This window comes from Juglans regia, chromosome 5 (assembly GCF_001411555.2).
Source record: "Juglans regia cultivar Chandler chromosome 5, Walnut 2.0, whole genome shotgun sequence".
In the NCBI taxonomy this organism is placed as follows: domain Eukaryota; kingdom Viridiplantae; phylum Streptophyta; class Magnoliopsida; order Fagales; family Juglandaceae; genus Juglans; species Juglans regia.
Genome location: NC_049905.1, coordinates 18,346,196 through 18,418,284, shown reverse-complemented (window position 1 = coordinate 18,418,284; position 72,089 = coordinate 18,346,196). Strand labels below are relative to the sequence as shown.

The following is a 72,089-nucleotide window of genomic DNA, read 5'->3' as shown; positions in this document are numbered from 1 at the left end:
TATCGGTAAGAATGCACTCGTGTATAAACATGAAAGCATTATCTATTACTAATTTAAAATATTAGTATCTTCACTGGGAAACACACAGAGCAAAGCAAAACATGTTTCAGCATTTCTCAATACCTGCATATCATGAAAATCCTTTCCAGCATGTGGATTTACTTCAAATAAAGAATGGAGATACAGGTGCAGGAAATATCTGTGATCACACTTATTGCTGGCATTCAGAAGTTGAGAAACAACATCAGATGGAGTAATCAAGTCCTTATTTTGGATCAATAACAGAACTGCATGCTTGCAATCTATCATCACAAGTTGCAAGACCTACATTGGCATATGTAAATAAAGGCAGTCAGAAATCTTACAATGACACGAGAATGAGAATGGAACGGAAACAAGTGTGACAAATAGGAAAAAGGGAAGATTTTGCAGAATATATTTTGCCAACACCAGATATCATGTACAAGGCTCAGTTGAGATCAACAGTGGCATACCTTTTCACGAATTGCATGATGCAAGTTGTATTTTTCGATGTAGTCAAACACTTCTGGCTTCATAAGCTGAAAATTACACCCAAAATAAAAAGAATAAATAAATAAATAGAACAACGTGGACAAATATGTTAGAACACAAACAGAGATGGGACACCATGATTTTCCAAAGCATTTAACATAAAAGTTCCATCTTAATGCTAAACTTTGGTGTTCTCTGTTTTTGCATTAATCTTCCGTGTGCAGCAGTAACACTTACATCAGTATAGATTAAAAGAGCTTTCTCGTATTGCCCATCTATTACATACAATTGTGCTAGTGCCTGCCAGAGAAAAGGAATGCATAAATAATATGGTGAGATAAAAAAAAAATATGCATATGGCACCACTAAATTTTAACAAGCAAGAATGTATGTATGTGCTGACATACCTCTTTGAGTGCATCAGTCATGGATGAAGTAGTAAGCTGTGTTTCTATGGCAGCAATAACAGGCAATGCAGAATAAATCACATGTGGCCAAGATTTGACAGTTGACAAAAGATCCTCATGGAAAGAAGAATTTGTAGCCAAAGCTACAAGAGCAACCTGTAGCACAAAAAGCAACAAGAGGCCTTGAATCCCATGTTGGAACAAAAGATATTTAGGCACAATATTTTTTCCTAACAGACCTCATAAGCAGTATCACGCAGTTTTGGGTTTTCTGTTGGTATATATGGAACCAACACGGGAAGCTGACGGAGATGAGCAAAGTGGAAAACCCATCTGTGGAAAGCAGCCACTGCCAGTTATTTAGAAGAATAGGACAAGGAGCAATAATTATAAGGCAGACAGTACCTTTCCCATGCCGAAGCAGATCCTTGCAACAATTTGGGACACAAAGATGCAGCTTCAGCATACTTCCTTTCCACAATCAAATGATCAAGGTATCTTGATCCAACCTGCACATATGGTGCGAACAGTGATCAAACTATGCTATAGAGTATATATGAAAAGCAAAAGACAGTAAGGTAATCAACTAAAGTCACGTGAGCATTACAGTATCACTGTATTTCCATTTTCCAAGGTGCTTTCCTAATGTAAATTTATCTCTGATAATTAGGCCCCGTTTGGATACACAAGTATTCTCAAGTATTCTTAGATATTTCCTTTCCAAACATTACTCAAACACAAAACATTTTCAATTTCAAATATTCAACTTTTTCACCTAATCATTATAACTTTTCCAAACTCCCAAACAAAACACAAAAAACAATACAAATCTTTCAAATTTCAAAACAAAAATTATATTAAAACAATTTTTTATAATATTTTTACTCTAACTTTTTCTCTCTCATTTCCCAAAACCCAGCAAAACATCTTAACTCAAACAATTTCACTACTATTTACAAATATTCAAAGTATCCAAATGGGCCATAAATTGCAGCACTGATAAACTAGAGCGAATCTAATTTGTGACATATACGTTTTAACCAAAAGTAGTATCCTATGATTACTTATAAAAAAAAAGTAGTATTCTATGATTCAATATGGGTGTAATCCAACAATCTTAATTCAGTGAGGAAAAGGAAAATAGTATCAAATGTGGTGTATCATGCTATGTATTTACAAAGGAAACACAAGTAGGAGCTGTCTACAGACGCCCCAGATGAAAAAACAGAAATAAAACAAAAAATACAATCTTCACTATCAAATGGTAAATGGGCCGTAAGTATTCAAATGGGCCATAAATTGCAGCACTGATAAACTAGAGCGAATCTAATTTGTGACATATACGTTTTAACCAAAAGTAGCATCCTATGATTCAATATGGGTGTAATCCAACAATCTTAATTCAGTGAGGAAAAGGAAAATGGTATCAAATGTGGTGTATCATGCAATGTATTTACAAAGCAAACACAAGTAGGTGCTATCTACAGACGCCCCAGATGAAAAAATAGAAATAAAAAAAAATACAATCTTCACTATCATCCCCAGTATTTAACAAGTACAACAAAAACAAATGCTATATTCCCACACTCATGCATGTTTCATGTAAATTATATGAAACTGAATAAAATTAGAACCAGAACAAATTGAAAATACTTCATCGAGAAGTTCACTCCGTCCCTGACCAGCTTCAACAGCTGCCAAAGCTTTTTCATGCCACCCATGTTGAAGAAGCCATGTAATATGATCTTCGGCATCCCTAACCACAATAAATGCATTATAAAGTTTTCAATATATATTATTGGAACACTTAATACGGACTGCTAGTCCCAAAAAAAATTATTTTATGACAAGGAAATACTTTGTTGTATGGGATGATGGGATCTAAGGGGATTATGACAAGGAAATCCTGCGACAATGCAAACGCAATATGTCCTTTACCCGGTTAAACCTAGGACCCATGTTAAAACTCTACATCACATGAATCAGGTAAATCATCAATCTTCACCGATGGAGCGTGACCCCTAAATTGATTGAACCCAAGTTTCAAACATTAGACCTGGGGGAAGCATCCCCCAAGACTAAGGCGCTTACCACTTACTCGAGCCCCCTAGGGGTTTAGTCCAAAAAATTAACATACAAAACATTTTATACACCAGGTAAAAAAACATTTTTTTATCAACATGACCAAAAATCCTTAGAAAAATAAGGCTAAACGGTAACTTTGGCTTCATTAAAATTTAGCAAAACCGGTCAAATCCCATAAAAAGTTTACCAAAATAATTATTTGTCACTAATTAATATCATATCCCTAAATTGTGAATTCTATGATATTGATTGGACAAAGATAATGCATGTAGAAGTGTAAAAAAATTATATAATAATCAATCTAATTATCAATTACTTTTTTCATGACTTTATAATGATCGCCAAATCAATACTCACATCACGCCTAATTCATACTGTTGCAATAAATTATGAAATAAGAAACAACCATACTAACCTCGGTTTTGCAATAACTACATCCTTTGGGGATACAACATAGTACAGTGGTTCATCACCTGCAGCCCACTGACCACCAGCATAGCTGCTACCTACATTGACAGAAAAAAAAGTATAACTCCAGCTTAAATATTCATGACCTTATATGCATAAAAAAGAACTTCACTAACAAAGACATTAACCTGAGAAAGGTGCATGTGTTAGGGAATAATCCTTTGCCTTGTAATGCTCAAAGCCATGTACAGGTAGGGCATCTGTAGAAATCTCATCATTACTCCATGTTACTATACGCACTTCTGGTCTCTGTGCATTTCCCTGCTTGTAATTATATTTTCCCGGGTCAGAAAATTTTTTGTAAGTTTTCCATGGTGGAAACAATCAGGATAGATAGCACAAAATCAGGGTAAATAAAGAAGAAAGTTCAGATAAGAGCAAAAATAGTATTTAAAATATGCATATCTTCGAGAAGGCAACTTATAACATAAAATTGGAATCTACCCTTACTCGATGTTTTAAATTCTGTTCCGGTGATCATTCTAGTTTACGCATTGGAACAAAATATTTCAATACTGGTGTGTTCCGGTTTACCATTTCAGGATTAGCTATATATGTATATGTATAAACTGATAATTAATAGAATAAATACATGTATATGTAAATGTGTATCGTGTGTGTGTGTGTGGAAGAATTGAAGATTTATGAAATGAATATACACTGAAAAGTTTTTAAAAAAAAATAGGGATATTGGTGTGAAAAATATTATTAAGAAATCACAAACTCGAGTTGAGACACAAAATAAACAAAAGAAAAAAAATAAAAGAGCCGAGAAATTATTAAAAAAATGAGATTTAGAAAAAGAGAGAATGAGGAGGGGACATACATAAAGTTCCAAAAAATTTAAATTATATAAATGCCTCTTAGATTTTAAAATCGCATAAATGTCACCTAGATTTAAATTTTACAAAAATGTCACCCAAAGTCAAGAAAATTACAAAATTTTCATTAAAACGGTCCAAAACGGAATGTAGTCCAGAATGCAAATTCCGGCCAGAATTAGCCGAAATGAGTAGAATAGGCCAGAACAGACCGAAGTTTGGAGTGAAATGGAACAGAGAGGTATAGTGTACCAGGTACTGCATCGGAATGGAAAACTTCGGCTAGAATGGACTGAACAGAACAGAGTTCAAAACTATGCTCTTATTACCATTATATTAGGAAGAGCAAACAAATAGATGAGAAAGTAAAGCTTCTATCCCATGGCGAAAATATGACAAAAGTGGTACAAACATGTGCCTAAAGATTACAACTCAAAAAGTTAAACAAAGAACAGGTAATTTAAACAATTCAAGTAAAGAAAACACATCATATACTGTTACTGTAAAAATGAGAATTTAAGATTACTAAATTAGTAAAGAAAACAGTAGAAGTTATAAAAAAAACATCAAAGTGGCCCAGATTCAGCATAAACTTTCTTCTGTTAAATTGATGCTTTATCTTCAAGAAACAAATAAATAGAAGATTTGGAGCGTGAATTTCAAGTCTCAAGCTGAAATGTCAAATAGGGGAACACTGATGTATTTCAAAAGAAGGCAAGGGATAAAGTACCTGCCATGATGGAATGGTGCGAGTACATTCCTTCTCCCCATTTACTTCCCCAGGAATATATGCTAGAACAACCAAAGAGTCACCAAAAGGAGCTATTCCTGAGATGAAATGGCTGGTTTGGAAAGATGCCACAATATCCACCTGGTTCCTACTTGACATCGGAACATGTTTATATGTCCCATTTGTTGCTCTATGCTGATTTGTTCTTATGGATGCAATTTTAACAGATGATCCCCAGCCAATGACCAAGAGAGTGTCATCCTGAACTTGTCATTGACAAAATACATATTTTAAGATAGAAAATATATATATATATATATGTGTATTTTGCAGACATTTACATTCCCACTTATTCGTGTATGTGTGTATTGTTGTAGCTGCTTAGACAATTACTGCAAGCCTGTAACAACTGCAGTGGCTTGCATTAAGCATATCCCAGTACAGAGGCCAGCTAATCTTTGACTAACCTGCCAAACCAAGTGAGGAACCAAAACCTCAGGATGTGTGCTTCCTCTTGGTCTTTCAATAAATGTTATACGCTGATCATCTGCAGTGTCATAAACTTTCACTCCCGCATCATTAGCCCAAGCAATGAGACTTGTTCTCCACTTCACTGCATGAATTGGACCTTCACCAGAATGCAAGACCTGGAAAACAATTTTTTTTATTTTTTTGTTTCAAGAAACCAAAATGTAAAATTCATTTTTCACTTTCCATTAGCCAGTAGACTAGTACAAACCTGGTCACGATAGCCAAACCATTTCTTGGCATTATAATATAAATGACCTGCTAACCCACCAGCCACAAATCTTCTTGACGTTTTTCTCACATAATCTGGGTCCAGAGCAATAGCCTTCATTGGGCGATGATACTCAAACTTCATTTTCTCATCGGTGAAAAGGCTGTTTATTACGACAGACCCATCATCAGAACAGCTTCCTACATATTCACCTTCTATGTCAAAGCTAAGGTCATTGACAGCAGCAGTATGAACATGGAATTCCTTAATCTGAAAAGAAGAACAGCTGCATATTTCAAACCTAAAGCATGTGATTTTAATTGAAGTAACCTATTGCAATCATCTATCAGCTGCAGCCAGAATAAAAAGTGTGGTTCATTCAACCCACTAGCCTCAAATCTATGATGATAGTCTCAGAGCCCCTCCATATGATTAGCTGGCAGAAAATATTTGAGATGATAATACTAAGGAAAATGTCATATTCTTTTGACAGCCCAATGATAGTGTAAAGTACATTTCATAATTGGTTTCAATTTCACAAATTTAAGAAAGATAATGCATATGATGCCACAGGATGAACTTAGATTACGGGAAAATATTCCATTATAAAATATTCCACCTCTCCTCAGTATATAACTATAAAAGAAATGGCAGCTCCATTTCTGCTTTAAGTAACTTTCTTGCAAAGGCCATGTGGAAGTCTCGTTAGACGGTAATAAGAAACTCCCGCAGAACAAGGACCGTAGTTCTCAAAAAAAGCCATTAGCATTTAACTAGGTCTACATGGTGAGGAATGACTCAATGACCAGTTATCCAGGGGGAGAACAAAACTCGAGATCTAACGAGCTCCAAATTTAATCGACGAAAGATTCGAAATTTCCCAAAATTCAAAAACTTGAGCTAATTTCAGTTTTTAACGACGAAAAGAAACTACAAACTCAGCGAAAAACAAACAAGATGTAAAATCTCATGACTGACCTGGTTCCCAAGAAAATCGAGGATGTGAACGGTGCCACCATGGGTCCCGAGCGCGATCATGCGCTCCGCGACCGCGATACACGACGCCGCATCGCTTGCCAGCAGGACCGGTATGCTGCCCCCCATTCTCTGGTACTTGAGCCTCGGCTCTTCTTCTTCTTCTTCTTCTTCTTCTTCTTCGCCGTCTTCGCCTCCTTCTTCTTCGTCTTCCTCTTCTCTCTCATCGTCTCCGTCGACGCCATTCTCCGAGGGTATCGGAGCCATTTGTAAAGCTGTTCTTGGCGGCCTCATCTTCGAGAGAATAATGGAGAGACACAGCTGGTTGGGTTTGGTTTGGTTTGGGTTGTTTTTTTTTTTTTTTTTTTTTATTTCAATTACAATCAGTTGGCGGGTTATAGTTGGTCAGTCTCCACTTATTTATTTGCAAGACGACAAAGGGGGAAGTGTGCTGACTAAATGACGCCCTCGTGGGCTGCCACCTGTACCGTTTCCTTTTAGTTGGGGGACCCGCGTCGTTACGTTATCACCCTATAGTTTGCCCCGTTGCACCTTAATATCACTATCACTGTATTTTGTTTATTATGGCCGGTGAAATTGTCGTTGTCATTAGTGTAATGATCTTATAAATATTTGTCTTAAATGTTTTTTAATAATTTAAAAAAAGTAAATGTACTAGGTTCATATATCCATATGGTAAAAATGATTAAATCTATTAAAAATATGCTTAAATTGAGAAAATGTTTTAGAAATGTTTTTATTTGGATTTAACATGTTGGGGGACCTATTGAAAATATGAAGGAATATATAACTATTTGAAAGATTTTTAATGTTTTATAAATGTTATTTTTATTACAAAAATAGGGGTGACATTTTTCATGATTGAGATTATTCTAATGTATTATCTTTTGACTAGAAAAAGAGAGAATTTAAGTACCAGAAATTCTTTAATCGTAAAAGAATTTTATATATATAAATTTACAAATTGATATATTTTGATTTGGTATATTAGATTATAAAATTAATTTTATTATAAAATAAATCTAAAAGATCACATAAAATCACATCAATTTACAAATTTAATTTTATAAAATCTCTTTATGAACGTAACACTTCTCTTTTAATACATAATTTTAAAATTGTAAAACTTTCCCAACATGAGGCATTTTCACATTTTCCCTTCGACTCATCTCTTGGTTATGTAGATGGCAGTTACTACAACACGCTAGCCCTAACTTCTTAGAGAGAGAGACACTTCATTCTCTCTAGAAACCCCCCAAATCAGAAACGGTGTAGGCCCCCTCATTTATCTTTCCTCTCATCTATAGTTTTCTTCTTTTCCTTTTTATTTTTGGGTGTTTTGCAGGGATAAGTATGGAAAAAGATCGATCTATTGCTCTCTAGCCTTCGGCAACCACCACGAGCCCCACCACAGACTTCCCAAGACGCCGATCCTTCAGACGGGCAAAGAAGTTCGCTAAATGGAGTGGCGCGTGAGCCACACACTCGGCCAAAAGAGTGCAAGTATTCCACGTGCCACCACATGCGGCCTTTTTTGGTCCATGACCACCGGCTACTTCAGACCTGACCGTCAACCGTACCCCTAGAATGGCGCATGGCTCTCACGCGCCATCACAGTCGTTGTTTGTGTTATTTTTTCCTCCAAGATTGAAAATACAGATCTATATCTTTCCAAAATGTAATCCGTTATTTTTTCATATTTTTTAGTTTTTGTAATGTCTTTTGTTTTTAGAAAAATAAAAATAAAAAAACACAATCTTTTAGACTTTCATCCATTGAGTGTGTCCTGAACTCTGTCTTAGATGGAGTGTAGGGTTTAGTTTACTCTACTCCATCTTAAATGGAATATGGGATTTGATTAACTTTGTCTTGGATAAAGTTATGTTGTTTTTCAAACTTTAGATCTGTAGAGGTTTGTAGCTTAAACTAGATCATGTCAATCATGAGTGTGTACTGGAGAACTTTTAATACTATAGTTAGCTTGTAATGTATATTTCTAGTTTAATTTATAATATCCGTTATTAATAAATACAATATATTTTTTCTAGAGAAAAAAAAAAGTTATGCAGATGAAAACTGCTACTAGAACCAACATTTCCAAGTTTTCAATAGATGATTTGTGCCGATAAGTACAAAATGTACTTTTTGAATTTTTCTTTCTTTCAATCATTTTTTATATACTTTTAAATATTTTTTTTAAATTAATTTATTAATAATCACTTCTTTAATAATTAAGTTAAAAAATATACAATTGATCACTTTTATCGATTTAACTATCATTTTCCTTATGTAGATTGCCTCAAGTCATTTTTATTTTTTTATCTTTTACTAGATACGTGCTCTGTTTGGTTTAGAAAAAACTTTCAAAATCTTGTTTTGCTTCGAGCACATTTCAAACCAGCCATCTACAGATTTTTTTATTTTTAAAAAATATTTTAATTTTCCATCCCATTATTAACTCATAATTACTCAAATAAAAAATCAAAACTGCTTTTACAAATACCAAAAATAAATAAATACATTTAAAAAGTATATTTAAACATGTTTTAACTCTACCAATCCGCCTCCACAAATTCTAATACAAAATTTATTTTCAAAATAACTTTATTAAGAAATTTCTTTTTTTTTTTTTTTCTAAAACTCAATAAACAATATATCTTAAGAAAATTCTTAGACATTTTCAGAAATTCTTGAAGTCTATGATAACCAGATACATGATATTTTTAAAAAGTTATTTTCCAAAATACAAAAGCAAGTTCTTTAACTAAAATCTGGAGGGTAGAAATCTTAGGGAATTTTATGTAAATACTATGTCCATTTGGATAGTGAGATAAGATAACATAAGATAATTTTAGATAAAAGTTAAAAGTTGAATAAAATATTATTAGAAGATTATTTTTTTAATATTATTATTATTTTGAGATTTGAAAAAGTTGAATTGTTTATTATATTTTATATGAGAATTTGAGAAAACTGTAATAATGTGATGAAATAAGATGAAACCATTTTTGTTGAACTTATTTCGGCATCCTTAATCATTTTCTTTTTGTGACACTATTTAATTTTATTTTTGGAATATAAACCTTTTTTTATCTTTAAATTATTAGAAATTTTATATTTTGCACCTTAAAATATAAAGGTTGACAGATTATATTCTTATTATCAGAAATTAATATTTTACATTTTTTATTAATACCAAAACGTCCATATTGTGCCATGTCATTTATTTTCATCCATCTTAGCTATTAGAATTGAAAAAAAAATACGAACTATAAGTTTTTCTCTCATTGGACTATCATTAGAGGGTGTAATATGTCAATTTTAAGATTTAAGGATGCAAAACATAAAATCTCTATTAATTTGTGGATATAAAACTTAGAAATGTGATGCAATCACAAAAGGGTTTTATAAAAATAAATTTATAAATGGGCGTGGTTTCATATAATCTGTTATATTTATTTTACAATAAAAATAATTTTACAATCTGATAAACTACATCAAGTTACATCAGTTTGTTAATTTATTTTTATGAAATCATTTTCATGTTGCTAAAGTATTTCTCTTAAATCTATTGTGGAAATATCTGCTTGGACATGCACATATGGTCATGTTACTTCGACTATGGCTGATTAGGGAAGTAAGATGATCTCATCCCATCTTAAAATTTCTCATAATTTCATTTCCAATCATATTTACTCAAAGAGTAGTACTAGTCTGTCACCCAGCAGTGCCTGCCGCCTAGCACAAATTCATCTTCTTAATTTTTTTTTTCAATTTTCTTATTCACATTTTTTTTTTATCATTTTTAAACATTTTCAAAAATAAAATAAAAAATATATCAATACACTAATAGTACTTCCTTAACTATTAAGTAAAAATAAATAAAATATTGGAGGTGTCAAAATTAGGTGTCAAAGTAGTGATTCTCTTACTTAAATATAAATATTTTTCAATTTCAAATTTTCAATTTTTTCATATAATTATTACCTAATCATTACAACTTTTTCAAACTTATAAACAAAATATAAAAAATAATAAAATATCTTAACTCAAGTTATTTTACTATTATTTACAGAATTTTCATCTTATCTCATTACTCAAACATGCCCTAAATATTGTGAATTGTGACCATTAAAAAAATGAGGTCCAAATTGGCTTCCCCATGTGTAAAGAGAAAAATGGATATATAGACATTGGCGCATTTCCATTTATCATAAATAGTTTTACAATATTGGATAAATTGAGTTTTAAAATAAAAATAAAAGCTTGAAGTATTTATTCCCAAGTAGCAATGGTAGTAAAGATTTTAAATTCAAATACAATATTATTTTTTCATTTTTATAAGCTAATTGTCAAATCTACATATGCTTATAAGTTTAATATTTTCATAATAACATCATTGATATTCACAAGGTAATACAAGCTTTTTATATGCAAATATACAAGATATTATAATTGATATATAATAGTAATTTTAAACATAAGGTTTTTACCTTATCTGATCATCTTTGCAAGTTTTCATAAATGTGATTCTTTTTAATAAGTAAATTTGTTACAGTTTTGCAAACAGAAAACACAAAATCAAAGACAACAAAGGCAACAGCTACAGGCTTGCAACCATTGAAGAGAGAAGATAAGAAGAAACTACAAGTTCTCAACAAGACTAGAACAAAATTTGAAGGTATTTTGATGGGATCTGTTGGGGTTAAAATGAGTGCACGTGTTAAGCCACCGAAGAGCCCACGAAAGATTGAAGGCTCGATATGTAATACAGTAAAAGAGAAATTGAGAGTTGTTAGCTAAGACTTGAACGAACATAAAGTAAAGATGAGATATTAAACTGAAGGATAAGATATAAAATAAGGAGAAGAGACTTGAAGAGAAAAAAGAGGCAACAAAGAGAAGGGGGATTCCTGATTGACCTTAGGAAGATCGACTTCTAAGAGGAGAAAGAGAATTAGAGTGCACTTAGACCAATCTTTCAAAAGAACTCCATGAAAATTGGGAGCTTAACCATGATGAAGAAATTGTACCAAACTCTAGTTATAGTTGATTTTACACCAATACCCGTGAGCGTAGGCCTCAATGCCAAACTAGGTAAACCATTGTCTTATTTATTTCTAATCATTTATCATTAAACAAATCATGAATGAGCATTCCGAGCACACCGCCACCATGAATGTCACGACCCATATATGAGGATGAACTTTTATAATCTAAAATCCACAAAATATAAAACTTAGATATGATAATCCTCCAAAATTAAATACCTCAAAAATATTTTCAAAGAAAGTAAACTTGTCACTACTACATATTTTCCAAAATCTCACAAATCTATTCATGCCGCCTACCATTTATCTTACATTTCTCTTATATTCCTGTCATGTACCATCTATTCCAACTGTCACAATTCTCAAGTCATCTATGAAAAATGGTGGAGATAATGGGTAAGTCTACAAATCAGTAAGCAATGAACTTACACTAACATGTAAACACGAGCCAGTTACAGAATGCAGAACAAAACAAAATCTCAAAAATAACAAAGCGATGTTTTAGAAACAATTATTTACAATAATAAAATATACAAAAGTCTTTTGGCATAGACATCACTGAACATCACCATAAGAAAATAGATACCATGTTTAACCCATGTAATAAGGTTTTGCAAACTCCGACGGACAATCCAGAAAAAACAGAATGTGAAATCTCCCATTTTAAAATTGGCATGCCAAGTGTGCATATAGGAAAAATCACATAGAAAACCACTTTGTCTCCAAAGTGGGTGCACTAGAAATAGAGATGTTAGTACCAACATAATAACAGAGGCCACAGTTTTACACCCATGGTAAGGTTGGGATGGAAGCATAAACAAAATGTCATGTCAGAGGATTTTCATATGCAATATCACATCATAACAGAGTTCTGAGTAGATAAATATCATATAATCATATACATATTTAAGATTTTATATTCGCTCTTTTTATACAATTGAGAACAAAATACCAAAAATGCTCATGTCTATACTAGTCATGATAGAAAAATATTTCATTTTCTTATTCAGATACAAAGAGTAATACAAAAAATGACTAAAGTCGTTTCCATAACGAAAAGATGCAAGTTTTCACAAAATCAACCTCAGTCAATTTTTGACAAAATCTAGCATAGAAGGACCGCTTCCATGAACATGTTAATATCTTTGAACAGAGTCAAGCTAATATAAATCATTACCTATAAAATACACACTTAACTTGCATTAATTTATAATCATATGTAAATTTCTAATTAAGCATGTGCTTACAATTAAAACCTAAAATACTAACGAACTATTTTTCCATAAAGCCTAAAATAGCATTAAATTTGTAATTTATGCCAAACCGTCAGAAAGTTCTATATAATTAATTTGACGTGTAACCTCCATGACCTGTACAAACCTGTACGTAGCCTATTAAGCACTTCAACCCCACTTGCGTGTCTCATGCTTCTCCACTAGTCTACAAGCTTATATACATAACATTATATGTTTAGCCTTATAACTAATTATCTAAAAGTGTGCTAACTTAGTGAAATGCTAGAAGTATAACCCCTTAAAAGGGCGCGGATGCATGAGAGAGAGAGAGAGGTACTTAGATAGAGAGAATCTTACAGCACTAGGAGGAAGAGAAGGAGCTTCACCAAGGGGAAGAGGTCTGGGCGTGACTATGGGTGGATGTGAGATGCATCACGGTGCTGTCTATGGCAACTGGAGGTTGGGGAGAGCATAAGAAGAGGAGGAAGAGTGGGGTGCACGCACAACGACCATCATTTGCTTCAGTTCTGGTCTCACAGGCACTGCGGTTGGAGTTACGAAGGAAGGCCCATATTGTTGGGTGGTTGCTAGATCGCATGTGGGTAGTCCGGTGCATTTGTGGTGCTACACAGAGTGGAGAACGACAATGACCTGGCACTGTACATGGTACTTTGTTCAGTTTGTGCGCAACATAGAGTGTTGGGCTCTCATTTTTGGTTGGGGCTAATTCGTTCTTGTTGAGTACTGTGGAGTTTGGTCCACACCTCTCGAACGAAGGTGTCATAGAGACTTCGCGCAAGGCCTGATCGACAGTGAGCTCTAGCGGATGCGATACAAAAAGTTCGCTCGACACTCGCTCGACACTCGCTCGACATATCGCTCGAGCGGAGTTCAAGTAAGAGAGTTCACTGGTGAGCCGTTCAACACATGGCTCGAGCACTTGACGGGAAATAGGTTCACTCGATGTGCGCTCAATACATCGCTCGAGCGAATATCGCTTTTATTGAGATTTTAGGGTTTTTGTCGTGTACCTTATTTATATTTTTTTTTTTGTCCCTTTGGTCCCACTATTGTATTGTGATTCCTCAAGTAATAAAAATCCTCTGTAGCTCCTGTGGACTTAGGCAAGTTGTCGAACCACGTAAATCTTGTGTCTTGTGATTGTTTGATTGTTCTTTTTACGTGTACTTTCAATTATTGTCATTGTTTTTCATAATAATTGGTATTAAGAGCAAGGTTCAGGTTTGAGGAAAAACAATGGCTGGAGAAGAAGTGAAGGTATCTGGGATCGAAAAGTTTGATGACACAGATTACGGGTATTGGAGGATGCAGATAGAGGACTACCTCTATATGAAGAGACTTCATCTTCCGTTGTTGGGGAAGAAGCTGGAAGGCATGGAAGAAGTTGATTGGAACATGTTGGATCGACAGGTTCTGGGGGTTATTCGGCTGACCCTGTCGAGATCCGTTGCACACAATGTCATTAAGGAGAAGACGACTGTGAATCTCATGGCGGCTTTATCAAGTATGTGTAAAAAGCCGTCAGTGAATAACAAGGTACACTTGATGAAAAATTTATTTAATTTGAAGATAGCAGAATGTATGTCTGTTGCACAACATCTGAATGATTTTAATATTATCACAAATCAATTGTCATCTGCTGAAATTGAGTTTGATGATGAGATACGTGCACTAATACTGTTGGCCTCACTACTAAACAGTTGGGAAGTAATGAGAATGGCTATTAGTAATTCTACTGGTAAAACGAAATTGAAATATGATGATATACGTGACTTGATTTTGGTTGAGGAGGTGCGCATGAGGGATTTAGGGGAGACCTCGGGTTCGAGTTCATCACTGAATGTTGATTCTCGGGGGAGATCACAAGACAAGAACTCAAACAGAGGTAGATCAAAATTAAAGAACAGAGGTAAGAGCAAGTCAAGGCCTCGGCAGCAGGCACCTTGCTGGAATTGTGGCAAGATTGGACACATAAAGAAGAACTACAAAAATTCGAAGAAGATGGAGAATGATAGTGCTAATGTGGTTACTGAAGAAGTACATGATGCACTACTGCTCGTAGTTCACAGTCCAGTTGATGACTGGATACTGGATTCAGGGGCCTTGTTTTACACATCTTCTCATCAGGAAATAATATATAAATATGTTTCTAGTGATTTTGGAAATGTGTACCTGGCTGATGGAGGGGCATTGAACGTGGTGGGAATGAGAGACATTGATATTGCACTCCCTAATAAGAACAAGTGAACCTTGCAGAAGGTAAGACACATTCCTAAGTTGAAGAAGAACCACATTTATGTTGGGCAGCTCAATGATTGTAGCTATTCAGTAGTATTCTCATATAACACCTGGAAAGTTACCAAATGGGCATTGTTACTGACTCGGGGTAAGAAAACGAATACTCTGTATATGACTACTGGTTTGAATAATACTGTTGCTACTACCGTTGCAGAGAGCACAATAGATTTGTGACATAGGTTTGGCCATATGAGTCAAAAGGGCATGAAAGAACTACTATCTAAAGGCAAGATACCAGAACTGAAGTCAGTTGATCTCAGTTTGTGTGAGAGTTGTATTTCAGAAAAGCAGAAAAAGATCAGTTTCTCGAAGAGTGACAGAACACTAAAATCAAGAAAGCTGGATCTTGTGCACACAGATGTGTGGTGACCTTCTCCAGTGACATCTCTTAGAGGATCTCGGTACTACGTCACGTTCATTGATGACTACAGTAGGAATGTATGAGTTTATTTTTTTTAAGTATAAATCTGATGTATTTAATGTGTTCAAAAATTGGAAGGCCTTGGTTGAGACAGAGACAGACTTAAAGATAAAACGCTTGAGGTCTGACAATGGTGGTTTGTACATTGATGGAATGTTCAAGGAGTATTGTGCAGCTCAGGGTATCAGAATAGAGAAGACCATTCCTGGGACACCGCAGCAAAATGAAGTTGATGAACGTATAAACAAAACCATCAATGAGTGTGCTAGAAGCATGAGGCTGCATATTAGATTACCACCTACATTCTGGGTAGACGCAGTCAGCACTGCCGTCTACCTGATAAAAAGAGGGCCATCAGTTTTGTTTGAGCGTGGATTGCCTGAGGAGGATTAGAACGAGAAAGAGGTCAAATTTTTCCATCTTAAAACTTTTGGCTGTTTTTCTTATATTCATGTTGATTTTGATGCTCGTAGTAAGGTTGAGGTTAAGTCAAAGAAATATTATTTCATTGGCTATGGAGACGAGGCATTTGGCTATCGTTTCTGGGATGAGCAGGGTCGGAAGATCATAAAAAATAGGAATGTAATATTCAATGAGAAGATTATATACAAGGACAAGTCTAATATAGTTGCTGAAACAGTTCCTCAGGAGTCTGAGTTTGTGAGACCAAAGGTCGCAGTGCAGTGCAGTGTAGTGCAGAGATGTGAGTGACTGGGAGAGTGGGCTCAGTTCACTCATTCCTATTATTCCGCAATTAGATACAGAGCCTTCCACTCTTGCAGCTACAGTTTGCATGTCAATTAGGACTATTCGTCCCCCACAACGTTTCTGACCTACTTTGAATTATATTCTGTTAGCAGATAGTGGAGAACCGCAGATTTATGAGGAAACTTTGCAGGATGAAAATTCAAGCAAGTGAAAGCTGGCCACGAAGAATGAGATGGATTCCTTGCTAGAGAATAAGACATGGGAGTTGACAGAACTTCCATCAGGGAAGAATGCATTGCACAGTAAGTGGGTGTGCCGGGTGAAGACTGAGCATAATGGCAGTAAAAGGTACAAGGCCAGACTTGTTGTAAAAGGCTTTCAACATAAAAAAGGTATTGATTACTCTGAGATCTTTTCTCCTGTGGTAAAGATCACAACCATCAGGTTAGTGCTGGCTATGGTTGCCACTGAAGATTTATTTCTTGAGCAGTTAGATGTCAAAACAGCTTTCCTTCATAGAGACCTAGAAGAAGATATCTACATGCATCAACCTGAGGGGTTTGTAGTACAGGGAAATGAAGGTTCAGTTTGCAGACTGAAGAAGAGCTTCTATGGCTTGAAGCAAGCTCCCAAACAGTGGTACAAGATGTATGATAGTTTTATGTGCAATTCAGGGTACATAAGATGTTAGGCAGATCACTGTTGCTATGCCAGACATTTTGGCAATTCTTACATTATTTCATTGATGTATGTGGATGACATGCTTATTACATGAGCTAATATTGATGAGATCAATGATCTGAAGAAGTAGATGTCAGAGCACTTTGCAATAAAGGATTTGGGAGCTGCAAAACAAATCATTGGCATAAGAATTGTTAGAGACAGAGTCAAAGGCAAGTTGAGACTCTCATAAGCTAAGTATGTGAAAAATGTACTCAGCATATTCAATATGGATCAGGCTAAACCAATTAGCACACCCTTGGGCAGTCACTTCAGACTCAACAATGATTAGTCACCAAGCTCAGAGGAGGAACAAGATTACATAAGTAAGGTTCCTTATGCCTCAGCTATTGGTTCACTTATGAATACTATGGTTTGCACAAGACCAGATTGCCCATGCAGTTGGAGTTGTGAGTAGATACATGAGTAACCCAGAAAAACAACATTGGAAAGCTGTGAAGTGTATTCTGAAGTATCTTAAAGACACCTCAGAAATGTGCTTGTATTTCTTAGAAGAGAGTTTAGAGGTACAAGGCTATGTTGATGCTGATTTAGTTAGAGATACTGATAGCAGAAAGAGTACCACAGGCTTTGTTTACACTCTGGGTGGTATTGCCGTGTCATGGGGTTCTAATTTGCAGAAAATAGTTTCTTTGTATACTATAGAAGTTGAATATATTGCAATGTCAGAAGTGTTAAATAAAATGATTTGGTTACAATGCTTCTTGGAGGAATTGGGTAAAAAAGATTAGATGGGCACTTTCTACAGCGATAGTCAGAGTATCATATTCCTTGTCAAGAATCTAGCATTTCATTCCAGGACCAAGTACATTCAGATCATGTATCACTTTATTCAATCATTGCTAGATGATGATCAATTATTACTTAAGAAAATTTGTGGAAGTAAGAACCCTGTTGATATGATGACAAATGGTGTTATACTCAATGTTTTGAATACCGTACCGGACGCTGTACCGGTCAAGGTACTGGAACGAAATATTTTGATACCGATACCGTTTCGGGATAGCGTTTCGGGATAGTCGATATATAAATAAATTATATTTCAAAATAATAGTCTATATATAAATACATATATATATATATAAATTATAAATAGTCTAATCTAAATTGAGGGTCAAAAAATGAGCTTGTAGTTTGAAAAAAAAAAAATGAAGGCCGAAATATCGACCGGTATAGGCCGAAATACAGGCCGAAACGGCCGGTACGAAACGGTTTTCACAACATTAGTTATACTTGAGAAATTGAAGTTGTGCGCAACTTCAGTTGGTATTCTAGAATGAAGACAAGGGTAATAAGTTGCAAAGGTGGAAGATCTCATATTTTGAGGTAGAGGGCGACACAGTAGGTGTACCAATATCCAGGTGAGAGAATTGTTAAGTACTATGGAGTCTAGTCCACACCGCTTGAGCAGAGGCGTCACAGAGACTTCACGCAAGGCCTAATCAATAGTGAGCTCGAGCGAATGCGATACAGAAAGTTCGCTCAACACTTGTTCAACATACCGCTCGAGCGGAGTTCAAGTCAGAGAGTTCGCTTGTGAGCCGCTCGACACATGGCTCGAGCAATTGACGGGAAGCAAGTTTGCTCGATGCGTGCTCGACATGCCATTCGAGCGAACATCGCTTTTGTTTTTAGGGTTTCCGCCATATACCCTATTTATATTTTTTTGTCACTGTGGCTGTACAGTGAATGCACAATAGTTGCCCCACTATTGTATTGTGATTCCTCAAGTAATAAAAATCATCTGCAACTCCCGTGGACGTAGGCAAGTTGAAGAACCATGTAAATCTTATGTCATGTGATTGTTTGATTGTTCTCTTCACGTTTACTTTCAATTATTGTCATCGTTTTTCACAATAGTTCTTGCATAAAGGATGGTGAGGCACGGTGATTTATGACTAAGAGGAGAGAAACAATGGATTTGGGTGGTTTAGGATAGTTCATGGTGAAGGATGATGAGCTGTTTGCTCTATTTTTAGGTGGAGAAACAGGGGTTGAGTGTTGCTTTAAGGGGTGGTTTCCATGACGTTTGACATTGTGGTGGTCTAATTATGAGGGAGGTTCTGTCATGCGGGCATGAAGCGTCTGTGGCTTGTGGTGGTTGGCCTTCAGTTTGGGAGGGGAATGAAATCAAACCTCCAACTAGCGTGACAATGGGGATAGCCCACAATGGTGCAACGGCTTGTTATGGTGGCTCGTCCATTAGGCTGTCTGGGATGGTTGTCAGTCCATGAATGCTTGTGCATAAATGGGGTTGTCCTTGGTCTTCATTGGCGACAACGAATCCAGTATAAGGGAGAGAGGGCCATGAGTTTGAGAAAACCAGATAAGGAGAAGAGATGTTTGGTATGGACTTGAAGGGCATGAAGGGGTCTTAGGCTTGCCGCATAAACCTTGGACTTTTTATGGAGTAGGTGAGGGTGATAAAGGGTATACATGCATGGATTTTATATACGGTTTGAGGGGTGTTTACAACCGGGTTGGGTCTTGCTCATGGGTCTTGGGCTTATTTCACAAGCTTAGTCACTTAACAATCCTAACAGGTCGATCTTAAACTCTAAAATGAGCTCAGCTCGTATCATAAATATTTTTGGGCTTTCTAATAAATTCTTTGGCTTAATATCATTTAAATGGAGGCATATTAGATAGGCTTTAATCCAATTATTGGTTCCAATAAAATCATTAACTTATCATAATAAAATTTGGACCCATAACCTATTCAAAATTATCTAATAAATCTTACTTGGACTTTTTAAAAATTCTAGTCCATTAATACTATCCAAAATTATTCACTAAAACTCAACTGGTCTTGAAATAAAATTTTGGGCCTGGCCCTACAGGCCGAGTCATGACAATGGATCACCACGTGAGAGAAGAGGGTCATACGACCATACTGTTGGCATTCACTCCAAGACCGAAAAATGCATCCAAAATTTTTTGTTCTGATCAGAAACTGTAACAAGTCCTTAGGGCAGGTTTGGGGGGTGAGATGAGAATTTTGTATTTTGTTTTGAAGTTTAAAATATTGTGTTTTAATATTATTATTGTTTTGGAATTTGAAAAATGTGTATTGGAATTTGAAAAAGTTGAATTGTTTATTATATTTTGTATGTGGATTTGAAAAAGGTGTAATGATGAGATGAGATGAGATGAAAATTTTGTATTTTATTTTGTGTTCCAAACCTGCCCTTAAGAATTTGAAAAGTCTTCTTCATCCATCCAACCTAGGCCATTTCAGTATGCAGATGTTGTAATATTGGCAGATGTGGTGTTTCTCTTGATTATCAGGAAGATCAAACTAGGGAACTGTCATTCTCAAGATTAGTCACATCCTTTTCCATGTCAGACTTGGAAGAAACTCTGGCATCCAAAGCTCTAAGACATGTCACAAATCATTTCTCTGGAAAATAATGAAACATACTCCTTGGCAGAGGAAATCTATCAAAATTCATATCCACCAATATTGCTGAAAATCTATGTCCACTATGCAATGGTTAGGAGGAACCAACCACGAGAGAACTTATTCCTCGAGTGCCCACTTACTCAAATAGTCTGGCATGAATCATCCCCAATGGATCAAGATCACACTTGCACCCCCACAAAAGTTTGGACTTGACAATAAGGTAAACACATGCCCATGCAAGTTTCAATAATCTATCAGCAACATTGGAAGATAAGTCCCTCATCCTTACAATGGCCATATTAGGATCCCTTCAGGGCGGCTCAATGGTAAGTTTAGGTTGTTGCCTAAGGTCTCTGTCTTATGTAAGGCCTTCAAAAATAAAAATGAGGCATTTGTCTTTAGTTTATTTTTTTTTTTAAAAATAAAAATCATTTCATTAAATAAAATTTTAAATAATTTTTATAGTTTTCAATTTGTACAAGGCTCCATAATACTAAATTCAATATTTAATATACAATGAATTTTTTTTATAAGTAATACAATTAATTATTTATATTTTAAATAATATTTTTAAGATCTTGTTAAATTGAGACACCAAATCTGCATCGAGACCTCATTTTAAATTGTTGTAAATATAAATTCACAAAAACTATATTTAAAGATTTTAAATAAAATATCATTTTATTGTAAAGTTTGAAAATATTCTATATAATAATTTATATTTTATTGTATTATAATTACGAATGACTCACTTAAATCTCTCGTCTTAGGTCTCAATTTGTATTGAGCCGCATCTACATCCTTTCTCACATCAAATTGAGGATCACGCCCTTGATCATAGACATCATCCACTACTTGTCCACCATGAAAAAGTGGAAAGTAAAACGAAAATACATCCAACTCATAGTCAATGCACATACTCACTCAAGCAATTGTCAACATTAACCCTCGTCTTTGGATGTATACCGCAAAATCTCCCTTGTATGCTAGAGTTTGATAGCTAAAAAAACCAGCCTTTGAAATATATGAAAGTTGGATGATAAAATATGATTGACAAAACGTTCAATGATTATTTATTATTTTTTACTTATCTACAAATCATTTGATATCATGTTAAAAAAATAATAAAATGGTAATAACTTAAAAATGATTATAATAACACTTTTTTGTACTAAAAACTATATTACTAATATTTACTGTTAATTTGGCTTAGAGACAATCATTTTATTAGTTTCTTAGATCCATCATTTAAGTAGAAAATAATTTAAAATGTGAAGACAATAAATTCAAAATGAAAAAAAAAAAATCTTTTAAAAGTACATTTACATAATAAAGGAATTAGATCACGATAACGGTTAAAAAAATTAAAAAAACCGAGAAAGCATAGAGGATTAATATAGAAAGGCAAATAGTAGACAGGAAAAAATCCAGACAAAATGAAAATTGTATTAATTATTTCTTTATTGTTTAATGGAAAATAATTTAATTTAATAATTTAAGAATTTAATAATTTATTTAATAATTTAATTTAATTATTAATTTAATATTATATTAAAAAATGCCCCTAGTGAATTCTAAAATATTATGAATGAGATATTTACCCCTTTTACTTATTTTTCGATAGTTTATATAGATGATGTATTAATATTTTCTTCATCCATTGAACAACATTGAAAATATTTAAATACTTTCATTCAAATCATCAAATAAAATAGATTAATAATTTCATCATCTAAAATAAAATTATTTCAAGATAAAATTAGATTTAATAATTTAATAATTTAATTTAATTATTACATAAAAATAAATTTATAAATTAATATGATTTAATATAATATGTTAAATTATAAAATTATTTTTATTATAAAATAAATAAATTATTTTGATAATTTTTAAGTTTAAATCCATGATTCCTGACTGTTTTTCGTGGCATCCAAACGGAAAATTAACTTAAACGACATGACCACATGTGAGACGGGTGAGGGCGAGTAAGGAACGGAGAGAGCTCCAAAGTCTATAAAACTAGTAAGTACATCGTATCCAATACGGCCAGACACACAACCTTCTAAGTTCTACCGCCATATCCAATCTCTTTCCCATAGTCTCCAACCTCCAATTCCGGAACAAAGAATTGAAAAAGAAGAAAGCATTTTTTTTTATTAGATCTCCGGCTAACTCAGAAATTCAGAATCCCAGACACAAAAGTTTTTGTTTGTTTTCCTATAATGGGCTTTGAACTGCTGGATCTTGATCTTGGGGATTCGAGTTGAAATGCAGCCGAATCTGTTCCCGTTCGGTACTGTTTTGGGAAATCCGTTCTTGTTCAATGGCGATTTGAGCGAGGGGTTCGAGAGCTCTAGGGTTTTCTTCTTGGTCCCGTTCTTGTTGTTCCAAGGAGGCGGGATGGATTTGTCCAAGGTCGGTGAGAAGATTCTCAGCTCGGTTAGGTCCGCCAGATCGCTTGGACTTCTTCCTTCTACTTCTGATCGCCCCGAGGTAACAAACTGTACACTGAATGTAGCTTCTTGAATGCTCGATTTCGATCAATTGGAACATATTGTTTGATCGAAGAGGTTCTGTTTGACTGCTGAGAATATGCAGGAAAGTTAAGAATATTGCTACATTATGTATTTGTAAGTGTTACTTGGGGAAGCCAAATTCGACAGTTTGGCTTTTCCTTGAGTTTCTACTAATAGGAGTCCTTATATAATTTTCACTACTTCGGGCGTCTGTCAATAATACGAAATGGTACGTGTACGCTGCATCTACGGTAGCAGATAATTGATAGACGCATGCAGGAGTGCCAACGATACGAAACTAAATAGGTTGGGTATTATCTTTGTCCTTTTTAATGATTATTATAAAGTCATCTGTTTTATGTGTTCGCTATCTGGAGAACTTGGGTGCACTCAAGAAGAAAATGCCGCCTGAAGTTGTTTGGGCTTTACGATTAAGGCATAGTTTAGGGGAAAAGAAGTAATACATAGGTCCAATGAAAATAGTTATTTAGAAAGTCGGCTCTCCAGTTATTTGTCTATTGTCGTAAAAGTTTGTCTAGGAATCTTCCTCTCTTCCATCATCAAAGAAACGACCTCCATGTTAAGATTCTTTAGACTAGGATGCATGGCTTCCACGAGCTTTTAGGGACACAAACAACTTGGGTTTCTTAGCTTGGTCCTAACTTACAAGTTTAGAGGAACAAAAGGTTGCCCACCTTAATTAGCAACTCATCTTTTGGTTAATGTACAATGAGAGCTTTCCTAAAAGAAAAATTTTATGTAACATAAGGAAGGGGGTGTTAAAAATGGCATTTTATTAGAGTTAAAGTCCCTGACCCCACATTGGGTGGGTGAGTTGTGAGGTTGTTTGGGTGCCAAGTCCCACATGGAATATATACTAGGTGGAAGTAGGCCTTACAAGCAATTATAGGGAGTTTTTAATTGTAACATTAATGACTCCCTTTGTAGTATAGCACACATTTGTTTGTGCATCCTAGGATTGTGACATAGGGTATGCATCATTGACCCCCAAATCGATTGTTGATGAATTCAATGACCAAACCAATTGGTGTCGGAAATTGGAAACAATCACTTGAATCAACCAACCACCGTAGGGCCTTCAAACCGTGCCATTGTGTGGTATTGCTTAAACTACCACTAGATTTGCATCATATGTAGTGACAAGGTATGTGATCTTGCACTCTACCACCTGATTGGTGCTTTACCTTATTGAATAAAGAAGGGTTTAATGAGGTATTTTACCTCCCAATCCCCTTGAATTCTCTCTCTATTCCCCTTTATGAGTACATTAAATCAAGGAAGGGGAGCACACTGCCCCTTTTGCTCTCCTTTCCTTCCATCCGAACAAAGTTAAGCTTGAAGGCTCGAAGCTCAACCAGTTCACATGTAGTGCCTTAGGCACCGCTTGGATTGCAAGATCCTCTCATCTCATCTTATCTCAACATCCAAACACTACAAACACAAACACTTTTCAATTTCAGATCTTCAACTTTTTCATATAATCATTTTACCTAATCATTACAACTTTCCCACACTTCTAAAGAAAACACAAAAATTAATTCAGTTTTTTCAAATTCCAAAACAAAAATAATATTAATAAATTATATTCTAACAATATTTTAACTTTATAATATTTTTATTCAATTTTTTCTTTCTCTTTTCTCAAAACTCCATAAAACATCGTAACTTAAACCATTTCACTACCATTCACAAACCATTTTACTACTATTCACAGATCATCTCCTCTCATCTACCTATCCAAACAAGGCCTTAGTTGCCTTAGATGAATACCTTCAATGAGGTACAGTTTGTGCGCAACAATGTGCACTTTTTATTGAAGCTCAAGCCATAATATTTTAATAAATTATTTTGTGATTATTATTTTATTATAGGGGCTGAAATGGTTGAGTTTACCCTATTACACTAGTGTGCATTACATGTACGCTTTATTTTATTCCATATATGTCATGGTTTTTCAATTCTTTGTTGACAAATTTGGAGGTTAGAATCTTAATTTAAATACTTTTTTCCCGAGTTTGTAATAATTGTGCTTTTTTATTTTGATATGGCATCATGAATCTCCTGATGCATAGAATGCTAGATTTCAAAATATCTAAGTTATGCCATCTCCTTGGGCTTGATGATCGTACTGTAGAAATTATTTTTTGATAAGTGATTGTACTGTAGAAATTATGAATAGAGAATCTGTGTCAAAGTCAAAGAAAGGTCTAATGGGTGGATCTAATTAAATTAAGAGATAAAAATGGTGCTCGTTAGTCCCTTAGAGTGAGCTTACTTGGTGTAGTCAGGGCGGTTCCCAAATATAACATATATGCTTTTAGATGATTACCATTGCTGAGAGCTTAATTCATATGTTCTCTATCACCTTGGTTACAGGTTCCTGCCCGTGTTGCAGCTGCAGCAGCTGTTGCTCATGCTCTTGCAGGATTGCCTCCGCATCAGAGGTTCGATCTGCCATCAAGTTCAGAAGGGCTGAGATCGATATATGGAATCAGACCTTCTGGTCAAGTTGTGGAGGAGTTAGAGGAAGGCTTCTATGGAGAGGTGCTATTTGCTTATATATTCTAGTTCTGATATGGGAGTTCTTATGTTGGTACTGTCCTTTGATTGTAAATACTTGAGGCATTTTTTTGCATTGATGTTTCACTAACGTTTTTCATGTAGTGGCAAGCTAGAAACACTTTGGCAATTAATATATCTCATCTTTTGTATTTAGATGATACTTGTTGTTTTGTGAGGATGATCCGAATCACCTTTAGTGTTTGCGAGCTCTATTCCTATGTTCTGTAGCCGTATCCAGATTAAAAGATAATATTAGCTTAGTTGGAACAATTCTAGTGGGTCAGGTGGCTAATTTGGACAGCAGCTTGGCGGGTATTCTGAATTTGTAAGGTGTCTTCCATACCAAGGAAGCATCTAGGGCTTCCACTGGGGGCAGATTTTAAGTCAAAGATTATACGGAATGAGATTATGAGAAGATTGAACGTTGCCTAGCCGGTTGGAAGAGATTGCATTTCTCGAAGGTGATATAATCACTTTGATCAAGAACACGCTTTCCAATTTTCTTACATACTTTTATGAAGTATCTTGGGCTTCCACAAGGGGCCAGTTTTAAGGCAAAGAATATATGAAATGAGAGTATTGAGAAGATTAACGTCGCCTAGCTAGTTGGAAGAGAATGTATTTGCCCAAAGGTGGTAGGATCACTTTGATCAAGGAGCCAGGGCACTCTTTCTAATCTGCCTACATACTTCATGTCTCCTTTTCCACTTCCATCTAATGTTTACAAGTTTATTGAGAAAATACAATGAGGCTTCCTATGGGGTAGATTTTTTTGACAAGTAAAATAACAAAATATTGAAGAAGTAAATAGGCATAGCCCGAGTACATAGGAGGTATACAAACAGCATACACCTAGTTAGAAAATTAGGAGCTAGAAAGTGATAGTGGTGGTCTTCCTACCAGTTTATGGATATGGTGAGATAGTGGTGGTCTTCCTATGGGGTAGATTAGGGGAAGAAGAAATATTCTAGTTGGTTAGTTGGGACAAGATTTGTGTTCCAATTTCAGAGGGAGGGTTGGGGGTTCGTAATTTTGTTCAATTGTGCTCATTTGGTGAAATTGTTGTGGTAATATCAATACTTGTGGGATGCTTTGTGGAGGTAGATTTTTGACTTGATGTGTGCTGTGGCGATAAGGCCTTTAAGGAGGTGTTTTCGAAGGTCTATGGTGTTGCTCATGTTAAGGAGGCTTCTATGATAGACAATTTGGAGTTTTTGAGTGATGCTACTCAATGGAATGCTAGTTGTATAAGAGAGACATTAGATTGGGAGATAGATGCTTTTAGTGAGTTCTATAACCTATTTTATTTGACTAGATTGGGAGAAGAGGAAGTGAGGATAAGATCCGTTGGGTTCCGTCAAAGAAAAGGTTGTTCAAAGTACGTTCTTTCTATAATTTTCTCTGTCCTCATGATAAGAACGCATTACAAATGAAGTCAACCACCACCCATGAGAGAAACATTTTTTGCTTGGACAGCTTCCTTTGGGAAGATTCTCTTTTTTTTTTTTTATAAGTAAATAAATTATATTAATCAAAGAATAGGCAAAGCTTGATACATGTATAGTTTGCCCTAGCTAAGTAGAAGCAATAGAGATGAGGAAATCATGAAGATCTAGGCCATTCAAGTCAACAACAATGGCCCAAGTACAAAGAATTCTAAGAAAGAAAACTTTCAATTCCTCCATCGATCTCTCTTTGTCCTCGAACGTCCGTTCATTGCGCTCCTGCCACAAACACCACATGATGCATATAGGGATCATCCTCCACACGACTTTAATCTGTTGAATACCTCTCAAGTTTGTCCAGCTGGCCAAAACCGCCACAACTGTTTCAGGCATAACCCAAGCCAAATCTACTCTACCAAGAACCTCATTCCATAACCCTCTAGCTAACTCACAATGTAGTAGAAGATGGTCCACAAATTCACCCCCCTTGGGAAGATTCTGACAATGGATAATTTGATAAAGAGAAATAGAGTTGTGGTAGACTGGTGTTGTATGTGTAAGATGAGTTGGGAATCCTTTTACTTCAATGTGAGATCACAAGTGCATTGTGGAGGGACCTTTTTAGTTGTGTTGGAATGGCTTGGGCCATGCCTAGAAGAGTTGTGGAGCTTTTCTATGCTTGGAGAAGGCTAGGTGGCAGTCTTAAAATTGCAGCAGTGTGGAAGAGGGGCCCTATATGCCTCATTTGGTGTATATGGAATGAAAGAAATTATAGAAACTTTGACGATTGTGAATGGACGACGGAGGAGCTCAAGAATTTCTTTATCCATAATCATCTCTTATGGAATGCATCTAGAAACTTTAATGGACTTCGTTTACATGATTTTCTATAATCTATTTCTTCTACTTGTTAGGTGTCTATCATGTATACTACCTGTGTACTTGGTTTGCACCATTGTACTTATTAATAAAGATCTTACTTTCAGAAAAAGGAAACATCATATCATTGTGATAGGGAGGTGTTGTATGTCTCTTCCCTCATTCCTCCTTTTTTTTTTTTTTTTTCCCTAAATAACCTCTTTCTTCACTACCACTTCCCTTTCTGCCAAATCCAGAAATTGTTCCTCGTTTGTGCTACAAAATCATGAAATGGAAATTTTTATTTTTTGATCTGCATGATAGCATTTTGAAACCTCTTCTATTTATCGGCAATCTAGTGAGTACAAAACATTACAAGTTGTTATTGATTGTCTTTGCGAGGAATAAATTTTAAGCTGTTTCCTGAAGAGCTATGTTAAATGCCTCTGCAGGACTTCGATCCAATTAGGCATGTTTTAGAAAATATTCCATCTGACGAAAATGACCTGGCGTATTTTGAGAAACAGGTATTCTTGCAGGGCCCAATCTTTTTAATCTAACAGCATATTTTAGATCTAAAAGTTTTAATTGAAAATCTTGACAGCAAGTCAATAAGAGTTCTTCTCTGTTGTAGGCCGCTCTTAGATTAGCACAGCTTGATAAGGTGGCAGAAAGTTTATCTCATCATGTTATGGAGCATCATGAAGTAATGGGTAAGTTTTTTCGAAGATAATTTCATCATCCTGTTATGCAATTGTATTGAAATTATAATTTTGTATATAGCTCCATGTATATTTATTTACTGATTTACATATCTCATTGATGCCTATAGGGATGGGTCTTATATTCTATCTACCGTATAATTGACTTTTGTTTCAGTCGTGATGTTTCCTTATAAGTTTGCATGATGCTGATGCGCTGATGCACATCCGGTATCCTGTCATTATGATATTGGTTTATAACTGGATCTTAAAATATTTTTTGATTAGCTTATTTGTGGTGTTTATAATTCATTTTATAAGGTTTCAGCTATAAACTAAAAACACGTGTTCTTATATGCCTTTAGAGCCTTAAATAGAGGAATTGCATTTCTTGAGATGTGGTCATATCTTTTTTTGGATGCCTAGTGGTCATTCCCTCCATGCTATCAATCTTGAAAAAATCTAAGAGGACCCTGATTAAACACGTCTCTCTCCTTTGTTTCCTTTGCATCTTTTCCTTAACCTCAGTATGTGCCTGCAATTTAAGTTTGACTGATGTTTTCACGGCCTTGCATATTGTTCAGGTTCATTTCTTTCCATTTTGATTTGCACTTTCTTCCAAAGGGTCAAGGCACCCCCCTTTCACTCAAAAAGAAAAAGAAATAAATAAAGAAAGAAAGAATCCAACCGTCCAAATCTTTGAGTTATTTGACTAACCATTGAACACCCCATCCATCCTCCAGAAAGTAGAGTTTTTGTCTTTGGTATGGGTGCTTTATTAGAGATGATTATTACCATGTATGAAGAGCATCTCCTCTGTGCTTTCTCTGGTGCTTGTGATAGGAGAATCATACATGTTCTTTTGAGGGGGTGGAATGATCAGTGCAAGATAGTAAACAGTTACATTTTCGTATTCTTTGTGAATGCGTATGGAAGATTCTCACTCTCGTATTTTTTCCTTCTCTTGATTTTATAAGAATGTTCTTTTTCATTTCCACACGTCAGATGTGGTTCTCTCATTGTTTGCATCTCAATTATTTGAGTTGTTCCCCCTGACATGGAATTTGTACTCCTTCAAAGCGTCTATAGCTTAAAGTTATGCATATTGGATATTATTTCTTAGACCATGTAGCTGCCTCTTCAAACATTTTTTAAGAGAGGTCTTGCTATTGGTTAGCCATTACTTGGTTGTTTCATATTGATGGTGTAAATTGCTCGAATCCACCATGATGGAGTTTTAATTCTATTCTTGTTACTGCTTTATGTTTTTGTTATCTCATAATAAAATCTAGTTCTAGTTGCCGTTGCTAGCTAAGCCATATTTGCAATGTTAATTGTCAATGAATGTTTATAATTGCTTTTGGCCAGTAAAGGGGATGAATCTTGTCCGGGAGTTGGAAAAAGACTTGAAGATTGCAAATGTCATCTGCATGGTAAGCATTTATTTGGCATGTTATCTCCATGTAAAAAATCTTATCTCATTGATATGCTTTTTGTGATTATTTGGAGCTTATATCTTTGCATTCTTGATGGATCTTGCTTTTATGAAAGTTGTTCTTATGGTATTTGCAGAATGGAAGAAGGCACCTAAATTCATCTATGAATGAAGTTTCAAGGGACCTGATTGTAAATTCTAATTCCAAAAAGAAACAAGCTCTTCTGGTATACCTTTCTGTACACCTCGGCAGCACTGATCTTCATCTTTGACTTTATCTTTTCTGTTATTTTATCTGGTAGATCACTTTGAATCTGTCTTATCATTCAAGAACATAGTAATGACTTGTTTCAAAAAAGCTCCCATCCTAGTAAGCATATTTTCTTAGGGAACATATTGGAAAACAGGTTAATACACCAGTCCGCAATTCTGCATGTTCTTTATGCAGTTATACTTTATAAATATTCATGTCACTGTTTCCGATTGCAGGACATGCTTCCAGTTTTAACTGAGCTTCGGCATGCAGTGGACATGCAAGTGGCACTCGAATCTCTTGTTGAGGAAGGAAATTACTGCAAGGTGGGGTTATACATCTGGTTGGTATATGACCTATTATAACACTTCAGTTTTTTTTTTTTTGACATTATAATCTTACTGCTTGTTGCTCTTATTTGCTTAATGGTCCCTTTGTAAAGGCGTTCCAAGTTCTATCTGAGTATTTGCAAATCTTAGATAGTTTCTCAGAACTTTCTGCAATGCAAGAGATGAGTCGTGGTGTGGAGGTATGTATTAAAATTAACATAGATTTATAATAACCTCATTGATTACAATTTTTTTTTTCTATGTTACCTTAAATTCTAAGGCCTTGTTTGGATAATGAGTTGATCTCAACTCATCTTATCTCATCTCATCTAATTATTATAACTTTCCCAACTTTCAAATAAAATATAATAAACAATTCAACTTTTTCAAATCTCAAAGCAAAAATAATATTAAAAAATAATATTCTAACAATATTTTATTCAATTTTCAACTCATCTCATTTCATCTCAACTCAACTCACTATCCAAACCTCCCAAAGTTACAAGGCATTGTCTTAAGCTCACTTTGGATGAATATTTTGTGGTGCTAGAGTATTTTAGCATGCAAAAATGATTTTTTTGGTTTTACACTTTTACTGTTACCCATTACTTATATAGGTGACTGTTTGCTACAATTTGAGTGGTTTCCCCCTTCATGACGATGTAGGTATGGCTGGGAAAAACTCTTCAAAAACTAGATTCACTTTTACTTGGGGTTTGCCAGAAGTTTAAAGAGGAGGGCTATTTGACTGTGAGTATATTGATCTCTTTCTATGAAGTAATTTATCATTGTCCTGATGTGTGCATGCACTAGTTTCGAAAACTGTTAATGCAGTGATGTGTATATTATTTAATTAAAAATAGAAAAGGCTCAACTCAGGTACATTGGATTTTTTTTTTATAAGTAAACGATTGTATTAATAAGAATAGGCATAGCCCAAGTACACAAGGTGTACAAAAGGTAACACCTATTTAGGAAGAAGAAATGGAAACAAGAAAATCATGAAGATCAAGGCCATTGAAATCTACAACATTGGCCCATGAAATAAAGTTCTAGCGAAAAGTAATCTAAGCTCATCTAATGAACGCTCATTGTCTTCAAACGTCCGGTCATTACATTCCTGCCATAAGCACGACAAAATACAAATAGGAGTCATATTCTACACAACTGTGATTTGTGGAATACTGCCTAGATTTTTCCAACTGGACAAAAACTCAACTAATGTGGCAGGCATAACCCAGGCTAGTTTTAACCTTTTGAATACATCTTCTCTTAACACTCTAGCAACCTCACAATGCAGTAGAAGATGATCCACAGTCTCACCACTTTTTTTGCACATACAACACCAGTCCACTATAATCAGCTTGTGTTTCTACTTATAAAAAAATAATAATAATAATCACCTTGTGTTTCCGTAAGTTATCTATCATCAAAATCTTACCCAAAGAAGCTATCCAAGCAAAAATTGCCGATTTGGAAGGTGCCTTATTTCTCCAAATCTTTTTCCAGGGAAAGTGATAGTTCAACGGTTGTGTGAGAGAATTATAGAAAGAACTAACTGAGAATGTACCTTTTCCTGCAAGTACCCACCATAACGTGTTAGATCCTTGAGTGCTCGATCTCATGGAGTACAAAAGTCTAAAAAAATCCGAAAAGCTGCCAACTTCCCAATTTTTGGCCGCCCTAGTGAAACTCACATTTCATTGGACTAGGTCACCAGATCTCTCCATGAAGTCAGCCACTGACACTTCTTTCTCACATACAATCCTGAAAACTGAAGGGAATGAGTCTTTAAGGACGTTATCTCTGCACCATAAGTTGTACCTGAATCGTATTCCAAAGCCATCTCCCAACACAAGTCTAGTGTGACAAGCAAAAACCCACCACCCTCGTCTAATGTGCTTCCATACTCCCAATCTATAAACCCCACGTACCTCCCTAGTGCTCCCCCCCCCCTCCCAAAAAAAAAAAAAAAAAAAAAAAGAAAACCTCCATACTTGAAGTCAGTCACCAACTTCCATAAAGCTTCCCTTTCCATATTATATCTCCACAACCATTTCCCAAGTAGAACCTGATTGAATACCCTCATATTTCTAATCCCAGCCCATCAGAAGAGATTGGGGAGCATACTTTGTCCCACTTAACCAAATAGAACTAGAATTCATCCCCAAACCACTCCAAAGGAAAATCACAACGAAGTTTCTCAATACAGGTCGCCACACTCGCTGGAATTGGGAACAAAGATAAGAAATAAGTTGGTAAATTTGACAGAGTGCTCTTGATTAAGGTGATCCTACCACCTTTTGACAAATACAATCTCTTCCAACCTGTCAATCTACGTTCAATCTTCTCAATTCCTATATTCCAAATAGATTTAACCGGTAGTGCCCAAAGGAAGACCAATGTAATTCATGGGAAGAGAGGATACCTTACATTGAAGAGTGTTAGCCAATAGCCAAATGTTGCAAACGTTAATAACTTGAAGCAACTCTAACTTAGCTAAGTTCACTTTCAAACCGGATACAACTTCAAAACAAAGTAAAAGTGCTCTCATTGCTTGAATCTAGTTTTGTTCTTCCTCACAAAATATCAGAGTACCATCTGCGAATAACAAATGAGAAATATTAGAGTACCCCTATTGGTGTCATCAATGGAAAATCCAGCCACAAAGCCATTAGTGACCAAGGCAGAGATCATTCTACTAAGCGTCTTTGTGAAAATGACAAAAAGAAGTAGGGACAAAAGATTCCCTTGTCTTAGACCTCAAGAGTTGTTAAAAAAGCCAATTGGACTACCATTCACCAAAATTGATAACTTTGCCATTGATATGCAGCACCTGATCCAAGAGCACCACCTCTCTCCAAATCCACATCTCCCAAGCAAGTATAGAAAGAAATCTCAATTGACGTGATCATAGCGTTCTCTATATACAACTTGCATAAGATACCCAAGTTGCCAGATTTTAATTTACTATCTAGGCATTCATTGGAGATGAGAATTAAGCCCAAAACCTCCCCTAGGCAATTTGCAAGCACCTTGGAGATAATCTTGCACACCTTGTTCACAAGACTAATGGGCCGATAGTCCTTCACCTTTGATGCTCCAATCTTCTTGGGAATAAGCACAATAAAAGTGGCATCGAGGCTTTTCTCAAATTTCTCAATTGAAATAATTTCCTGAAACACCTTCATTAAGTCCTCTTTCCCCACATCCCAACATGATTAAAAAAATCTCATAGAAAATCCGTCTGGCAGGTGCTTTGTCTTTGACCATCTTCCTCACCACACTGTGAACCTCTGTCTCCTCGAAGGGCCTTTCCAGCCACGAAACATTCTACTACTCAATGACTCAAAGGCTAGACCATCAAGCTTTGGCCTCCACCCCACTTGTTCGGTAAGCAATTGTTTAGAAAAACCAGCAACATGCTCTTTAATCACAGGAGCCTCAGTGCAAAACAACACCTTCAATGTTAAGCATCTCAATGGTATTAGTTCTCCAATGGGAGTTGGCCACTCTATGGAAAAACTTCGTGCTTCGATCTCCTTTAAACCACAATGCTCGTGATTTATGCTACCAAGAGATCTCCTCCAATAAGGTAACCCTCTCTAATTCTGAAACTAACTCTGTCTTCCGAGATAATTCTTCCAAAGAACGAACCCGACCCTCCTGTGCCCTCTATACCTCATGTAGCTCCTCCTCCAATAAGGACTTCTTTCGGTCGCCTATATCACCAAAGGATTGAGTATTCCAATGCTTTAAAAAGTAGTTTACCTGCAAAAATGAAGCTAGGGGTGCCATGGATTTGGCATGAGGACTACCATTGCCCGACCCTTTGCACAAAATCTTCTATTTTTAACCACATATTCTCGAATTTAAAATACCTATGCCCTCCTTGAATACCACCACAAATCCAGCAAGATGGGAAAATGATCGGAACAAGGTGAGGAAGTCCTTTTTTTTACATAGCTTCGAATAATGAGTGTCCCACTCTAAGGAGACTAAGAATTTGTCCAATCTAGACCACATTTGGCTGTTAGACCACGTGTATGCTCAGCCCATAAAGGGAATATCCACCAATCCCAAATCAAAAATACACTCCAAGAATTCCATCATTGCTGGCCGTAACCTACTTTCTGATTTTTCGCTTGGGAACCTTATAATGTTAAAGTCACCACTTATGCACCATGGTAGGTCCCACCAACTATGTACTCCAACTATCGCTTCCCATAAAAGACTTCTACTGCTGTCCAAGTTCAGCTCCCTAATGTACTCCTCCATTTTGTCCACTACCATTCTATCCCACATAACTAGTACTCCTTCTAAAGCCCCAACAGATGCAAGATAAACCCAATCTACATATGGACTGCTCCATAAGCTTCGAACGATACTTGAAATAAATTTCAACTTGGTTCCATTCAAGAAGCAAATTTTTTATCCGAAGACACTTATTAGCCTCATTAAGCTTTTGGGCATTCCAAGATACAATCTTAGGCTTCATAAAGAGGGTGTTGGTGCCTCCTTTTGGATCTTTCTCTGCTTGAGTTACTCTCATAGTTAATAGACCATGTTAATCTCTTGAGCTCACTCTGTGTTTTGGATCCTGATTTCTCGAGTTGAACATGTCCAACTTCAATGGGAGTAAGCAAAGCCATGGATTGTTCCTCCCCTCACATTCAATCCACACACAGTGTTGGATTTCCTTCACCCTATGTAAAACCCAATCAAAGTCACTAGGCTGACATGGTAGCAGATAGTTTAGGGGTATCCCTGTCCATGTCAATCCCTTCCTTGGTTGCTCACTCTGACTCCATCGGCGCCCCCGTCTCCTCCTCAACAAAGAGAGACTTGCAATCCCACTTAGAAAAATCATGCATAGGAAATAGTATCCGTAAGGGCTCTACATCAACACCCCTGCCCAACGTCTGTACACGGCACTCAGGCCACATCCACTTGTTGAAGAGCCTTCACTGGAGAGGATACGACTTGAGATTCGAGAGAAAAATCTTCCCTACTGCCCATCGTACTTGTCTATCTATGCTGTGCCAGAGATTCGACGCTCAACAGTGAGGAAACGTTGAGACCCATATTTGGTTCCGTTGCCATTGACTCTACCACCACTGTGTTCACCATCTGGGCCACCGTCAAAGGTCACTCGGCCGGTCGTGAGTCTATCGAGACCTTCTCCGTTGAGGTTGACTGACTCCTGCCGGTAGAAGGCCCGGCATCGCCACCCTCTTTGATTCTCCACACAGGCTGGGTCTCAACCTTAGCCTTTCCTTTGTTTTGACCGTGGGCTGAAGCTCAAAGGAGCTGCCCTTAACACACCGTATATATTGGGGTGCCCATTTGCCGAATTGAGGCCCGATACAACTGACGGAGATTAAGATGCTTGCCTGACCCACATTCCACATAGCCCAGGCCCAAGTCCATTTTCTCCTCAACGCACCGTATTAAACTGTCTACTTTCTCTTGCAGTGCCACCAATTGCGATTTCACATCCAAAAGTGTATTGTGCACACTATCCTCTACCAAACTGACAGCGAGCCTACTATCGACACCTCTCCACTGAGCACTTGTTGTACCATCGATATGAGGAGCCATTCTAGTACCATGACCATTACTGTGTCTTGCGGTGGCTCCTCTCTGAGCAGCCAAGACGCCGTACCCTTCTCCCTTGTTTTGCTCTCGGGATTGCACCATAGCTGTTGACTGCACCAAGGCCTCCTTGTACGAACGATTTTGTGGTTGACTCACTGCTGCCATCGGCCTCAAAAAATACCCCTCCTATGTTTCGACACACATTTCCTCCCTCTTTTACAACCTCCCTCGTCGCATTTGCCATTCTCCTCCATCCCTTACTTTCGAGCTCTTCCAATATGAAAATAAAGTTGCGTCTACCACCATCACCGGACTCCACTAATGCCATGTAGCGACTGTGGGCATTTGAACATCTATGCGCAATGAAGCTTGTGGTACCTTCCCTTGAAGTGGTGTAAAAATCCAATTTTTTCACCCTTCAAACAGTCCTCCAATGTTTTGGTGAACCGTTGCACCATGGACATCCCCAACCTCATCTCTTTCACTAACTTCAAAAACTTTCGATTCTATAACTAAATGTTTCGGGAACCCCATAATCACACTAATCTCACCTAAAAACTCAATGCTCAAACGTAATCGCACTATTAAACCCCACCAAACATCATCAGAATTTTAGTTGTACGGAGAGAAAACATAGGATGTATAGACAAATATTTTAAAATGAGACCTTACACTAGATGTTCAATTGTGTTAATATAAAGTGGATATGTTTCTTGTTTAAGAACTTTTTTTGCATTTGTTTTTACATTGCATTTATCAAGTCATTGTACTAGCTTGGATAGTAGGATCAAGTCGGGAGTTTTAGGTATTTTGTTCAAACTTGATATGGAGAAGGCATATGATCACGTTAAGTGGGATTTTCTGATATATATGTTGAGTAGATGTGGGTTTGGAGAAAAATGGAGGAAGTGGACGTGGCATTGTGTGTCAACAGATCGCTTCTCGATTCTGGCAAATGGTGATCCCGTGGGCTTCTTTAATAGCTCGCGGGGTCTACGACAAGGTGACCCATTATCACCCATTTTATTTGTCCTAGTAATGGAGGCTCTAAGTCGAATGGTGTCGGCGGCAGTAGAGGGAGGATTTTTTTCAGGTTTCTCGGTGGGAGATATCTACGGCTCTACCATATTTCTCACCTTTTGTTTGCAGATGACACTTTGCTATTTTGTGAGGCAAATGCAGGGTATATCCAATCTTTGAAGACCATTTTACTTTGTTTTGAAGCGGTATCTGGGTTGAAGATTAATCTTGCCAAGACAGAGATGGTTGTGGTTGGCGATGTAAGCAATATTAGAGGGTTGGCGAATATTTTGGGATGTGGGGTTTCTTTGTTGCCATTGAAGTACCTTGGTCTTCCGATTGGGGCTTCTTTCAAAGCTAAGACAATTTGGGAGGTGGTGCTGGAAAAATTTGAGCGTAGGTTGGTTGGGTGGAAAATGTAGTATCTTTCTAAAGGGGGGCGTATCACACTTATCAAGAGTACCTTATCCAACCTCCCCACATATTACTTATCTTTATTTCCCCTCCTCGCTAGTAATACATCTAGAATAGAGAAGCTCCAACGTGATTTTTTGTGGAATGGGCTCGGAGATGAGTTTAAATTTCACTTAGTAGGGTGGGAAAATGTATGTTCTCCTTTGAGAGATGGCGGATTGGGGGTCCGGAATGTGAGGGCGTTCAATAAGGCATTATTAGGAAAATGGTCATGGCGTTATAACCATGAGAGGGGAGCTTTATGGAAAGGGGTGATCGACTTGAAATGTGGAAGCGAAAAGGGGGGGGGGGGGTTGGTGTTCTAAAGAGGGTAGGGGGACATATGGAGTGGGGCTATGGAAGTATATACGAAAAGGTTGGTGCTCTTTTGCTAGTAATATTCGGCTGCGTTTGGGGGGATGGTAGTAGGATCAGCTTTTGGCAATACGTGTGGGTGGGAGACACGGCCTTGAAGGATGCTTATCCCATGATTTTTAGAATTGCATGGGAAAAAGAAGCTATGGTGGCTGACTTGCGGGTAATTAATCAAGGATCACAGGAGTGGAACATCAGCCTTACTCAGGATGCACATGATTGGAAAGTGACTATTCTGGTGGAATTTATGAACTTGTTGTACAACACTTCTACTGCTGCCACAATGGAAGATATGATGGAATGACGACCCTCTAGGAAAGGGAAATTCTCGGTATGCTCTTTTTATGACTCTTTCTATGCATCAAAGGCACAATTATCCTTGGAAGAACATATGGAGGACTAAAGCGCCTACAAAGGCTGGCATTGTTTGTCTGGACAGCAGCCCTAGGGAAGATTATGACCATTGATAATTTTAGAATAAATGGCCTTAATATTATGGACTGGGGCTGCTTGTGCAAAAATAGTGGTGAAACGGCGTACTATCTACTTTTACATTGTGAGTTTGCTCGGGATATCTGGACTTACTTTCTCAGCAGAATGGGTATAGCAATGGTGATGTCGAGTAGGGTGGTTGAACTTGTAGCAAGCTAGAGAGGGATCACTGGGACACCACAGATTGCAGCCGTGTGGAAGATGGTCCCTATATGTATTCTCTGGTGTATTTGGAATGAAAGAAACGAGAGACTTTTTGAGGATAATGAACGCTCCTTGGAAGAGTTTAGGAGTTTTTCTGGAAGACTTTGTTTTTGTGGGCCATTGCTCTTGATTTGAATGGTCTCAGCTTCCACGATTTCTTTGTAACTGTTTCTAGTTCTTAAATAGGTGTATTCACATGTATACTTCTAGTATACCTGGGCTATACCGACCTTTATATCAATAAAATAACTTTTTTTTTTAAAAAAAAGTCATTGTACTAGCATGAATTTAGTATTTAGTCCATTTATATGTTTTTGTTTAAAAATATCAACACCATATTAGCTTATATGAGAATGGTTGATACTATGATGGGTTGATACTATAGTTTGTACTTTTATAATTCCGTCTTTGTGGGGACAAGGTAGTATTTTTCCATTCTGTCTACATCCTGTTTCCCTCACCCAAAATTTTTTCTCTGAACTGTGACCCAGATTCTATGAACCTTGGAAAACTCTCTTGCATTAAAACCATGGAATTTAGTATAAAACTTACTGCATGTAATTAAGTTTTGTTGTTTTTCTAATTACAATAAAGTCATATTTTGTTCATGGTTTCTTGTGGAACTTCAGTATATTGAGCAATAGTAGATACTCATGTTATATACTTGTAAATGATACTTTGCAATCAGCATTATCATCCTGATTGTATTTGAGGAACTGTTGAAGGCCTAGGTAATGTCATTTTTCAGTTTTGTGCAAATCTTATGTTAGGTTGACTGATAATTACCACACTCTGCAGGTGGTTGATGCTTATGCACTAATTGGGGATGTATCTGGTCTTGCTGAAAAGATACAGAGCTTCTTTATGCAGGAGGTTCTGTCAGAAACACACTCTGTATTGAAGAATATTGTGCAAGAGGTATGCTGACATAAGTAGATATAGCAGTGTGTGGAGTTAGTTGCTGGAAGTACCAGGGAAGAGAATAATGAGAGATAGCTCTGCATTATTGTTAATTAATGCATCCATTATTTCATTTCTGTTTTCTTTTCCTTTCTCTGCTATTGATGGATGTACAATCTGTATGATATCCTACGCACTTGATTATGGATAGTTTTATCCTACTATTAAATTAGATCAGGGAGTCCAGGTGTGTTTTGTAATTTAAATCTGGAGAAGATTTACGACCATGTGAATTGGAGCTTTTGCTGCATTTACTTACGAGATGCTGTTTGGCAGAAAGATTGTGTGTATAGCTCAACCTTTTTTATGGTATGCTTTTCAGTATTAAAAACAGCATCCCTTCAGACTTCTTTCATAGCTCCTAGGGAATGAAACAGAGAGACCCCTTATCCCCCCCACTCTTTGTTTTGGCCGTGGAATTATAGAGTAGAATGCTATCAGCAGCCATGAATAAAGGGCTCTCATCAGGCTTCTTGGTGGGTTCTCGAAAATATGGCGAGATTATTCTATCACATCTCTCGTTCTATGATGATACTTTAATCTTTTGTGAGGCTGTCTAGGAATTTCCCCGTCATTTGTGTTGTCTGTTCCTTTGTTGGAAAGCTGTTGTAGGCTTGACAATCACTTTAGCAAAAGACTTAGTACCGGTTTGAGAGGTGGACAATGTTGGTCATTTGGCGCACATCCTTGGTGACAGGGTATCATTTTTACGTATGAAATATCTGGGTATTCCATTGGGAGCAACATTTAAAGCAAAGCCCATCTCTGATGGCATGAGGAGAAGATGGAATGCCACGTAGCTGGGTGGATGTGGCTATACTTATCCAAAGGCGGGGGCAGATTGGTTTGATCAAGAGTACTACCAACCAACCTATTTCTTGTCTCTATTCCCCATTCCTGTTGGTGTAGCACTACGCATTGAGAAGCTTCAATAAGACTTTGACCGGGGAGGAGTTGGTGATGAGTTCAAGTTTCACCTAGTCAATAGTCTTAGATTTGCACCCGAGTCTAAGATTTGCACCCCAATTCATTCATGGATTGTGTATTAGAAATTTGCTTTTGTTCAACAAAGCTCTCTTCAGGAAATGGTTTTGGCTGTATGCCTTTGAGAGAGAAGCTTTGTGACAAATGCTGGTGGAAGCTAAATACGAGAGTATGTGGGGAAGATGATGCTCAAATAAGGTTGGGGTGTGGAAAAAGATGGAAAGAGGTTAGATAGCCTTTTTTGAGGGTAGCTTTTTTTGTTTGGAAAACTGCACTAGAAATATTTTCACGATGGATAGCCTGAGAAAGAGACATATATACTGTTAGAATGGTGTTACGAATGCAAGCAAAATGGAGAAAACATAGGTAATCTTATTCTGCATTGTGATTTGGCTAGGAGCTTATGGGTGGGAAGATATTTAGCACTTTTGGATTTGAATGGGTTGCCCTATCGTGTGGTGGAGTTGTTGGCATGTTGGCGGATTCCCTGTGGTGGTCATTATAATTCAAAGGTTTGGAAAATAGTTTGTTCGAGTGTTATGCTGTGTATCTGGCATGAACGACGTGCCCAATCCTTTGATGACTGTGAAGGAATAGTGACAGAATTTAAAGCCAAAAGTCTTGGTTGAATGCTCACAGCAGCTTCAAGTTTCAATCTTTAGAGTTAAAGGAATTTTTCTCATTTTCTTCTTCTAGCCAGGTGGGTGTATCCTTTTTGTAGACTTTATTTAATTGGGTTGTGTCCCTCTGCGGTTTTAATAAAATTTTCCATCACTTATAAAAAAAAAAAAAAAAAAGTGAGGATCATGTGCAGTGAGGCTTATCAAATTAGATATGTATAAAGGCACTTAACTTACATTTTTGCTTGTCTTTTTTACAGTATGGTATTTTTTCATCTCTTTTTTAGTGAAGGAAATTGAATCTTGATGACTGAATATTCTTTACAGGATCAGGAAGTCATGGAAAATACTAGGTATGTCTTTATATATCTAGAGCATATTATTCCTTTCTATTTGCTTCCTGATTTTTTTTTTTCCATTTGTTTTCCAGACTTACCTACAGTGATCTATGCCTTCGGATACCAGAATCTAAGTTTAGGCAGTGTTTGTTAGCAACACTAGCTGTTCTATTCAAGTTGATGTGTTCATATTATGAGATTATGGGCTTTCAGCTGGAGAATAAGGTAGACTCCTATTCCTTTTACATAAGTTGAATATTAGTTGGTTATCCCTTAGGTGACTTGTGTGCTGTTTTGCTTAAGATTCATTATTAGTTCTTTTAGTACTTACAAATAGTTTAAGTTTTATCTGAATAATTAACCTTGTCTATTCTTGGCTGGTTAACTTACGGGATATATGGATGTAAGGATTTCTTGAAACTCTCTAACAATCCAAAAAAATTTAAAGATGAGCTTTATGGTGTTTTGTTAAAGTGGTGGGACCCATTGTAAAATGTGATAGAGAAGTGCATTTTTGTGAGAGTTTTTTCAATTCTGTGAAAGTTGTTTTGGTATGTGTTTGTTACGGAAATCATGGTACGGTGTTTTGATTATTTAGATGGTTTTGGGCATATTCTGACTTTGTAACTGACAGTTGAATGGATGAATAATACTTATTTTACTTATCAAAAAAAAAATTATTTAGATGGTTTTGGTATAAAGATGTTTGGATTGAGAGAGAATTCCAAGAAAATCTTGAGAAGTTCTTGATTACCAAACATGCCCTTAAATATTCCTGAACCTGTTTTCCCCTATTTTATATATTTTTTAAAATTATGCAATATGATTACATTGTAATCTGTAAGGGGATGCTTGGGGAATGAGATAAGATGATAAATCAGTGAATAGTAGTGAAATGGTTTGTGAATAGTAGTAAAATGGTTTGAGATATAATTTTTTATGGGGGTTTGTGAATAGTAGTAGAATGGTTTGAGTTATGAATAAAAATATTATGAAGTTAAAATATTGTTAGAATATAATTTTTTAATATTATTTTTGTTTTGAGATTTGAAAAAGTTGAATTGTTTTTTGTGTTTTGTTTGGAAGTTTGGCAAAGTTGTAATTATTAGGTAATTGATTAGATGAAAAATTGAAATTGAAAATTGTATGCTTGAATGGTGTTTGGATGTTGAGATGTGAAGAGATGAGATGAAACCATCACAACATCCAAACAACCGCTAATTGTTTTGAATTTGCCTTCTCCAATGTGGCATGAAGCAAATTTCAACTCAATGAAGCCTTATGTTAAACAGTGTGGGTTGGCTTCTTGATCTGTTTCTGGCTATTAAGCTTGATTAGAGCCATATTGTCGCACATTCCATTTGGCATTTTTCTTCTCCTTATCTTGGCTTCAACTATAACGAGGATAATTCTCCTTGGTCAAAACTTTTTTACATGTGTGGTCTTTTTCACTTGAGATCCTCTTGTTTTTCGTTCAAATCTCAGTTAGTTTGTTGCTCTTGATTTTGTTCAAGGGTGAAACATTTACATCTTTGTTTCAGGATTCAGCAGGTCAAACTTCAAATATGAGACAGAAGGAAAAGGACATTTGTTGGAGTTCAGGAGGGGTTCCACAAGTTGATTCGGATACAAGAAATTCTTGCAATTCTCAAGAAATAAATGGCTCTCTCTCAGAATCTGTTGATGGAAAGCCTGGTTCATCTCCAGAAGAATCTACAAGCACCAGCACCAGCTGTTTAGTTGAGACTACCAAAACTAACGTTACGACTAGTTTAGACTCTCAAAATACAATTGATGAGGCTAGGAAGGATGATAGTACCGCATCTAGTAGTGGATCCCCATGGTATCAATTGCGGAAAGATGCTACAGCATTTGTTTCACAAACCCTTCAGAGAGGACGCAAGAATCTTTGGCAACTCACAACTAGTCGTATATCTGTATTGCTTTCATCTGTTGCTGTTTGCGCTACAAGCATTCACCAATTCTTGAAAAATTATGAAGATCTGAATGTCTTCATCTTAGCTGGGGAAGCCTTCTGTGGAGTTGAAGCGGTTGAGTTCAGACAGAAGTTGAAGATTGTTTGTGAAAACTATTTTGTAGCATTTCATCGGCAGAATATTTACGTAAGTTTGCTTTATCAGTTCCTTTTATCTTTTAATATCATACTGCTCGATATGTTCCATACTGCTAGATGTACATACATTGCACAAGGTATAGCTGATCTCTAAAGTATGATTCTTAATTAGCAAAGCTCATTTCGCTTATTATTAAATTATCACTCTTTTCATATTTTTTGAATTCAAGAATGTTAGGAGATGTTTTCTCTATCTGCTTTTGAAGAGTGCACTACCTAATGGTTTGGAAACCACATTGGTCACGTGCCAATAGGTTAGGGATGAATAACGATCACGAAACTGACTGCATTCACTACATGAATACTGTTAATAACATGCCATAAGATGAAAAGTATTAAATATGTATGTAGTTCAAGTTACAAAATTCAAGCCTTCTACGTTTTGGTGTTTTCTTTCCCTTGCTGTCAGCAGTTTTTTGCTAATTATTGGTCATTTATATTTGAATTACCTTCTTCCTCAAATTTATCCTTAGTACTCTGCAGACACAACCCATATGTTACCGTTTGATCTTTTTTTTGTTTTTGTTATTCTTTCTAGGCACTTAAAATGGTTTTGGAAAAGGAAAATTGGCAAAAATTGCCACCAGATACGGTACAAGTAATAAGTTTTCCTGGGCTTCTTGGTGATGGAGCACCCATAATTGTTCCATCTGCTGGGAACTCTGGTAATGCCAGGGTGCTTCCTTCCAATAAATCAACAAGCTTGGTTGATACTAGTTCGAAGCATGGGTTTTTACATTGGCTTGAAAGTGGAAATCCATTTCTGCAAAAAGCAGCATACACTTCCAAAGAAGGCCATACTTCCCCACTTAATGGGACTATCTGCAGTGAATTTGATGGAAATATAAGTGACAGTTCTCATGGTGATAAGTTCTCACCACAAAAGAGTGATGTAAATAAAATCAATGGCTCTGATTCTATTTCCGAGGATGAAAACGAAGATCTTCTTGCAGACTTTATTGATGAGGACAGTCAACTTCCAAGTCGAATTTCAAAGCCCAATCTTCCAAGAAGCTACTCTTCACATTGGAAACATGAAGAGATAACAGCCCAAACAGGATCCTCTGTTTGTCTTCTAAGGTGAACTTCTCTTTTACTAGTACCGGAAAATATACTTTCTCCTCAGGCATCATAACATTCTGTCTTTCTGTCCAGTTGCATTAAGCATTATGTATTTTACTTTTCAGGTCCATGGATAAATATGCAAGGCTTATGCAGAAATTAGAAATCGTGAATATTGAGTTTTTCAAGGTATGGTCCTCTCTTTGATATTTACCTCTTCTGCTCCAATGCCTCCAGTTGTCTCTTTGATAAAAAGCTTGATAATTCTTGCAATTTCTCTCTAAATAGTTTTTCCTGATTTAGTATATTGTTTCAGGGAGTATGCCAGCTGTTTGGGGTTTTTTTCTATTTTGTATTTGAAACATTTGGTCAGCAAAACCCCAGCTCAAGTGGAAAAAGCTTAACTGACTCTCTTAATTGTAAGTAATTCTGTCTAGCGAATTTCTACAATCATGTTACACTCTTTTATCTGCTCATTGATTCTTTAACTCGTCTTATTTTCTGGTTGTGTTCATATATCAATATGTCTGTAGTTGATCTACTTCCAGTTTGACCTGAAACATATTTAAAGATCATAAATAATTTTGTGATACTCAGATCGGCTAAAGACAGCCTTATCCAGAATAACACAAGATTGTGATCAGTGGATAAAATACCAGTCCTCTTCACCCACCTCCTTGAACACATCATATACGCATGCGGATGTTACACATATGAGTCCATCCGGTGCAAATTTTGGGCACTTTCCAGGGACATCTTTTGGTCTCAAGGTATTTATTCAAATATCTAATTGTTGGTATTTACACCTATTCCCTTTCGTTTGTTGAGTGGATTTGTGCATGCTTCTGTGTACCTAGATGATATCCCTTTCTATCATAAGTAAAATTTATCTTACTCGTAAAAAAAGATACCTAGTTTAGTAGAATGATCGTGTACTTAGTACAAGTATTTCATTCTCATAATTACCCTCCTGTTATTGATAACTGCCTAAGCAATCTGGAATGTGGTTTCTCGGGTCTTTGCTCATCTTTCTGCATCAAGGAGCATCTGGAAATATGTCTATTTATTCTCCAAAGGGATCCTGGTAGAAATTTGGTTAGTTCCAATGTTGTTGACCATCTAAAGATGCAGAAAATGTAATTAAGTGAATGCATGTTTTGGACCTAGAATTTTTATGTAGATGGAGGAAAAGCAAGCTTCTGTCCAAGCTTCTTAGGAGATTCCTCATCTATTGCTGCTTCATGGGTATGCCCATTCTAAGAGTATCACAGTGGTGTCGTAGCCGAACTTACAACTCCAGTACTAGTAGGGTTTGTTACCTCTTCTATAGCTGGGAAAGCTGACTGCATTGGTGGTCACAGAAATGCTCATGATGGAAAATGGCCTCTGTTTTTCAATCATTGACCTTGTGGTTTTGAAAGTTACACAAAAGAGCAATTTCAGAAATATGAGTGTGTGAACTGTTATTTATAATTGATCCAACGGATGCTTATACTTAGTCATAGTGATTACAAGTAACCACTTGTCCTACGGGTTGTTTTTTTTTCTTTCCTTTTCATTGGTTAAACTGGTTACCTTTGTCATCCATATGCTTGGCACTATCTATTTGGTTAACTGAAGCCCTTTGTATCTTGTTGTATATGTGTGCCTACAAATAATATCATCTTTGTGTTACAGGAAAGATGTGCAGGTGCTGACAGTTTATCTCTTGTTGCTCAAGTATTGCATAGATCTAAATCTCATCTCCAATTGATGCTTCTGCAAAATAATGGAACTATAGTTGACGATTTTTATGTCCATCTGGTATGTTCCTCCCTTACAAATCTCTTGGAGCATTCAGTATTTGTTATGGAGGTTTGGCAACTGACAAAAAATTGACATGGATTTCAGTTTTAGTTCGCTTAAATGTAAATAAAGACTTGATCAAAAGCTGGGGATGTAAGCCTATTTGAAGATATAATTGGTAGGAAACAAAAGTCATAAAACCCTGTGTCTGTGTCTGTAACCTATCATTTGGTGCCAGTTAGATGAATTTCTATCTGATTAGAGAGTCACCTGCTTCCGTATGTTCAAACATGGAGCACACAACACATACACTAAAGAATACTTGTTATCCTGTTTATGTTTGTCTTTCATGATGCGGTTCTTTTATATTTAGGTCATGGGTTTACTTCAAAACAAAGCCTATTAGATAATAGCTGTGCTTGAGTTTTGAGAATGATGACAATAGTTTTACCAATCCTTGTTTAGTCTGAGTTTTTCTTGTCATGTGCCTCTTTTTAAAACATATTTTTACTATTTTTGTTCATTTTTCATTTTTCAATTGACTCTTTTTCCTTTTGCTGATTCCACTCCCACTTCCACAATAGTGACTAAAGTTCAGGACCAAGCACGAACTTACGGTAGTGTTTCATAGGAGTAGTTCTTGTTGTTTCCCACATCTAGTTGAGTGAGAGATTTTCACATTTCATTATTATTTTTTGAGTAAAAACATCCTTTTATTGGCTGAAATGATCTTAAATACATGTGATTTTTATCAGGTGGATGCTGTGCCGTTTCTTGTAGAGCACACGCATAGGACAACTGCAAAACTACTTCTCAACATGAATGGGTTAGTTATAAAAAATTTTCCATATTATATATGATTTGAAGAAATATATGCCCAGCCCTATAGAATTGCCATCTACAGCTTGGATTTTGAAACTATTGTTCATGGATCACATTCAACATCTAAAATTGTTGATCGCTAATAGTTTCTATGTTGTTTCCAGGGAATTCTAGTTTTTGGAATATTTTCAAAAATAGTTGGAAAACATTTCAAGCTGTTAATTGTCTACCTGGAAGCAAACTTCCGAATCGTAGCCTAAAACTTAAGAAGTCTTCTCAAGTTTTTTGTTTTATTATTTCCAGGTAGGGGATGGCACTATGATTTGGTTTTGGTAGATGGTTTGGTTAGGTTGTTTTGAAGAATAGGTGTATACAGACTTATTTCTAATTGCAAAGGATAGGGAAGGATGGTGCATTTTTTCTCTTACCAAAAACTGCAGAGAATAGGGTTAGGGAATGATCTGTTGCCTGGCAATTAGGAATGATGACGAGAAAAATATTATAGTTTATTCTATAGTTGCACGTGGGTTGGGTTGTTAGCTTATCATTATTTGGATTGCATTAGGTGATGCCAAGGACAGTTTTAGGTTTTAGCTTCTCAGAGAGAGAGCTTTGGTCATCATGAGAGTGGTGCAATTTGGGGTGCAGTTCTGCTTATTCTTATGGGTATACTTTGGCCTGAAAGGAATTACCATGCAACTTATCAAAAAAAGAATTACTATGCATTTGATGGTGCATAGATCTTTATAGGATTTCTGCTTCTGGAGATTTCCAGGGTCATTCATTTTCAGATTTTATCACTCTTGGTTTTGATTGTAACTGCTTGTGATGATAATGCACACGTATAGATAATTAAGTTTAGCAAGGCTTTTGTTACTTTTTTTTGGTGCAAGTAAAAACATTTGTTGCTTCTGGAACAAAAATATAAAACTAAAAAGTGAAAGGAAATGCAAACCCACTCTATACGATTCATTGGAACCAGAGTAGCCCAAGTAAATGGGAAGTTGAAGCAGGCACAAGGTTTAGTTGTTTTGCAAAGGGGAGTGGAAATCAGCATGATGCAGAATTATCTTTGTAAAACATGTCCCTGGGCACATTTGGATCTGTTGTTTTACTTATAAAAAAAAAGGTATCCCCAGGGCATGATGCAACTGCTGAATTTTGTGGTAACAGATGGTCAGAGCCTGCAAACTGATCAGAGCTCTAAGAAGCACCCAGATTCTGGGCGTCGGCCATCAATTATCATTTCAATGTCAATGAAGATTTCTAATAGAGTTCCAACCTGACCGACCAATTTATAGAGAAATCCGCTTGGTAGAGATGAAAAAGGGAACCTTCCAGAGAAAAGTAAAAGGTTTTGAGGGACAATGGTGATACCATGTTGCATAATAACTGTAGGCTAGATGTAAAACACTCGCATCTTAGCCTGTACCTTGGTCACTTGCGATTAATGGTGGCTGTGATTTCTTAGAAGAAGTTTATACTGCCTGCAAGATATGTTGAATTGCCATCTTTTGCCAGTGTATGGGCTATTAGTTTAAACTAGAACCTGTTTGTTCTTTTTTTTTTAAGGTTATTATAGCCGATTCCTTAATGGGTAATTACTTGTTGTAGGTATGTTGATCGGATTGCCAATGCTAAATGGGAAGTGAAAGAGCTTGGTCTAGAGCATAATGGGTTTGTTTACTTATTTTTATCATTTTATTATATATAAATTTAACTTTTTTCATGATTACAAACTTGTGATTTTCATTTAAACACGTGCCTTGCTAACAGTGAGCTGTATATATTTGTTAATTATGCATCTTATGTTCTCTTTCGGATACAAAGTATTACACATGATAAATTAGTAATAGACATGTAATAAGATCTGTTCTTTATACACAAACTTGGGTTTGCAATTCCACGTAAGATCAGTTAATGATTAGGTGATGCCTTTCAATGATAGACTGATTTACCATTATAGTAAAAGAGTGAATGGTGACTCCACCATGGGAAAAGCTGCTCTTACTGAATGGCGACCCTAGAAGGATGCTGCTAAGTTTTGTTTTCTCAAGAGTTTTGTTTTCTCCTCCTTATATGAAAGCCGCTTGCCCTCAACTAGTGTTCTGAAGTGAGTTGTATTAATAACAGGTATGTTGACTTGTTGCTGGGGGAATTTAAGCACTATAAAACCAGGCTTGCTCATGGGGGAATCCGCAAAGAGGTAATGATTGGCTATGAATTTTGTAAAGCACCACCTTAAATTTTAAAGAAATTTGATTTTGCCCTCAAAATTTCTATTTTTTCTCACTCTTTAAGCTGACTGACGTGTTTTTGATTGATAATTTCTAAGATAGTGTCAGAATTTGGTTAGGTTCTTGGTTTAATCTTCATAACCCCCCGGTTTGCATTCCTATGGTTAGGTTCAAGACCACCTCTTAGAGTATGGAGTTGAGATCGTTGCTGAAACTCTGATTGAAGGTCTATCTCGAGTTAAGCGGTGTACAGATGAAGGACGAGCCCTCATGTCATTGGATCTTCAGGTTCTTTTCAAATCTTGATAAGAATCAGCACAATTGCAACAGTTCATTTGATTTTTTCTCTTTTTTTTTTAAAAACTTTTTATTTCTTGTGGTGTATTGAAGGAGTGTTGTCTTTACTACTTTCAGGTTTTAATTAATGGTTTACAGCATTTTGTGTCTGTAAACGTGAGACCCCAATTACAGATGGTTGAGACCTTCATTAAGGTAATCACAACCTTCGAAAATGATGAGGAAATTTTGGAGAAATGTGCACATTTGCAACCCTGACAATTAGTAACTGCTATTCTCTTGTATTCTCTTAATACAGGCTTACTACCTACCTGAAACTGAATATGTACACTGGGCACGGGGTCACCCAGTAAGAACATTCATCCCTACTAAAAAAAATGATAAATTTATCTAACTTGATTTTGTGAGATTTTGCATGACGTGCATTTGAAATGCCTTTTTCCCTTGCAGGAATACAGTAAAAGTCAAATCGTTGGGCTGATCAACCTTGTTGCTACCATGAAAGGCTGGAAGAGAAAAAACAGGTTGGATGTACTGGAGAAGATCGAGTGAGTAAGAATGCAACTTCACTTAAACTCCATTTTTTTTTTTTTTTTTTTGTGGTATCTTGTACGAGTGTTGTATATTGGATGGTATTTTGATCTTCCTTGGTTATATTAGGGTGTAGGCTGAGGGTTGTATATCTTCAGATCTTTTAGTGCATGGATCAGCTTGTTATATATGATCTAAGATCTTCCCCTTTTATGGGAATATCAAATGTAATTTTGGATCACATAATAGGTGAAATAATGAGTTTATATTGAAATAGGCAAGGCTCGATTCTATGTTTTCTTGCAAAGGATGATTTCTGTATTTATAGATTGATGGAATATAACCTTTATATATAATACAAGTAATATGGGTTTTAATATAAGTGCAAAAGGTGCATACAAAAAGAAGTGTACAAGAAAGTTACCTAGCTATAAATGAAGAGAAAATGCAATAAAATCACGAAATTTAAGTTCATGATAATCTACGGAAGCTGTCCTAATTCGTTAAAATAAAATAAAATTACAGGAGTGTGTCAAAGAAAGAAAGTCTGTTTGTAGTCCATAATAATCTATAAATAGCCCATACATTGTTGAAATTTAAGGGCTATCCACCTAATTATCTAGAGTGAACATATAAAAAAAATATATATATCTAGAGAAATAGATTTGCTGTGCTTTTTAGCTAGATCTTTGTATTTTAAAAAAAAAAGTGTTTATGCAAGTAATTTTAATGGCATGGAATAATGTTACATGTAGTTGTGGAGTGCGCAAGTGTCGTGCAGTCGCTTTGAAAAAGAGTGAGTTCTACTGTTAAAAAATTAATTTTTTTTCATACGAGTCACGTATATATTCAGTTTTTTCAAAGTGATTGTGTGGCACTTATACGCTCACGACTGCGACTATTATTTCTCTTCCACATGACACTAGTCATCTCACAATATAAGGATCTACAAATGCATGCTCGATCTAGATTGATCTCTCAGCCTAAGCAAACCCCAGCAAGTAAAATATTTATAGATAAATTAGCAGATTACAAGATACAAGTTCAAATGGGGTGAGAGTCCCCTACAGTCTTCTCAAAACCAATAGATACATCACGAAAATAAGAAAAAAAAAAAAAAAGATCCAGAGCCAAAAGTTTGGCTTACACCAATTTTCCATCAGGGGAAGCCGCTTGAAGTGGTTTTAATATAGTCTGATAAACAGACTAATAATGTGGCTTGCCGCAATGAAGGGTTGTGTGCTGCATCTTGTTGGTCTGGACTACTGGCTGGAAGAGACTTTCACTTCCACTTTCAATTGATCCTTGGTTAAAGAAAGCAGGAACATAAGAACGTAGCAATTAGAGGATGCGTTGATACGCCGGCATAGGACCTTCACTGTTTGTGGTGGCGCGTGTGGTTCATGCTCCACTCTAGGAAATAAGGCGGTGGTCAGATCTGAGAGATCCAAAGCCACTGATCACAGTGGTACCGCCCGTGACGGCGGCAGGCTTGTTAGGGACCCCGATCTTGTCTCTAACACTAAGGTCCACGGGCCCATCTTGGTGATGATAGTGACTGAGTGTTCTTGCCAACTTGTTTGGTCTTCCACAAAAGAATAGTGTTTGAGTGATGGGATGATGATGTGTTTGGGTAGGTTAAGTGTTTAGGCTATGGCAAATCAATGTGTGCGGCTAGACTTGTTCTTGAGTGAAGTGTCAAGATGATAGAGGCTAGGGTTGAATGGATGAGATGAGGTTAGGATTCGGGTTGGAGGTAACTAGGGATGTCGCGGGCTATGGTTGAATTAGGGTTGGTGTGGTCTTGAAAGAATGGCTTAGGATTATGGGTGTTTGATGCAACATGAATGGCTTAAGGGTTGCCCTTAATGTTTGGGCACTTGGATGGTGATTAGGGTATGTATGGTAAAGTGTAGCTAAGGTTTTGTGAGGTGGCTAGGGTGGATTTTCGAGATTTGGCAGATTTGGCTTAGGTATGGAGTTTAGGATGATGCTAGGGTTTGAGAATGAGATGGAAGAGTGAGGCTAGGGTTTCCGAAATGGTTAAGGTGGAATTAGGGTTTTAGATGTTGGGTGGCTAAGATGAAGGGATTGGGTTGACTTGGTCTTTGGAAGGTTGGCTAGATTTTGGATGATTTGGAAATAGATATGGAAGTTTGAAAGATGGAAAGAATCTTTGAGAGAAGAAGGGAATTCGAATTTGGCTAGGATTGATAGATAGAGATGATTGAGGGAAGATTCCTAAGTGGTGGGAATCTTGGAGGGAATTGAAAATTCGAATTTGAATTGAGATGGTAAGTCAATAGTTGACTAGAGAGATTGTAGGAAGAGTGATTTAAGGAATTGAAGAGGATTTGCAATTCCTTAAATTAAAGAATTTGGATTTGGGATTTGAATTTGAATGTGGTAAGAGAATGTCAAGACTCCTAAAAGGAAAGAATCACCTTAAGGAGCCTTGAGGTGGACAGTTAGGGCTTATGTGGATGATGGGGCTATTTATGGTAAGGGACAAAGATGGTTAGATGGGAACACTAGGGTTGGTGCCACTTGAGTTTAGAGTTTAGTGTTGGGAAGATGATGATGGACGGCTATGGTTTATGATTAGGGTTTTAGACTTAGGGCAAGAGTGATGGGCGGCTAGAGCAAATTCAAATAAGGCAAGGGTTGCCGAAATTTGAATTTGAATTCAAATTGGGAGTGTGTTTTGGCTATGGCAAGTTTGATGAGGCAAACCAATTATGGAAAATGATAAATTTATGGAAAGGATGACAAACAATAGGATTGTCAAGTATGTGGTATGGAATGGATCAAATGAGCAATGAAATAGATGAACACCAAGAACAAATGAAGAACACGATGAACAAGTGATAAATAATCAAGAACAAAGTGAACAATAGATAGCCAATTCAACTATCATTCATGAATTGCACATAGAACCGCTCTGAAACACTCACTCTACATAGAGAAACAGAGAAAATGGCGAGGAAGAGGCTCTTGTTGCTGTTGAAGCCGTTCGACCTTTACTCAATGCGCCAATCAAACAGTCATTCTCGGGCCACCAACCCCCAGAGAAGAATCTGTTGGAAACAATAATTACGAAGATGAAAATCAGACGTGGGGAAGAAACGATTTTTTTTCAATTTGAGGCTTGCAAGAAATATGACAGACTCTGATATATTTGATCAAGTTTCATGCTAGTTGATCTGGAGGTTTATGATAAAGTTGTTGGTGCTAAGTCCTAAATTGGTGGTTTACTAGGTAGAATTGGGTTTCACAAATGATGTCGAAGAATACCTGCTCCCAAGTCTTTTCATGAATATTCTCTCCGTACTACCAAAACCACTAATGGAGAAAAATCCTAGTTTTTTCTTCTGGTGATTTTCTGGTGTATGTAGTGGTAGTTAGTGTTTGATTATAGTGAGTTATGGGTACTGTGAAGCAGATTCTCATTGAATCTAAAGTTTTCGAGATAGTAAGGGATGGGAGGTTTGTTTATTTGATTGAGAAAGGATGGAAGGTGGTGAAAGAGATTAGACTGGGGATAGGCACGGCATGGTGGTTCATCAAAGCGTTGGAGGATTGCTTGAAGACTGTGAGGAAGGACTTTTATTCTGCCCATAGGGAAGGAGATAGGGGCTATGTTGCACAGAGGCGTCACAACCCAAGAGGTTCCTTCATGGCATTGATGGAATATGGTGGAGGTGGGTATCGGAACTTCTTATTCATACCAGAAGATAGGGAGGGAAGGGGGTGGAGGAAGATGGGGGAGACTATGAGGGAGGTTGCATGGACAGGTGGTCCTGTGTTTCAGCCACCACAACAACCACCATTTCGGTCATATCGGGAGGCACTGCTATACAAGGACAGTACAAAGGGAGGCCATAGTTCTGACATCTTGACAAGCTCAGGAGGTGGAGCAGGTTTGCAAAGGAGGGCTGCCACTTATGAGGGGGTGCAGACTCGAGAGAAAGGTGATAGAGTGGCTGTCGGTTTGTTTGAGGAAAAAGAGTTGCGTGCACTACAGGAGATGAAATGTCAGATTGATTTGTTGCAACGGAATATCAATGGGTTGTTACAGTGTGCAGAGGAGAAAAGACGAATGGGCTTGGGACTGGTTGTGGGCTGTGGTCCAAGTAATGATAAGAGGAAAGTTGTTCCAGCAGAGGAGGAAGGTTGCATACGGGAAGAAGAATTGTGCTGGGATCAGTTTGGAAAGAAGACCGTCGTGGGCCATGAAGAAGACTGGAAGGGGAAGAAGATAGCTACTGGGCTGGGCCCAAGCAGAAGCCCACGTAAGGTCTGGAAGCCGAGAGGCCCGATTTCGGGCAGTGTATCGGGTGAACCAGTGGTACCCGATACGCTTGTTTCGGGCCCGAGTTATGAGTCGGGTCTGACACAGAAAGGGCCGACCACCTCCGGCGACTCAGGTGGTGGTCCGTCGGTGGTCTTACGGCCGCCAGAAGAGGAGGAGGGGGAAATCGACGCAGAGGATCTACGTATTGTGGAAGTGGAAAGTTCGGGGGGTGCTCAGGGAGGGCTGTCGCTGAGTGGGTTGTCTCAGACTATTCCGGCGAGCCTTCTGGACCTGTCACACTTGGGTCAAGTACAACTAAGGTGGTGGGAGTCAGAGATGGTTCACGGTGAGCCTCTGGAGGGAGCCCGAGGAGATCCTTTTGCTGCCCTGGAGTGCGGGGGGGCAGTTTCGATCCACGGTGAGACTATGGTGTGTGGGGGTAAGTCAGATAAGGGGAAGTTAGAAGAAGGGCAGCAGTTGATGCTTTATGATCATTGTGTAAACTCTAAAGAGGGGGAGGAGTCAGTAGGAGAGGATCCTACCCCTATAAGTATGATCCCTCCTAGTGTGTCTTCTGATTGGTGTTGAAAAAGGTAGAAGAATTGAAAAGTTGTATGGGAATCTCGTGTGAAGGCTATGAAGAGCAGTTCAAGGCATTGATTATAGCCATGGAGGCAGGACATCAAGGTGCAGGGTCAAAAAGGGAGAGGGAGTTGAAGAGGTTGACATGGTCCATTAATTACGATGGAAAGGAGGGAAGTGCAAGTCGTAGTAGAAACAAGGGGAGGGCTGGAACAGTTGATAAATGAAGCCAAAAATTCTGAGTTGGAATGTTAGGGGACTGAATGAAATTAATAAACGCCTTCGAATAAGAGCATTATTAAGACATTGGAAGTTGGACATCATTTGCTTGCAGGAAACAAAGTTGAAGCTTATTAATAGAAGAATTATTCGGAGTATTTGGAGTTGTCAATTTGTAGATTGGGCATACTTACCTTCGAAAGGGGCCTCAGGTGGAGTGTTGGTGATGTGGGATAAGAGAGTGGTGGAGAGTATTGATGAGTTTGTGGGAGAATATTCGGTGGGGTGCTTGTATAAAAATATTGAGGATGGCTTCGTATGGGCGTTTGCCGGGGTATATGACCCTAACTTAGACAGTGAGAGGAGGTTGCTTTGGGATGAGCTAGCTGGCTTAAGCTCTTGGTGGGAGGCTCCTTGGTGTATTGGAGGGGATTTTAATGTGACAAGATTTACCAGTGAAAGATCAGGGGGGGGAAGACAAAATCAAGCTATGGTGGATTTCTCGGATTTCATTTTTGAGTTAGATTTGATGGATATACCTCTAATGGGAGGTGATTATACTTGGTCTAATTATCAAGCTTGGTCAAGACTAGACAGATTCCTCATTTCTCCCTCGTGGGAGCTACAATATCCAGACTTAAGCCAGAAAAGGCTCTCAAGGATATGTTCAGATCATTTCCCTGTTTTGTTAGATTGTGGTGGCATTCAAGGGGGTAGAAGGCCGTTCAAGTTTGAAAATATGTGGTTAAAAACGAAAGGGTTTGTGGACTTGATTAGACAATGGTGGAATTCATACGACTTTGAGGGTAATCCGAGCAATGTATTGGCTGGAAAGTTGAAAGCTTTGAAGAAGGATTTGAAGAAATGGAATGAACAGGTCTTTGGGGATGTAACTATACAGAAGAAGAGCTTATTTCAAGAATTACAAAGCTTGGAGGGTGTAGAAGATGTGAACAACCGAAAAGATCAAGTAGTTTCTGAACTTGAACATCTGACTCTAATCGAGGAGATCTCGTGGAGGCAAAAGTCAAGGGCATTGTGGCTTCGGGAGGGGGATAAATGCACAAAGTTTTTTCACCGAGTTGCTAATGCACATAGGAGGTTCAATTCCATTGAGTCCTTGAATACAGATGTTGGTACATCCTCAGATCAGGTTGTGATAAAGGAGTATGTGGCTGCCCATTTCGAACATTTATTGTCAGAATCTCAGACCTGGAGGCCTACTATAGATGGTCTAGCTTTTGAGGCCATTGATCAAAATAGTTCGGCCTGGTTGGAAAGACCTTTTGAAGAGGAAGAGGTACAACAAGTAATCAGGAAAATGAATAAAGATAAAGCTCCAGGTCCGGATGATTTCAATATGGCTTTTTTCCAATCTTGTTGGGAAGTGGTGAGGGAGGATGTAATGTTGGTTTTTCAGGAATTCTTCACTTATGGCAAATTTGAGAAAAGCTTAAATGCTACTTTTATTGCTCTAGTTCCTAAAAAGGCTGGTGCAATAGAGGTACAAGATTATAGGCCGATTAGTCTTGTGGGTAGTGTCTATAAGATACTTTCAAAAGTCCTTGCTAATAGGATGAGTTCGGTCATGACGAAGATCATTTCTAAGTCACAAAATGCCTTTGTGAAAGGGAGACAAATTTTGGACCCGGTCCTTATAGCTAATGAATGTTTGGATAGCAGGATCAAGTCGGGAGTTCCAGGTATCATATGCAAATTAGATATGGAAAAGGCCTATGATCACGTTAATTGGGATTTTCTGATTTATATGTTGGGGAGATGTGGTTTTGGGGAAAGATGGACGAAATGGATAAGGTATTGTGTGTCAACGGCTCGCTTCTCAGTCTTGGTAAATGGGGACCCCGTGGGGTTCTTCAATAGTTCGCGAGGACTACGTCAAGGTGATCCATTGTCACCCCTCTTGTTTGTTCTAGTTATGGAGGCACTAAGTAGAATGGTGTCGGCTGCAGTAGAGGGAGGTTTTTTCTCTGGCTTCTCAGTAGGAGATATCCACGGGTCTACCATTATTTCTCACCTTTTATTTGCAGATGACACCTTGCTATTTTGTGAGGCAAATGTAGGGTATATTCAATCTTTGAAGGCCATCCTACTTTGTTTCGAAGCGGTATCCGGGTTGAAGATTAATCTTACTAAGACGGAGATGGTTGCGGTTGGTGATGTAAACAATATCAGAGGGTTGGCTGACATATTGGGTTGTGTGGTTTCTTCGTTGCCAATGAAGTACCTTGGACTTCTGTTAGGGGCTTCCTTCAAAGTTAAGACAATTTGGGAGGTGGTGCTGGAAAAATTTGAGCGGAGGCTGGCCGGGTGGAAAAGATTGTATTTATCTAAAGGGGGGCGTATCACACTTATCAAAAGTACTTTATCCAACCTCCCCACATACTTCCTATCTTTATTTCCTCTACCTGTAAGTATTGCAACTAGAATGGAGAAAATTCAAAGGGACTTTTTATGGAGTGGAATAGGAGATGAATTTAAATTCCACTTGGTGGGGTGGGAAAATGTATGTTCTCATTTGAGGGATGGTGGCTTGGGGGTTAGGAATGTGAGAGATTTTAATAAGGCTTTGTTAGGTAAATGGTTGTGGCGTTATAACAATAAGAGGGGAGCCTTATGGAAAGGGGTGATTGACATGAAGTATGGTAGTGAACGAGGGGGTTGGGTTTCTAAAGAAGGTAGGGGGTCTTATGGAGTGGGGCTATGGAAGTATATACGGAAAGGTTGGTGCTCCTTTGCTAGTCATACTCGGTTGTGTTTGGGGAATGGGAGTAGGATTAGCTTTTGGAAGGATGTGTGGGTGGGAGATACGGCCTTGAAGGAGGCTTATCCCATAATTTTCAGTATTGCAAGGGAGAAGGAAGCTATGGTAGCTGATTTGCGGGTAATTAATCAAGGTTCACAAGAGTGGAATATTAGCCTTACTCGGGATGCTAATGATTGGGAAGTGACTTGTTTGGTGGAGTTTCTGAACTTGCTGTACAGCACTCCTATTGCGGCCACAACTGAAGATTTGTTGGAATGGAGACCTTCTAGGAAAGGGAAGTTTTCGGTACGCTCTTTCTATGATTCTATTACTGTGCAACAAAGGCATAATTTTCCATGGAAGATCATATGGAGGAGTAAAGCACCAACCAAGGCAGCATTCTTTGTTTGGACAGCAGCTCTAGGAAAGATTATGACCATAGATAATCTTCGACGTCGTGGCCTTATCATCACGAACTGGTGCTGTTTGTGCAGAAATAGTGGTGAAACGACAGACCATCTACTCTTACATTGTGATTTTACTCGAGATATATGGAGTTATTTCTTCAGCAAAATGGGAATAGCTTGGGTAATGCCGGGTAGGGTGGTGGAACTGTTAGCAAGCTGGAGAGGGATCACCGGAACACCACAGATCAAGGCTGTGTGGAAGATGACTCCCATTTGTATGTTTTGGTGTATTTGGTGTGAAAGAAACGAGAGGCTTTTTTAGGATAATGAGCGCTCCATGGAAGAGTTTAGGAATTTTTTTTGGAAGACTTTATTTTTGTGGGCCATTGCTCTTTTAGATGGCCTCAGCTTCCATGATTTCCTTGTAACTATTTCTAGTTCTTAAATAGGTGTATTCACATGTATACTTCCAGTGTACCTGGGCTATGCCTACTTTCTTTATCAATGAAATAATTTATTACTTATCAAAAAAAAGAATTGCACATAGATGAAATAAATTTCTTTATTGATGAACATGAAAATAACAAAGAGAACAACAACTTGGATTCACAAATTGCAAGGTGTGATCATCTCTTAAGGGATTCACGAATTGCACTCCAAAGAGCCCAAGTGCCTTAGCACCGAATGGTAATCTCAAGAACAAAATAGTCTACCCACTAGGAAATTTTTCAAAAGATGTAAATGCAAAATCTAAGGGTCCTATTTATAAGGATTACAACTTGGAAACCCCCATTAGGTCTCTTGAAAAATAAATAATTAAATAAAAATAAAAAATAACATAGTTGACATGGGCCAAGTTGACCCATGACATGCATGAGCCCATGGGTGGGCTAGGCTGGCCCATGGCATGGGCCATGGGCATGGCTGGCATGGCTAGCATGGCTGTTGGCATGTGGCTGACATGCCCATGAGGCTGTTTTGGGGCTGTCTAGCATTGTCTCCACATGGCTAGTGGCTTGGCCATGGGCCACAACACATGAGGTCCTACCATTCCCCCTCCCTTCAAGAAAATCCTTGCACTCAAGGATTAAATTTGAAAATGTCCATGCCCTCTCCTCTTTTTCTTCCTTAGCCATCTCTATGGCAAAACAATGTGCCCCTCCTTTGTCCATTTTTTTCTAACATTGAGACATCACCCGACTTGGCCTCTTTGGAAGATAAAGTTGCCCATACATTCTTCTTAGACCCTTGCTGGAATTCCATTGTCCTTTTGTTGTAGTCAAGCACTACCCTTCCAAGGCCCTTGAGCCATGGATTGCCTAATACAACATCAAGACCTACCAAAGGAAGTACATGTAGGTCCGCCACTACTCTCACTCCTTGCACATTCATTTTTACTTCTTTCACTAGCCCTTCACATTTCATTTTATCCCCACTTGCCATCTTCACATCAAATGGCTCTATATCAATTGTTTTCAACCCAACCTTAATAACAATGTTGGAGTTGATAAAGTTGTGCATGGAGCCACTATCCACCAACAAAGGGACTTCAATTGTTCCTATCCAAGCCATTACTCTCATGGAGGTATTCTTTTGGGTCCCAATCATGGTATTAAGGGACAACTCAGCCTCTTTATTATTTTTTTTTCACTTTGGCCTCTTCTTGATCGGACTCTTCACTACATGTTTCCACAAGATATTCATCTTCCTCTTCCACACTCCTCTCATCAACCAACATGTACACTTATCCCGATCTACATTTATGCCCTATGCCCCATTTTTCTCCACACTTAGAATAAAAACCCTTTTTTATTATCTCTTGTACCTCTTCCCTTGAAAGCTTCTTCACTTCAATTTGCTTAGTTTTAGTAGCACTCCTCATTTCCTCCTTGTCTTTCCAAGGAACATTGGTTTGTAAGGGTGTAGTAACATTACTCCCCATTTCCTTAAATTGACGTTTCTCCATATTAGTGCTCTCCTCTAGGATCTCTGCCATCCTCATAGCCTTTTGAATCTTAGTGGGTTGTTTCAACTTAATTTCCTTGGCTATCCAAGGCTTCAACCCATCCACAAATATGCCCACAAGGGCCTCCTCGGACCAACCTCTCACAAGAGGGGAAAAAAAACTCTTTGGACAGCTCCGGCGTTGGCCGAATAGAAGGAGGGAGGGAGAAGTCGAAACTCCAAACCCCCTCTGGGCGGAGGAAATGGAAGGATGCCGAAGGTTGGGTAGAGAGAAAAGGACCAGAGAGAGATGGGAAAATAAATGAACTATATATAGCTATTAATAACACTAAATGTTTTTCTTTACCAACTATCATCAGCAACTCATTAGTTTGATCCATCTATATATGCACATAATTAGTTTAGCAAAAACTTCTCTTTTTTTTTTTTTTTTCTTCTTCTTCTTCTTCTTCTTCTTTTTTTGGGCCATAAACTCTCCAACAAATCGATTACACGAACCACAAGAGAAAATTAAAAACTGTTCAAAATAACACTTAAACTGCTTGTTGCCAACTTCACAAGATATATACAATTGGATTTGAAAATTTCTTTTTTCAAACTGTAAATCAGGAGGTGTAGGTCTGGGATACCAATTATTCATTTGACTCATTGGCTTTGGTCTTTTTCAAGAAAATCTGGCGATCTCAGATTTTAAATCAATATTTTGAAAAAAAAAAATCAAGCAAATCAAGATCTTTAAGAGTGGAAGAATCACTGTCAGATGATTCTTCAGTAGAGAGTTTAAAAATAACAACTTCTTTGCCATTGCTATTTAAAGTACTGGTAGAGGGTTGTTCTTTCTTAATATCAGCAAGTATTTGATTGATTTTATCAAGAGTATTGGCCTGTTTGTTTTTTAAATCAAGTTTTGGTCTATCTTCTGGTAAAATAATCAAAAGTTTTTCAAAAGTTTTTATAATAGTTTTTGAAGATGGAGTAGAAATAGGTTTTTCTATCTTTTCTTCAATACGATCTAACTGTTATCCTATAACATGGAGAGTTTGGTTAAGAAAATTGTTTTGTTCAATAACCTTTTTTGTTTCCATTGTAATAGTAGCATTTGGATCAGTATTGGGCATCTTAATAGGAGAGAGGCTTTTACCTTAGTTTCCTTATGAGAAATAACAATTGTCTCAAAAGGAGGGTAGCTAGATTTAACCATAGCCTTGCCTTCCTTAACAAGACTAGTTTTCACAACATTCAAACTATGTTTATAAACATAATGGTTCTCAAGAAAGTCAAAGAAAAGTATATGCTTTTGAAGAGCATACATTTTTTCTTTCCATTTTCTTTTAACAAGTTATTTTTTAGAATCTGAAAAAATAGCATAATAAGTTTTTCTCTTATCACGGTTTTCAGTAGAACTATATTCTTTAAACAAAGAAACTAAATCAATTTTAAAAGCTCTATTTATCACAATAAGCTGGTTGTGATGAATAGGCACAACCATATTTGAAGTTGTAGGAGATAAAGATGAAGCATCTTCTTCTTTTTTGTCAGCTTCTTCCTTTACAACTTTACCTTTGAATGTTTCGGCATCCTTGGTAGTATAATAAGCAGAAGTAACCTGAGAAGAGGTAGAGACTCCTTTCAGTTTTAAATTAGGGTTAACAGGATAAGCTGTTTTTATAGAATCTTCTAGAAATTTTTTGAGATTTTGGTCTCTTTTTTATGGATTTTCTGAAACAGAACCAATAAAAAAAAATATAATTCCAGCAAAAGAATTTATTCTCTCATTGTTTACTAGAGGTTGATCAAAACTTATTTTAACAGTACCATCCAAATATTGCTAAATGTAATCAAGGTTAAGCTCATCAACCAAAACCCTAGTAGGAGGAACTTCATGTTCCAAAGTCCATTCATTGGGAAGAGAAATATCCTTCCAATAAATCATTTTTAGAACTTGAATGTTCACATCAGGAGTAGACTCTAGATTAAAAAAGTTTTATTCTTTGAAGTTTTCAAAATAACTTTAGGATTTAAATTAGTCTTTAAAATCTTGTAATGAATACGATAAACTATGGCAAGAGGTTTGCTACCTTCTTTTATTTCATAACCAGAAGTTAAAATATTTAAAGTTAAAGCTTTCAAAATATTAGGATCATCCAAAACAAGAGTTAAATCAGGAAAATAATCAAAGTGGACAAGACCACTGAACAGGAAAGATTGAATCATGCCTAGAATATTAGTTTCAAATTTCTTGAATCTAACATCTCGTAAACAAAGAAGTACTGAAGCATTGATGTATTTCCTCGTTAGAGATTTAATAGCAACTTGAACATAACCTTTTACTAGAAAATCTTAAATGGATTTTCTATTAAACAGACAACATTTTTCATGAGTTTTTGAAATAGTATAGGTTTATTCAACAATTTTAATATTGAACTCGGTCTTAAAAGCAGACTAAACCCAAGTGGTTTTGTAAATAGATTTGGCATCAATTTTTTAAACTCTCCAACGATTAAAATCAACAAAATTAGTTTCTTCAACAGAGAAATCTTCTTCATTAATGATGTCAGGTGGTATACTAGACCTGGAACTAATAGATGAATTAAATCTAAACGTTCTATTCATTATGAAATCAACCAAAACAAAACTTAATACTTAATAATCATATCTTCACTCATATCTCTGTTATACTCTTGGTCCAACCTTGTACCCACTCCGGCCCTACACGCTCTCCTGGCAAGATGGGCCTTACATACACGGTTCTAGGAAGTCAATTACAGACAGGGTGGCACCAACAGAAATAGGAATTAAAAAGGAAGGAGTAGGCACGAAGCAGAGATTTGGAGATAACACAATAAGCAGAATGAAAGAGATAATCAATCTACCAGCAACCAAATGGCTCTGATACCACAATAAGGTGCGGAAACTAGTAACGATATAAGGTGATGAAAGGGAATAGATAAACAGATAATTGACCAAATGACTAGAGTGAAGTAGGGACCAGATAACTGGAGTGAAGTGCAAGTAAATAAATAAAGGAAATGAAAGCAGGACCAAATGATTGGAATTAATAATATATTGAAAGCAAGGACCAGATGGTTGGAGGTAGTGAAAATGAAAGTAATGCAGGACCAGACAACTGGTAATAATGATAAATGAAAAAATAAATGAAAGTACTTAGTAAGAGAAACAACGTTTATTCGTACTGAAACTACTTACAAAAAGGTTTCTTAACAAACTCAAAATGTGTAAGGATTTTCTAGAGGAATCCAGGAAGTATGAAAGGGAGAGAAGAGAAGTCGATCTTAATAGAAGAAGAAGTGTCCTTCTCTTGAGGTGAGCTTCCCTTTTTATAGGCAAAGGAGGAGCCTTTAACAAAGCAATTACTACAAACAGTAAAAGCAAATAGTACAAACAGTTCAACAGTACAAGTGGCAGAAGAGTCTTGTCAGAAAAATAGGTGACCAATCAATATTTTAGGGACAGTAGTCACTTGGTGCTTTTGAGTGTTTTGTTGGTTTCTACCAATGGATCAGTCATCAGATAGTCTTGGAGTATCTTCTAAATCATGTCCAAATATATTACTGTAGGGATCAGTAACTGAAATTTTAGAGGATGCTTCTAATTCTGTATCACAATTATTCTTATCAGTTATATATATATGAGATCAATTTCAGAGAATTAAGTTTGATCCCTTCACGTAATTGTGCACAGAAATAATTAATTTCCTAGTACGTACTCATGAACGTTGTGAAATTTTCATTATCTTCATGATCATTAATCAAAGTTTCCAAGAAACACCTCTAGATCATCATCAGTGCTTTAACCACGATGATCACCTTAATTTGTCTTAATTATAACATATATCCAATGGGCCGGATATTAACACATTAATACGTACTGATCATACTGGTAAATTAATTAATTAGTAGACCATGATTAGTTCTCTATGATTACAACATGGAAATTACTAATTCATAAGACATAAGCCATTCTGATTTGCCGGCCAATATCAAATTTATAAGTTAAATTAATTTCCTCAACCACGATATAATATGAATAAAAATGGAAATTTAAGTGGCCGGGCATATCGGCCATTGACAGTACTAGTAGTACTTGCTCGATCTATATTTTCAGCTGAAAACCCACAAAAGGAGCCAGAATTTTTTTTTTTTTTCCTAAATAATTATAATTAGGTCAACAAGATTTTCATCATATAAAGATCACCCTGAATCCCAAAAGCAGGCGTAAATCTTGTACTATAAATATGTTCCTAAAAACATTAAAACTTCTATATAAATATATATAACTTCAAATTAAAGAATTCAAGCTTGATCTTATATATATATATATATATATATATATTGTTTGTACTTGGCCATGGCCGACTGCTCTCTCGGATGCTCATCAGTACTCATGATGCAGCTTCTATTTTCTCTGATGATCATCATGATCTTCCTGCTAGTTTGCTCATTTTCCGCCAATATTAATTCTGCCTCGCACTTTAACATTCCAAGGCTCGGATCAATAAGGAGAACATCCCAATTATACGAATCCCAAACCAGTAGTAGTACTACTACTTCATCTTTTTCATCAAACCCCGAGGATTTCAAAACGTTTTATTACAACCAAACCCTTGATCACTTCAACTACAGGCCTGATTGCTACTCTACTTTTCAACAAAAGTATGTGATCAACTCTAAGTATTGGGGCGGACCAAATTCAAACGCACCAATATTTGCTTTTCTTGGCGCTGAAGAACCCTTGGATTCTGATCTTTTCTCTATTGGTTTCCTCAGTGATAATGCCCCCCAGTTTCAGGCACTCCAAGTATACATAGAGGTAAAAATTAGCAGTCCTGCCAAAGGATCAAAATTACCGGCGCCTAAGTTTCAATATTATTTCATGATATCATTTATTAGTATAAACATATAATGATTTTCATATATACTCATCATGGTTTGGAACATATAAAAATATTCTTAAAATTAAGACAGATCGAGTGCATGTTAATGTAATATTATATTCTATATGTAATAGCATAGGTACTATGGGAAATCCATACCGTTTGGATCGAGAGAAGAGGCTTTTAGAAATGCGAGCACTCTTGGTTACTTCAACTCGGCTCAGGCTATCGCAGATTACGCAGATGTGCTCTTGCACTTGAAGAAAAATTTATCTGCAGAAAATTCTCCGATAATCGTTGTTGGAGGTTCCTACGGAGGAAGTAAGTGGCAGATATATATATATATATATATATATATATATATATAGCTAGAATATATATTAAATGGCACTAATAAATTAATTATAATTAATTAAAACCTGGCCTTTTCATCTTATCATTAAGTTGTCTGAGATTTTTTTTTTTTTTTTTTTTTTACGTAACTTTGCAGTGCTTGCAGCATGGTTTCGGCTAAAGTATCCTCATATTGTCCTTGGATCTCTAGCTTCTTCAGCTCCGATCCTCTACTTTGACGGCATTTCACCACGCTTTGGTTACTACTCCATAGTAACCAAGGATTTTAAAGTAATAAGACAAACCCCAACTCTTCAATTTCTCATATCTAATTTTAAACTAAATTCAAGGCCAACAAAAATATTATATATATATATATATATATATATATATATATGATCAAATGAGATGGGTGTTGCAGGAAACTAGTGAAAGTTGCTACAGAACCATAAGGAAGTCATGGGCGAAAATTGATAGAGTCGCTTCCAGACCTCATGGCCTTTCAACCCTCGGCAAGAGATTTAATACTTGCAGGTAATTATTTAGTGGTTTAGCACATGCATTTTAATTGATCTTGATTGTCATGGACGGACGTACTGTACATTTGCATATATATTTTTAAACTCTGTTAAACCTTATAAAACTTCGATCTGGGTACTGTATTTTCAGTCAATTAAATACATCTCTTGAGCTGAAGGACTATTTGGATTCAATATATACTGAAGCAGCACAGTATAATGAACCCCAAAGATACCCACTTAGGGTTCTATGCAGTGCCGTTGATGGAGAATCTGTAGGAACCGATACTCTCGGCCGAATATATGCAGGAGTGGTTGCTTATATGGGACACCGATCATGCTATGACATGAATGAATTCAAGAATACTACTGATGAAACGAATCAAGGGTGGAGTTGGCAGGTAGCTTTCTTAATTTAACAGTTATATACATTTAACATGATTGATTATTAACTTTCATCAATCTCGTTGATCTCAAATAATGTTGAATATAAGCACATGCAGAACAAAATGATGACCATGTGTGTGTCTGTACACAGACATGTAGTGAGATAGTTATGCCCATTGGCCATGGGAGCGGCAAAGACTCTATGTTTCCATCCGCACCTTTCAATCTCAACCATTTCATCAATGAGTGCAAGAGCTTGTATGGTGTCCTTCCTCGACCTCACTGGGTGACAACTTATTATGGCGGTCATGTATGTTCTTAATTATTATATATATTATATCTTCGTGGAACATTTGAAAATAGTTATTTCTGATATTAATATCTCATTGCGCTAGCTTCTGATATAAATATATAAATATATATGCGTTAAATTGCTGTACGTAGGATCTAAAACGGATTCTCCACAGATTTGCTAGCAACATCATATTCTCCAATGGGCTCAAAGATCCTTACAGTAGTGGCGGGTAAACAAAAGAAATTAACCCAACTTTATGGTTATTCATTTTCTTTAATCGGTAGGGTACTCATGTGATTATCGGCCTATTTGCTTTACCGAGAGTAATTCATTTTCCATCTCCGATCATATATAGGGTTTTGGAGAACATATCAGAAAGTGTGGTTGCCATCTCTACTGCTAATGGTACTCATGATCGATCTATCTGTCGATCCGAAAGTATATCTTCCAAGAGATTTTTTTAGTACTTTAGATTAATATGTAATAAACGCTCAATTACTTCTGCAGGTTCTCATTGCTTGGACATAATGATGGCAAAGCCTAGTGATCCGCAGTGGTTGGTCATGCAAAGAAACACTGAGGTCAAGATAGTTCAAAGATGGCTTTCCAAGTATTATGCAGATCTTCTAGCTATCAATTAACCGAACGTCCTTGTTCGATACATATCATGATCAGAAGAAATCCAAATATTTATAGTTATTGGAAAGAACGTCTTGTTAATTATGAAACTTTTTAATACATATATATTTAGCTAATGTTCAATTTGAAATCGTTAAAAAATACCATATTCTATATTCATGCACCTCAGATCGATATATACATTATTCATTATTGCACACGATATATATATATATATATATATATATATATATATATATATATATAATATTCATTTTAAGACCATTCTCTTAACATCTCATGATATGATATCAATTGATTGAAATAGCGTACCAATTATAAATATTATGAGATTTAGATCAATTTTTTAAAGTATAGAACACACTACAACAAAAATTCAATTTTGGAAAGATTTTTGTTTGGGATGAAACAAAAATTGTTCCAAAAAATGAAATCTAGGGACGAAATTCAAATTGTGTTCCTAAAAATCGACAGAACGTGTTTACCATTCAAACACGTTCGAATGGTATAAAATAAACATTCGAACATCCAGAAAAAAAAATTTGAACAAAATAAAATAAACATTGGAACGGAAATTATATATAGTCGAACAAAAATTTGGCGCGTTAAGTGACAAAATTTAGCGGAACATTGATTTACCGTTCATACAACATAAAACAATGTTCAAATGTCAAGGTTAATCAATGTTCGAACATATATTATATATGATCGAACGATAAATTAGCGGGTTAAATCAATAAATTTAACAGAACATTAACTTATAGTTCGAACAATAAACAAAACGTTCGATCGTTAATGATAATATATTTGAACACATATTATATATAATCGAACGGGAAATTGGCGGTTTAAGTCAATAAATTTAGCGGGACATTAACTTACCATTCACACTAATAAGTTATCAATGTTCGAACGTAGAATAAAGTGTTTGAACGGAGACTAGAAATGTTCAAACGTGACATATTCCGTTCGAATGGTTACAGAATTTTTACAATTATCAATAGCAACAAAATACCTTACTTAATTATGGATAAATATTTAATTTATATAAAAGTTAGCAATTAAATAATAGAAATAATATATATCAATAATTAATTTAGAAAAGACAAAAAAAAGATTTAATTCATAATTAAATTTACAAAACACCAAATATTGTTCATACAAAAAAAATGTAAATAGAAAATAGAAACTACTAAGATCCCAACTCCCAGCACACACCATCGACTGCAGCTAGGCATGTCTTTAGCTGTGTCAGTTAAGTACTGATCGTGACCTGAGTCGCAGACATGACATCAATCTCTGTACGTAACTCAGGATGTTCGACCTTCCAATTGGGAAAATCTCTGTGACATGTTTGAGAATCCATCATATAAGGTAAATTAAATGAATTTTTTTACGTGTCTTATTTATAATTTTTCCTTCCTAATATTTGTAACTTCTATGCAGAGCAAAGTTATATAAACAAAACAAATAGATCAAAATTGAAGATTTATTATCATGCATGCTCAAAATCTTTCCATCACCTCTCTAAGAAATTGTTAATACTATTTTTTTATTGTAAGTATTATAATATATTTTAATCAAACATATTTAAATATTTGTAACGATATTAATTCTTTCTTGTGTGTAGGATAAAATAGTTGCCTTACGTATTGAATCTGCTTCAGATCAAAATTCCTCAACAAATGATGTTAAAATTTTAGCACAAGTTCTGAGTCAACGTTTAGAGTATCTAAGGGGTTTGGGTCGCTGTGTAAAGCTTTCTAGCTCTTCCTCATCGTTCGAGTTTGCCTATAATACCTGTATAGCGTTAGCCAAAACGAATTTCAAGATCGAATAATTGACTGCAAAGCAGCATGAGTTAGATATTCAATTGGCGAAACAAGCACATATAGAAATGCGCATGAAACAACAAGAACAAAAAGAATAAGAGTTTAAGAGAGATGTGCAACTCTAAATGCATATGCTTATACAACAATTCAGGCCTACAAGCAACTGATTTGCATTATATGTATAAATTTTGAGATCCATTTATGTACGAAGAACGCTAGTATTACTACTGTTTTATTTATTTAGTTCGAATTTATTAGACTAGTTTTATAGGTATTGAACAAATTGTAATGTATTTTCTAAAATATTATGTACATCTATTTGGTTTGTAATTATTGGGTAAAATAAAATAGTTACCGCTCGAACGAGAAAAAACCATTCGAACAAGATGAGTAAAACCATTCGAGCATTAATACAACAATCGAACATAATCAGAATTAAACGTTTGAACAGTACGTGAAACCGTTCGAACGAATCATCAAACGTGAACTAAATGTTCAAACGTCTACTAATATGAAATCATTCAATCCTATCATGGTCCGTTCGAACGTCTTACTATTCGATCATCAAATTATTTGTTCGAACGTTTCCTCATACATATTTGGTCAAACAGACTGGTATCTATCGATCACTCACAAAGAACGCTTTTGAACATAAAATACGTTCGAACATAAATTTTATAACGTTCAAACATGATTTTGGGTCAAATTTCAAGAGTCCCAAAAAAATATTTCATTCAAACATGATCAAAAGGTTCTGTTCAATTTTGTCTCAAAAGATTTTTTGGGATGAAATTGATATTTTCATCCCAAAATTCCGTTTGGTACACTGTTATTGAAACGATCTTGGGATACTTTTTGTTCCAAGAAATATTTTGGGACGAAATCCCAATTTTTTGAGACAAAAATTGTCGTCCCAAAAAACCTAATATGTTGTAGTGACACTATCTTTCTTTAGTCCAAAACTTCTTTTTCTTTCCTCCATTTTTTATTTATTTATTATAATTGAGAATAGAAGAAAGTCATGTTCAGATAACTCCCTAATGAAAATATAAAATCAGATACTAAAACAGAATTAAAAACACTGTTTAACCTGGCATCAGTACGCGAGTGCAGGACTAGAAATATTTATAAGGAAAAAATTATTTTGCCTCCTAATTTGACCGCTCAAGTTGACCGTTTGAAATTTTTTTTTTTTTTTTTTACTTAGTGATTAAAGAAGTGATTTTAAGTGTATTAGTGTATTTTTTTATTTTTTAAAAATATTAAAATATATTAAAAAAATGAAAAAGTTCTATCGGTCAAAATGAGCGGGCTACAGTAGCCCGACTCTATTTATAATAATCTAGACCTAATTAAGTTTTCCTTATTTAGATTAACCGGCCACGGCCAGTTCATGCCAATGGTCCAATGGATTTGAAGAGTACTCATGCATTTGCCTATATGTGATCATAATACAATTTACATGATATGTGTGTAAAGTCAGAGAACATGATGAGTTAATTTATCACCACTTAATTCCTAGCCAACAGACCTAAAAATGAAATGTTGGTGGGTATGCATGCCACCCATTAAAGGACCAGCTTTTTTCTTTCTTATACTTGGTTTTCTTATGCCTTTAAGCGCCATGCACTTAATGCAATATCCCCCCTCCCTTAAAGCTGTTGGAGTACTACCTCATTCAACAAAAAGAGGTCCACTCTCTTATTCTTTTTCCGAATCTTAAGGCATCTCAAGAACGAAAATCAAAGAAAGATGCATATATACATGATATATATGCATGATGGAATATTTGTGGACTTTGACAAGATGAAGGGATATTTTGCTCTCCAATATTATTGGTTGTATCGATCGTGGGGCTATATATATGGGTAAGGCATTGGTGCATTTCCAAGCTGTACATTATGTGGCCATTTCTGAGGCCTGTGTTTGGTACTTTTTGAGTCAATGGATTCATGAGTTTCACGGATTTTCTGCATTGATGAAGCATGATTCTAGCTAGACCCATGTGTCTTTTATGGTCCAATATTGAAGAAGAGTGTGGTACACCCAGCTCCCACCATTACAGCACAAGTGATTAAGTAATTACAACCTTTAGACCAGAAATTGTGCACGTGATCTATGCATGGGATATTTAAGATACTAGATCTAAATTGGAAGATCATGACTCGCAAAGTGGTAACAAATGCAGCTCTTGATCTTCACATATATACCTCTAACTGGACAATCCAGTACTCGTGTATTGTGCTGGATACTAATTACACTACAAGAAACAGGTCCTTTCTTGGTGT

At 36.5% G+C, this 72,089-nt stretch overlaps 3 protein-coding genes across 5 annotated transcripts in view; 2 read left to right on the top strand and 1 right to left on the bottom strand.

Moving 5' to 3' along the window:
• Window positions 1-7,095, bottom strand: part of LOC109001078 (vacuolar protein sorting-associated protein 41 homolog) — a 10,647-nt gene extending 3,552 nt beyond the window's left edge. Inside the window, exons 1-13 of the mRNA XM_018978201.2 lie at window positions 6,742-7,095; window positions 5,764-6,033; window positions 5,492-5,671; window positions 5,025-5,285; window positions 3,602-3,734; window positions 3,421-3,511; window positions 2,574-2,676; window positions 1,326-1,429; window positions 1,160-1,253; window positions 921-1,076; window positions 751-813; window positions 495-560; window positions 124-324 (exon numbers count right to left, since the gene is read on the bottom strand). Coding sequence (XP_018833746.1) covers window positions 124-324; window positions 495-560; window positions 751-813; window positions 921-1,076; window positions 1,160-1,253; window positions 1,326-1,429; window positions 2,574-2,676; window positions 3,421-3,511; window positions 3,602-3,734; window positions 5,025-5,285; window positions 5,492-5,671; window positions 5,764-6,033; window positions 6,742-7,032 — 2,013 coding nt within the window. The 5' untranslated portion in view covers window positions 7,033-7,095. The remainder of the gene's footprint in view (window positions 1-123; window positions 325-494; window positions 561-750; window positions 814-920; window positions 1,077-1,159; window positions 1,254-1,325; window positions 1,430-2,573; window positions 2,677-3,420; window positions 3,512-3,601; window positions 3,735-5,024; window positions 5,286-5,491; window positions 5,672-5,763; window positions 6,034-6,741) is intronic.
• A 15,538-nt stretch (window positions 7,096-22,633) lies between these two features.
• On the top strand, window positions 22,634-50,979 carry LOC109001080 (syndetin). 3 transcript variants are annotated; one of them, XM_018978202.2, is made up of 25 exons: window positions 22,634-23,133; window positions 25,554-25,721; window positions 28,495-28,569; window positions 28,677-28,755; window positions 30,112-30,176; window positions 30,316-30,405; window positions 30,668-30,757; window positions 30,874-30,960; window positions 31,427-31,510; window positions 39,701-39,820; window positions 41,794-41,819; window positions 41,897-42,029; window positions 43,319-43,927; window positions 44,477-45,018; window positions 45,126-45,189; window positions 45,317-45,419; window positions 45,598-45,770; window positions 46,678-46,803; window positions 47,541-47,611; window positions 49,222-49,284; window positions 49,741-49,813; window positions 50,013-50,132; window positions 50,259-50,336; window positions 50,440-50,490; window positions 50,592-50,979. In XM_018978202.2, the coding sequence occupies exons 1-25, from the start codon at window positions 22,909-22,911 to the stop codon at window positions 50,691-50,693; spliced, it is 3,417 nt and encodes a 1,138-aa protein (XP_018833747.1). In that variant the 5' UTR covers window positions 22,634-22,908; the 3' UTR covers window positions 50,694-50,979. The 3 variants fall into 3 exon arrangements, with proteins under 3 accessions (XP_018833747.1, XP_018833748.1, XP_035545892.1); XM_018978203.2 differs by having other exon boundaries at window positions 22,635-23,133; window positions 43,346-43,927; XM_035689999.1 differs by lacking the exons at window positions 22,634-23,133; window positions 25,554-25,721; window positions 28,495-28,569 and having other exon boundaries at window positions 28,675-28,755; window positions 30,117-30,176.
• Window positions 50,980-65,271: 14,292 nt separating this feature from the next.
• On the top strand, window positions 65,272-67,971 carry LOC109001058 (lysosomal Pro-X carboxypeptidase-like). Its single transcript, XM_018978172.2, has 9 exons — window positions 65,272-65,733; window positions 65,932-66,118; window positions 66,288-66,421; window positions 66,552-66,664; window positions 66,800-67,049; window positions 67,187-67,345; window positions 67,480-67,559; window positions 67,686-67,735; window positions 67,838-67,971. Exons 1-9 carry the CDS (start codon window positions 65,272-65,274, stop codon window positions 67,969-67,971), a joined length of 1,569 nt encoding a protein of 522 aa, XP_018833717.1.
• The last annotated feature ends 4,118 nt before the right edge of the window (window positions 67,972-72,089 follow it).

What these genes read in the sequence shown, in the direction of transcription:
- LOC109001080 (XM_018978202.2), top strand. Translation starts at nt 22,909, where the DNA reads ATGCAGCCGAATCTGTTCCCGTTCGGTACTGTTTTGGGAAATCCGTTC. An exon ending in TGAATATTGAGTTTTTCAAG is followed by an intron (nt 45,190 to 45,316) that starts GTATGGTCCTCT and finishes ATATTGTTTCAG; the next exon opens with GGAGTATGCCAGCTGTTTGG. An exon ending in ACGATTTTTATGTCCATCTG is followed by an intron (nt 46,804 to 47,540) that starts GTATGTTCCTCC and finishes GATTTTTATCAG; the next exon opens with GTGGATGCTGTGCCGTTTCT.
- LOC109001058 (XM_018978172.2), top strand. Translation starts at nt 65,272, where the DNA reads ATGGCCGACTGCTCTCTCGGATGCTCATCAGTACTCATGATGCAGCTT. An exon ending in TAGTAACCAAGGATTTTAAA is followed by an intron (nt 66,422 to 66,551) that starts GTAATAAGACAA and finishes TGGGTGTTGCAG; the next exon opens with GAAACTAGTGAAAGTTGCTA. An exon ending in GATCCTTACAGTAGTGGCGG is followed by an intron (nt 67,560 to 67,685) that starts GTAAACAAAAGA and finishes GATCATATATAG; the next exon opens with GGTTTTGGAGAACATATCAG.